Source organism: Balearica regulorum, chromosome 1, assembly GCF_011004875.1.
Source record: "Balearica regulorum gibbericeps isolate bBalReg1 chromosome 1, bBalReg1.pri, whole genome shotgun sequence".
In the NCBI taxonomy this organism is placed as follows: Eukaryota; Metazoa; Chordata; class Aves; order Gruiformes; family Gruidae; genus Balearica; species Balearica regulorum.
The window spans coordinates 165,480,279-165,552,367 of record NC_046184.1 but is presented as its reverse complement, the minus strand read 5'-3'; positions in this window follow the sequence as shown (position 1 = coordinate 165,552,367).

Below are 72,089 nucleotides of genomic sequence, written 5' to 3'. Positions count from 1 at the left end.
AGAAAAAAATTGTTGCTTTCTTCTCAGAGGTGCGCAGTGAAAGAGTGATAGGCAACAGGGACAAGTTGCAGCACCAACAATTCCAAACAGATGTAAAGGAAAATATCACAGTGACAGCTGTCAGAAAGTGGAACAGGCTTCCCAGAGATGTTGTGGAGTCTCCATCCCTCAAAAGATGGGCACAGCCCTAAGCAATCTAATATAATCTGACGCTACTTTGGCCAGGGAATTGTACTTCCAGAGGACCCTCCCAATCTAAATTATTCCATATTTATGCAAAGTACAGTTCTGGAATGGAATTATTACTTAACTTTTTAATATAGGATCACAGCCTCAACATTCTCTAATGTGTTTTTAAAGAGAGAATAAATAGCATTAATCAGAATACGGTCTATACTAAACACAGACAAGGAAGTAGAGCAAATAGCCCCAATCTGGTTTCCTTCAAGTTTTAGGAGACTGTTATACACTCCCTGGCTGCTACACAGCACTACAGTTCTTTCCTGTAAAGGAACCAAGTCAGTAACTGATCAGTTGTAGTCTATATATGAGGATAAATAGATGAAAGGGGTTAATGGTTTTGTACTGGAATTTATGAATTCTCAGTTTCGGGGGTGATGGGTGGAGGTTGGAGAAAATCAGGCTGTGACTTACACAGTTTTGGATGTAATTCTGTGATAATCACAGAATGGTAGGGGTTAGAAGGGACCTCTGGGGATCATCTAGGCCAACCTCCTGCTAGAGCAGGATCACCCAGAGCAGGTTACACAGGATTGCATCCAGGCGGGTTTTGAATATCTCCAGAGCAGGAGACTGCACAACCTCTCTGGGCAGCCTGTGCCAGTGCTCGGTCACTCTCACAGTAAAGAATTTTTTTTCGCATATTCAGACAGAACTTCCTGTGTTCCAGTTTTTGTCCGTTGCCCCTTGTCCTGTCACTGGGCACCACTGAAAAGAGTCTGGCCCCATTCTCTTTTGTGGGTCACCAGGATCCAAGGCGCCTCATTCTCAGTGGTGCCTGCTACAGGAACTTGGTTATGAAACCACCTATCTATCTCCATCTCGGCCTCTCTAATACTGCGCAGCCTTTTAACTGTTTCCTGCAACTCAGCCTGCTCCAGAAACCCCTTGTCCACTTCAGCCTAGCGCTTGGCCACAGAATTTACCATTGCCACTGCTGCATTCCTCGTCTACTCACTGACAGCAACAGCTATCCTCCTACTGACTACTAGCTAATGGCAATGTCAAATACTGAAATAGGTCTGAGAAGACATTGAAGGCTTTAAAATGCTAGGAAAGTGCTAAACTATAGGGTGATTAATAAATTATATTAATATTTTTTCACTGAGAAAGCAAGAATAAAATTTATATATGTGTTTCTATTATGATATTGCTTGGTAATATTTTGTAAAATTATAAGATTCCCTGTTAAAAAAAGCAAACATGTTGTTCTCTATGCCATAGGACTTATAAAGCCCATTTTCTTATTATTTTATATTCTCTATTTCTTTCATGCTCTACTGCAGCCAAATGCCTATGACAAGATCTTATACCTAGAATGGTATGTTTTTCCATGCCCCTCAGTCCATACTACAGAATGTATGTAGCTTCAAGATCCTCCACTGGTTGAGCAAGCAATTGGAGGTCTGTGTCTGCTTTGGAACTGTTCTTCTGCCTACTTGGCAAATATCTGTATAAAACAAAATAAAGGAGGACTTATTTCTCCTAATTCCTTTCTCAGTGCAAGGATAATAATAGCTCTATGCTCTGCTTTAGTTCTTACAGCCCTTTAAAACATTTAGAGTGGGATTCAGGTCTCTAACAGCTAAACCAATTACCTTAAGGCAGGTTCCTTCTATCTACCAACGTCCCTAGGATATCTGAGAAATCAGAACATATTTGACACAGAATATACAGAATACACCAACACACATCTGGGCTGGTAGCTGGAGGTCAAGAAGGATAATTTAGGACACTCCAGATGGCACTGCATGCTTAAGGAACACCTAAAGAGAACACTGAATATAGCATTCGGCATGATATCCAGGTCTCTCAAATCTCATTATAATTAATGATGTTAGTCAATATAGTCAGTTACAGCTGAAGCTGGAATACTACACAGTCTAAAGTAATACTTACTAAGAGATTGGACAACAATCTTACATGTAGATTTGTAAATCTGGGAGTCTAAATTTAGATGTCTATGATCTGGATGATGTTTCCATCCTTATGATTGAATTCAGCTGTGTTTCTACAAGTGGGGAAAAAAAGCAATTTTATCAACCTGGTCAACCTTGTAATGAGAGCTTTGAACAAGGCACATCAAAGGAAGGACATGATTACTCACAGTCAAGTGAGGAAGCAGCGGACCAGGTTGGCAAGCAAAGGTTGAAGGATGATGTGGACAAAATAATAAAAAAATCCCACAGCCAGGACTGAAGGGGGATCACCTTGAGTGTATGCACAGAAATAAGGATGTGTTGAGAGGACAGCATTATGAGGAAAGCTTTCATACTTTTTCTGGGAAATCATCATGACTTGGTGCCTCTCTGAAGTGCCTATACACTGAATATAGGTTATCTTATTCGTCATCTTATTGGTTATCTGAATTTTAACAAAGCTTTCAGCAGTACCTCTCATAACATCCTCACTGACAAGCTGATGCATTGCTAAATGAGTGGGAAGTGGATTGAAAACTTCCAGGCTTAAAGAATTGTGATCAGAAACATGAAAACCCAGCTGGAGGCCAGTCACTGGAGGTATACCCCAGGGGTCAACACCAGGGTCAATGGTGTTCAACATCTCCACTAATGATCTGGATGATGGCATGGAGTACATCCTCAGAAAGGATCATCTGCAGATGACACAAAACTTGGAGGAGTGGTATCTACACTGGATGTTTCTACGGCTATTCAGAGGGACTTTGATAGGCTGGAGAAATGAGCTGACAGGAATCTAATGAAGTTCAATAAAGGGAAATGCAAAATCCTGCCTCTGAGGAAGAGTAGCCCTACATTTCAGGACAAGCATGGAGATGATTGCCTACAAAGTAACTTTGCAGTGATGACCTGGCAGTCCTGGTGGACAAAAAGTTGAACATCAGCTAGCAATGTTATTTTGTGGCAAAAACGACCAACAGCAAGCTAGGTTACATTAGGAAGAGAATCTCCAATAGGTCAAGGGAGATAATCCCCTCCATTCAGCACTGGTGAGACCATATTTGGAGTCTTGTTTCCAGTTCTAGGCTCCCTGGTAAAAAAGGAGACATAGACAGACTGGAATGAATCTAGAGAAGGGCCACAGAGATAATGAAGGACTTAGAGCATCTGTTATATGAGAAGAGTCTGAGACAGTTGTGGTTTTTTAGGCCTGGAAAAGGCTCAGAGGGATCATATCACTATGTCTAAATACATAATGGGGGGAAGTAACCTGATTCTTCTCAGTGGTACCTAGTGAAAGGACAACAGAGAATAGTACAAACCAAAATACAGGAATTCCATGGTGGTGGGTTGACCCTGGCTGGACACCAGGTGCCCCCAAAGCTGCTCTGTCACTGCCCTCCTCAACTGGACAGGGGAGAGAAAATATAACGAAAGGCTCCTGGGTCGAGATAAGGACAGGGAGAGATCACTCACCAACTACCGTCGTGGACAAAACAGAATCAACTTAGAAAAATTAATGTAATTTATTACCAAACAAAACAGACTAGAGTAATAAAACCAAATCTTAAAACACTTTTCCCCCACCCCTCCTTTCTTCCTGGACTTATTTCTCTCCCTCCTCCCCCTCAGCGGCACAGGGGGATGGGGAATGGGGGTTGTGGTCAGAACATCACACATTGTCTCTGCTGCTGCTTCCTCCTCAGGAGGAGGACTCCCCACACTCTTCCTCTGCTCCAGCGTGGGGTCCCTCCCACAGGAGATAGTCCTTCACCAGCTTCTCCAACATGAGTCCTTCCCACAGGCTGCAGTTCTTCACCAACTGCTCCAGCGTGGGTCCCTTCCACAGGGTGCAGTCCTTCAGGAGCAAACTGCTCCAGTGTGGGTCCCCCATGGGGTCACAAGTCCTGCCAGCAAACCTGCTCTGGCGTGGGCTCCTCTCTCCACAGGGTCACAGGTCCTGCCAGGAACATGGGGACTTGCCATGGGGTCACAGCCTCCTTCCGTCATCCACCTGCTCCAGCGTGGGGTCCTCCGCAGGCTGCAGGTGGATATCTGCTCCACTATGGACCTCCATGGTCTGCAGGGGGACAGCCTGCCTCCCCACGGTCTTCTCCATGGGCTGCAGGGGAATCTGCTCCAGCGCACCAGAGCACATCCTCCTCTTACTTCTTCACTGACCTTGGTGTCTGCAGAGTTGTTTCTGTCACATATTCTCATTCCTCTCTCTGGCTGCAAAAACTGCTGCTAGGTTTTGTTGGGGTTTTTTTGCTTCTTAACTATGTTATCTCAGAGGTGCTACCACCGTCACTGATGGGCTCTGTCTTGGCCAGTGGTGGGTCTGTCTTGGAGCTGGCTGGCATTGGTTCTGTTGGGACATGGGGGAAGCTTCTATCAGCTTCTTGCAGAAGCCACCCCTGAAAAACCTTGCCATGCAAACTGAATACATCTATTTAAACATGCAATAATGCACATTTTTACTATGAGAGTGGTCAAACATTGGAATAGGTTGCTCAGAGAGGTTATGAAGTCTCCATTCTTGGAGTTATTCAGAAACAGACTGGACACGTCTGAGCAACGTGCTTTTGTTGACTCACTTTTTGACCCCCCCTTATGAGGATATATAGAGATGGATAAATAAATATAGATTGTCATGGTTTAGCCCCAGCCAGCAGCTGAGCACTGTGCAGCCGCTTGCTCACTCTCCTCTCCCTCTTCCCCCCCACCCCGTGGTGGGATGGGGAAGAGAATGGGAAAGAAAAGGCAAGACCTCATGGGTTGGTATAAGGACAGTTTACTGGGATAGCAAAGGGAGAGGGAAAAAAAAAACAAACCAAAGCAAAAAATCAGTACTTACCAGAGCATACAAAACTGGTGACACACAATGCAGTTTCTCACCCAACGACTGTACAACTCAGACCGCACGCTCAGACCTGTCCTGAAGCTGGACCATCCCTGAGCCACGCAGCCTGGAGCTGCTGCCGCCCCTCCCCAACTAGCCCCCTTTTATACTGAGCATGATGTCTCACGGTATGGAATATCTCTTTGGTCAGTTGGGGTCACCTGTCCTGGCTGTGTGCCCTCCCAAATCCCTGTGCACCCCCAGACATCCCACTGGCAGGGTGATGTGAGAAGCAGAAAAGGCCTTGGCTCTGTGTAAGCACTGCTCAACAGCAACAGGTCCATATAACAAAAACATCTCTGTATTATCAACACTGTTTCCAGCACAAATCCAAAACATAGCCCCATGCTAGCTACTATGAAGAAAATTAACCCTCTCAGCTGAAACCAGGACATGAATATCTATCTACATTTACTTACCATCAAAAAAGAATAAAATAAGTTTATATAAAAATTGAGAGGACTGTTACCACTTCAAACTTCAACTATTTTATATTGGAAGTAGGTCAAGCTTCATTTTTTTGTTTGTACTGTAGATTTTAATTGCTTTTTTTTAAATAGTACTCTCATCTTTAATGAGATTACTTGATTGACATTTCACATTGTATCATGTTTTATTTCATATGGTTATTCCAACCAATCTGATTTATGTATTTATTTATTAAATGATAGTGCTAGTGGCCCAAAGCTTTACCTCATTTTAATTGTAAATGCTACAGCAACAATGAAGAGAAATGACAGGGTAGTCTAGAAGGTAAAGTATTCTTTTCCATATTAGACAGCTATGATAGTTAGGTTGAATGGCCATCTGGAGAAAGCTATTTTTCCATTTGAATATAAAAATGTTCTGTATAACTAATCTAAAAAAAGATTAATTTTTTGGATGCCTCAACTTAAGTGAGATGAAAGTCAATGTTAATGCTTAAAACTGTTATGTAACTCACTATTACTGGAAACTAAGGTTTAGAAATCAGATTTGGCACACTGCATGAAATTTCTTACCCAGAGAAAAAGAAGGGGAATCCCTTTGCTTTACTAGCAAATTGATTTTTGTTTTAAAATACTTGTCTGTGTGACTTCAAAAGCTATTTTTTTCATTTTCTCTGAAAGCAAAGTGTCTAAGTAGAATTCAGAATTAGACCAGTAATGGTAGATCCTTCATCCAAATACTACATGGTGTAAGCAGCTATTTGAACATTTCCAGATTAGATTCTTGCCCTTTACAAACATATTTGATACATACAGAGAGCCTGTTGGCTGATTATTTTCTATCATCACATCTGTTTGGATGGCATCATGCCCATTCACTAGCTCATCAAACCCTTGCCCAAGGGCAAAGCTGCCAACCAAGCAAGCACTAGTTAAAAAAAGGCCAACCAAGAAGATACAGTAGACTAAAATAACAGAATGGAAGGTAATGAAAATAGGAAGCTCCATACATACTTCAAATACAGAATAGCCTTTGGTAATATTGAACATGAAACATGGAGAAGTGGGAAAGATTTTTTTCCAAGATAACAGTACACCAATTGCTGAAATATTACGTGAGATAACAAGCAACATGTTTTGTTAAACTTATTATTGTGCAAATAAGTACAGAAATAAATATTACCTTTGTTAACAAATGATTTTGAAAACACAATAATGCTGCTACTAGTAAGACCAATAAGCAAGCAGATGGTGATGCATGTATTTGTAATACTTCACTCAGCCAGCATTTGAAGCACTTTAATTAGTTCAGCTGTCCAACCCTCTTTCTCCCCCATGTCATTCTTCATGTATTATGTCAATAGACAAGGAAATATTAGAATTAATATCCTTGTGGTACAGATGGAAAAAGTGGGACAAAACGATACAGAGATCATAAAACAAGACAGTAGAAATGCCTTGGATAAAATACCATTTTATTTCCAGTCATGGAATATAATTTCAGAGAAAACAATTGAAATTGAGGGAGTGCTTACAGCTACAGTATGTAAAGAAATGCAGGTTGATTTGGAGAGCTGGAGATTTAATAAAAGCAGAATAAATTAGTGTTTGTAATCATAATAATGAGTTGTACTTACTGTTTATTTTAAATTAGATTAATAAAAACCACAGGTATTTAACAAGAACCTCTAAGATATTATTCTTGAAGGTATTTAGACTAGTTACTAATAAAAATCATGATAACTCCTGTCCAGAGAATAGTCCTGGGTAGAAAAAAGGTTTTTTCCATTCTAGATTTCTCCATTTCTTTCACCATACAACAACTCTTTTACTTACAAGGTTAGCAAGCAAACAGAAAGAATGTGTGTGCAATCCTGATTCTCACATCAGCCTTTCAGAACTTGCTATGAATGGACTTTATGTATTAAAAAGTAAGGAAGACAAGTGAGAAACTGTGCATACTTTCTGAACTTAGCATGCATATACTAATTTATAAGTCCTAGCCTAATCAAAATTAATTATTAAATTAACAATGAGTTAATGAAGACTATTTCATTCCTTCTTTTAAAAAATTCAGCTATTTTGAGCTCTTCTACTTTGCCATGGAATTACTTTTCTGTGTTTTACGGTAAAATCTCCCTCAATATGAGAATATGCCCATGATGTTATGTACAACTGTAGTTTGCAAGGAGTCTCTGCCAGTGTGTAAAGTAATTTCACATCTACTCTAGTATCTGCCAGTTCAAGTGCTGGCTGGTTACCAGAGTAGTTAATTGTCATGCTTGCTTCAGTGATTTTCTTCATGAAAATATTTGCAAGTTTGTTTTGTAAGCAAATCTGCAACATACTTTTTTTTTTTCTTTCCTTTCCTTTTTTTTTCTAAATTAACACCCAGGACAAAACCAATTGTCTACAATGAACTAAAGTAAAATTGCAATCTATGAATATATGTTTAAACTTTATCTACCACTGCTTTGTAAAGTATAATAAAATAACAGAAGATTAATTCCTGAAAACAATGATAAACTTCTGCTAAAAACTTTCAATTCAGTTTTTTCTACCTAAATAATATCAAAGTAAGTTTATTAACCCTAGTAAAACATACAATAACACACTAAAATGAGAAGACACATGTTAATTGGAAGGCAAAAATGTATATATCTAACTCCATCACACTGTCTGCAGCAACATTGTACTTAGGCTGCATCTTTTACAAAGCTTCTGACTGGTCATAACATACACTTACAAAACAGAAAACCTAAAGTTGAAAACTATAGGCTATGCCTTTCAGGATGCTGCTCCAGCCACTCATATATGTAATATTTTGGATGATCCTCTGTCTGGTATTAAATTGGACTGATATGCAATTAAAAATACAACATGTATAGATCTGGAAGGCAATCAGACAAAAAAGAAACTGATTCAGTGATCCAGACACCTCAGGCTGGGAGATCTGTAGCTCCATATTCCTTTATCTATATGAAAATATAGTATACATCATAATCTTGCTCAAGGAGTCTTCTTATGGAGTAAACAGAAAAATGAAAGCAAGGTAATCTTAGAAAGATCTGCATCATTTTTCAGAAACCAAGCTGGGCTTAAATTTATAAGTCCTACTTTTGCTGACAGTCATGACCTTAAGTGAGGTTATTGTTATGGAAATAAGATAGGATCATAGGATGTAGCATCAAGTTCCTAGAATATCTCTGTATACTGGAGTTTCATTTGTTTTTCTATCACCTAAGTTGTTCCATAGATAATCTTTCCCTTCAGCCCATGCTATCATGCTGCAATTTCTTCTTCAAATTGGCATTATGTGTAACATTAAGTGTTTCAAAAGATAAAGTAAAAAACTGTAATTACAGCTGGGGAATGTTAATATTAGCAATGCATGATTCAGCATTACAGATCTCAAGACTTTTGAGATCACAAAAAGATTAAAGTTTTCAAGCTGCTAAAAAAAGGTGGAAATCTTGATGGCATATTTTAACTCTTAAAATCCCCTGGGAGTCTCACATAGCTCTGTTCACTAACATGCTGTAAAACACAGCATACAAGGGGAAAAAAAAAAATTAAATAATGTACACAGGTACAGATACACTTGTGAACAATAATTTTGACAAAATAGCCTTGCTTATGTGAATAGTGTTTACTTGTGTGGAGTTTTACTAATTTCAGTAACATTATTTCCATGAATAAAAGTTGTACTGGGAACAGAATGTAATCTTCAGCCAGCATTTTCTGTAAAGAACTGCAAGTTCTTTCAAGAAAAGAAAAAAATCCCTGTAAATCATCAAGTTTTCAGGTTATTCTATTTAGCAACACAGTCTCTACAGGATATTAGAATTCTTGATTCTTGCCGTTTTTAAAATTTGCGGTTGGGTATCAGGAGTCTGTGTACGCTGTGTCCAGCACTCTGAAGTCGTTAATTCCCTGAGTGGTCCAGGATCTCCTCAGTTAGTAAACTGTGTAGATGAGCTAATGGACTTTGATACAGTGAATGGATGTCAGACAAGGTGATGGACTGAACTCTGGACCTCCACAATAAAAGTTTTAACTGAGTGGTGTAGGAACTCTTCTGATATGAATCTTGGACTGTCCTGCAGACCAAACTGAATGTTTCAGTACATTGAGCAATACTCTGGACAAAATCCCCACAAGCCTTCTCTTCTCCAGGCTAAACAGTCACAGATCTCTTAATCTTTCCGCATATGGGAGATGCTCAAGTCCCTTCATCATCCTTGTGGACCTTCGCTGGTCTCTCTTGAGTATGTCTATGTCTCTCTTGTACTGGGGAGCACAGAATTGGACACAGTACTCCAGGTCGTGGACTCACTAGTACTGAGTAGAGGGTAAGGATCACCTCCCTCAAAGTGCTGGCAATACTCCTCCTAATGCAGCCCAGGATACCATTAGCCTTCTTTGCAGCAAGGGCACATTGGTGGGTTAGGTTCAACCTGATGTGCACCAGGACCCCCAGGTCCTTTCCTGCAAAGCTGATTTCCAGATGGATCGCCCCCAGAATGTATTTGTGCATGAAGTTGTTCTTCCCCAGATGCAGGACTGGAGAAAGTCCTGCTTTTAACACTTTCAACATATTTAACACTTCTTGTTAAATTTCACGAGGTTCCTGTCAGCCCATTTCTCCAGCCTGCATTAAACATTAAGAGGTTTTGAATCTTTTCCATTTAAGTGATATCTAAAATTTTTCAGATTTAGTTCAGGTAGCTAAGAATCAGTTCAAATTCTCAACTTCTTCACTGAACCATTTAACACAGACCTAATGAGAAATGCTTGCAATCTGCAAGGTAAATTTGCATAACAAACAATTTCAAGTACTTTTGTTTAATCTGTGTTAATTATTCATTATTTTTTGCTGTCATTATTTTTAAACTCCTGTCCTCATTTTAGTTTGTGACCTTTTATATACACAACACCTGGATAGCAATTTATTTTCCCTCTGTTGAAGCATACTTAAAAGTACATATCCTACTACAAGAGGCACAATCTCTTTGTATTCCTTGGAGTTTTGTACAGATTTTTATTTCAGTACTGTTTCTACAATTATTATATAGAATTCTATGAAAAATCGAGCTTAAGGAAAATCTATAAAAAGAAGCTGTGAGGTTTTTTCAATATATAGAAAATCAGGTATCACTTTTTGTATTTTTGAGTCTTTGAAAATAAAACTTTATTTTCATTTTTTCTAATTTTTTTGCACTTCTGTGGGGCACAGAATATAAAGCAATTATGGTAATTTTTAAAATACAATCGTGACATAATTAAACATTTAGGATGGAATAGAGAGTAGACTAGTTAGGCATTGCTGAAGCTAGTGACTGGATTGAGGCAAGGCTTTTTCAGCTCCCTGTTCCCGAGTTTCACCAGTAGAGAGGCTAAGCATGTTTTATTGGTAGGCACACACAAACACATCTATACAATACACATATACTTGTAAGAACGGCTAGACACACAGATTAACAGAGTCAGGAAACATAGCACTCATGCAAATAAACAGAACTGTCCAGGGTTCAGCTAGGATAGAGTTAATTTTCACCAGAAGCTGGGATGGGACACAGACAGGACAGGTGACCCAAACTAGCCAAAGGGGGCTATTCCATACCATGTGACATCATGCTCAGTATAAAAGGGGGGCTAGCCACGGAGAGGCAGCTCCAGGACGCATAGCTCGGGGACGGTCCGGCTGCAGGATGGGTCTGAGCATGCGGTCTGGGTTGTATGGTCCTTGGGTGAGAAACTGCATTGTGTGTCACCAGTTTTGTGTATCCTGTTAAGTACTGTTGTTGTCCCTTTGCTGTCCCAGTAAACTGTCCTTACCCCAACCCATGAGGTTTTACCTTTCTCTCCCCATTCTCCTCCCCATCCCACCAGGGGGAGGGGTGTGTGTGAGCGAGTGGCTCCATGGTGCTCAGCTGTGGGCTGGGGCTGAACCATGACAAGCACCAACAGCCTGGTTCCATTCTCCTCTATGGCAGTTCAAGATGAAAGTCTGTTAGTGGATCCCTTCAATAACTGGACTTAGGCATTCAATCTGTCCCTGTATCCTCTTTCTTCCAAGTTGCTGGCATCTTGGCATGTGAGTCACTGAGGCCTGCAGCCACAATCCAGCTCCTGGAAAAAAGTCAGCTTCCCTTCATACACACACACAGAGAGACAGGATCCCTGCAGTAACTCCCCCTAATCAGACACTCTCTCAACCCAGTATCAGGTCCTTGGATCTTCTTGTCTCCAGTTGCCTCACATGCAAATGTGTCTCTCTCCAAGTCTCTCCAGTAGTTGACTTGGAGGGACCAGGAGTGGTCCCTCTAGTAGCAAACTTGCAGACCCTCTCATCTCTCCATCACCTGGTCTGGCAGGAGCACTTATGGCTCCCAAGACTCTTATCCAAGTTGCTGGCTAGTCTGGCTTGGTATTTGCTAGTGATCACACACCAATGTATATACCCTCCCTTGCTCCAGGTGCTGGTACCAGAGACACATGGTCCCCTCTGACCCATGATCCCAGTCCATCTGCTGGCATATAAACCTCCAGACACACAGAGGTACACAGAATATACAAAAGAAGATGTCACCCAGAAAAATAGTTAGACGTGGAGTTCAATACGACAAACTGGTCATCAGGTGCAGACCATGGTCAGACAAGTGTACTGACCAGCAGCCTGTTTACACATAGCCATACCCTTTTAACCCTTTATCCATCAGTTTTCCCATGACTGATCCTTCCCAAACAACCTTGATGCCTCCTTTTCCCTTCCTTTGATTCTTCCTCTAAACATCCCATATATCCTGTACAATCCCAAAATGCACTTCCCCTGCATCTCATAATGTGTCCCATACCCACTAGGCAGTAAGCCCTCTCAGTTTGTAAGGTGATCTGGAGAACCTCTTCCATTTACTTATGGTGATGGCTGTCATTCCTGGCCCAAGAAGCTGACCATCCTGGAGGAGCAGATTCAGGGTTACTGTTTCTCTGATTAGGCTATTAGGGTTTCCCTGCTTGCCATTGTTCCTCTGTGCTCCTTCATGTTTGTGGAGATGAACCTTTTATCTTATATCCTATCACATTAATAGAATTATTTTGACCCTAAAAGGGAATCACTAAATTAGAAAAAGTAGGGCATGAGTTTTGGCTAAGATTCCCAATCTTCTTGCAGAGGCACCAAGCAAATTAGAAGAACTTTTTCAGTCTTGTGTTGACAAATAACAGCAGCAGATTCTAATATTGAGCAGTAAATTTGAGGATGAAAATTGATGGAGTTAGGGGTTTCTGAGCAGCAGTTGAACATTTGAGACAAATTACGCTCATGTGATCCCTCCTCTCCTCCCTCCCTTCCTTTTCTGCCTCCCTCACTTCCTATCTGTCCTTTGTTCCTTTGCCCGCCTCCCTCTCTTCCTCCTCTTCCTCTTTCTTCTCTTCTTTCAATGTGGACAAATAAACATTTAATAGTTTTAAGATTGGTTTTACCCACTCTGTCTACCTACACCACTAATTGCCAGCTAAAAACACCCTTCTAATCTCTTCCTCCTCTGAAATGTCTTTGAGACTCAAGGTTTTGTCCTTAGGATTGAAACAAATTGTTTAATGGATATCAGTTTTACTGAAACATAACATAGGATCTATTTTGAAACATGCTCGCAGATTTTTTTTCATGCCTAGTATCAACAATTTGCTAGCTATATCCAAGAACAGCAAAACAGGAATTAAAAAAAGATTAAAAGCGTGTTTTGCAAAGACTCCCTTGGATATTATTTTATTTGGGGATACAACAAAGTGCAGAGATAAGTGATAATGTGATATCTAACTGGATTAAAGATTAAAGAAAAGACAAAGAAGTAAGCCCTCATAATTAATTTACTGCAAGACAATGGCACATATGCTTTATAATGTAACACAAATAAATTAATGTATAATTTATTTTGTGCATGAAAAGTAAATAGAGCTAAACTGCACACTATAAACATTGTCTAAGTGACCTTTGAACAGTATAAAACACAGAAAAGAGAAAATGCAGCCTCAGAAAGGGAATAACATCCAAAACCCCACTGCAGACTGAGAGAATATTCTTTGAATAACCTTTCAGGAGGTGAAGCATGTGATAAGATTATATTATGATATTATGAATCTGTACAGTCATCTGTGTGTTTCAAAAGAATCATGAATACAGAGTAAGATGGGAAAGAAAATATTTATTATACTTTGATACTCTTCTAGTACTGATTTTTTTTTTTCCTGACACTTTTCCTTGGCATGTGGACACCTGAAACCAACAGTAGTAAACCCTAAATTAGTTCCAAATTCTCCAAAACCCCCTCATAAAAACAATACTTCATACATTGCAGCTAGAGATGTATTCAACCTTTACAGCACAGTCATACATCTTCTGGGAAACTCCAGTGATCCCCTTTTGTACAAATCATATTTCTCATATTAATTTCTGGGGAAAAAATGATGTAGTGATGGCCTGGTAGTCAGAAACTGTTTAAAGATGAGGTGTCCAGATGGTTCTCCAGAGTTAGGACAACCTTCTGGGATGCTATGGAACAGGTCCCTGTACATTCAGTTTGATGGTCAAAATAGACAAAAAGACAGCTTTATAGCGTATTATGGAAATATCTATCCTAAGTCTCCTGATCTATTAAGATGCTCCTGGGAACAAATGTAAGCCTCTACAAACAGTTCCATAAAAAAAATTATTGGAAGCTACTCATTTAATCCATCTGTGGGCAGGCCACTGTGTGATCTGCAAAATTAAAGTTACAAAGCAAAGGAATAAATTCTATCCTGTAAAGCATGCAAATCATTTCCAGTTGACACAAATGGGGGGCAGAAACTTTATTTAGTTTTAATCATCTGAAACTTAGTCATATTTGGGCATCTTGACAAAACAAGTCTTCTGCACACCTTCTCATGAAGAAAGACAGGGTTTTCTTTCCCAAGGAGACTCAGAATTGTTATTTCTCTTGTGCATCTCTCTATCCATAAATAGAGAGCCTTAATGTCTAGATACCTGTGTTTTGGAGAAGTGGTGTTAAGTGTGGAAATTCCCATACAAATATATATTTTGGCAGTACTCTTTCAGTAACTTACAAAAAAAAAAAAAAAAAAAAAAAAAGAGGTTTTAAATGGAGATGAAGATGAAATTGATGGAAGTGTTCTGTAACATGCCAACTGCCTTTCACTTATTATAATATAAAAGCAAGTGTTATGAGAGTAAAAAAGCTCTACATCGAGAAACAAACTATCATGTTTAAGAAAAAAAAAATCCTCTTAATAGCTTTGAAAATCGCAACTTTAAATACAAGCAAGCTATGAAAGCTATATATCTTTCCTGAACAGAAAGCTGAAGATATAAAAGATGTGTTTAATAACAAAGAGGTCTTGAGGGCAGGAGCCAGGCAGGGTGGTAACAGGGACTTTTCATTTGAGAATGAAATCTCCTCTGAGAGGAGGAAAAACAATCTGAAATAAACAATGTCACCCCAGGAAGAATGAACAGCTTCATTGGAGAATTGAGCTTATGAGAGTCAGTGTTAAACAATTAATTTAGAAATCAAATGTGATTTTCCATAAAACATCTGATTCTATTGAAATGAATCTATTCCATCTCTGTTTCAGACAAAACTAGGGATGTGCAAATCAGTTATATGATAATCTTGTAAACTATTCAGATACAATGAATTTTACAGCTAATTAGCCAAAGCAGAATGGTGACATTTTTGTCCACTCTCCCTTATACCTTTCTTAAAGCTGAACTCCAATATAATTTCAATTTTTGTTTTTCACGTAACAGATATATCTAGCCTGATACAAATTAGTCTAGAAATAACACTAGCCTTTTCACTGCTAAAGTGAGCAATTTTAGCTTTTTTTTGTAATTAAGAAATCATTAAATATTTTATATTTACAGAGTAAACATAAAGTATTTATTTCATTTAAAATATATTATTTTGTTTAAAGTGAAACCGTCAATGTAGCATTTAGCTGTGCATCCCACCTAGCTTGAGTTTCTTGTCAATAAATTATACAAAGTCTTGTTATATTAGGGGAAACCACTCGGTGACAACCATTAACATCAACCTGTCTTTTTCAGAAATAATCTATTTTTGTCTGAGGCTTGACTTTTAAAATGTACTTATTATTCTACTAGGTTTTTTTGGCTTTGCTTTGATTCAGATAATTTGCAAGAAACATCCATCTTTTCTTAAAATAATAAAGTTAGAGAGAGCAGTCTTCTAGTACCTGCTGTTGGAAGATTTTAAGGTTAAGGTTCATGATAATTAGACTACCCAGTGGATGCTAGTAAGTGCAAAGTGTGTTCTAGGAACATGCTTCACTTTTTGCATTTTTCTACTTAGGTTTTTTGCAGTTTCTGAAATGAATTATTAAAAATCGTTCAGTTGGTGGGCATCTGGATAGTCATTTATGTAAATTTAGAAGGTCGTGAGAGATTACACTGCCCAATGTATGCATGCAAGTACAACTGTTGCTATTTCCTCAGGTTTTAAGCAAGAACATCATGACAATCCATTAAAGATTTGTTTCTAAATGTCGTAAATTCTTGAGACATCCCCAAATAAATGCTTCTGGGAACAAAGCTTTCTCTTCTAATGAAGATTTCCTTGAATACACAAAACTATATAAGTAGTCATAAACAAAATTAATATCATAAGGAAAAAACCCAGAATAAATGCTTATTTTCCTTTTATTTTATGCGGGGGAAAAAAAAAAAAGTTTTGCAATTTTCTTGTCTCAGTCACTGAGGCTGTCTCACCTGTTAGAAGCCTAATATCGCCAAGCAGACACAATACTGAATACAAAGGCAAATATAGTCATCAGTCTTCTATACCTATCTAAGTATGTTTATAGTCTGTATCACCCATTTTTTATGAGGCAGATTCATCAAAAAAAACCATTGGCCCCTGCTCTACAGGTGCTGCTCTGTTGGTGTGTACATAGTGTGTTTGACATATTTAGGGCATGCTGGATTTATTCAACTTATACAGATTGTTGGCATCAGCAGCAGATCTGATTTACACCCAACATATTAGATATATTTCATGTATATTGTGCCAGCGATCTGTGTACTATAACATATTTGACATTTCTGTTTGTCCTGTGGCCTTGTCAAAACTTCAGATTCTGAACAACATGTCAGAAGTCCTCAAGCTCCACTTGGGCAAAATTTATTTGTGGAAAGAAAAAGAAATATCTTGGCACACATGAACATATGGTAGGTTGAGTCTTATTTCCTGCAATCTTATTTTCTCATAGAAAATGATGAAGCTGTAGTACATGGAGTGTGAATCAGCTTCAGAAGTGTTGCCCAAGAAACTCTTTTAGTCAGAATTCATAATTGTTCCATTCTGCTCCTTTCTATTTGGATAATCCTACTTCACCCTTTCTCCCCACATTGCAAACCCAAGACAGCACCTAACTTTTTACAGCACATGTTTAGGTAAAGCTTGATGCAAATGCAAACATAATTAAGGGGTTTTTTTTATTAATTCCTAAAGATTATGCTTGTGTTATTTTTCATTCCTATTATTCTAAAATAGCCTATCTTCCTAAATTTTACTTCAATAGAAGATAACTCTAAATTGTAAGATTATGTGGAAGGAGAGTATCTGCTCTTTAAGGGTACCAGGCAAAAGAGCCATAAACCAGAAGACACAAAGACAAACCTGACCAGCAAATGTTAAGGGAGATCATGATAAGAACAAACCTGGTCACTGGCATGTATTGGTAAGAGTATGTGGAGTGTGAAAATGTTTATTTTTTCAACTGGGAGGATAAGGACAGAGCAAGAGACAAACACACAGAGACATAAACCCTGACCCATTAACATTAACAAACAATAACCAGAAGGAGACCTGGTCAGTCACACTAGCTGATGGGCCATCAAGAAACTGCAGGCAACTGGGACTTTGCCACAGATGAGGATGCAAACCTGAGGGTCCCGCATGTTGGAGGTGGTTGGTGGGACTGTGCCAGCTGGTGAGGCAATGTGCAGGGGAAGGGGGAGCAGGGGGGAGCAGAGGCGGGGGTTAGGCAGAAATGGGTGTAAAAGGGGCTGTGTGTAAAACAGGACTGGTCAGTATACTTGTCTGGCTGAGCTTGGCACCTTGCCACCACAGTTTGTCCTGTCTTCTTAGACCTAAATAAATCTTTTCTTAACTATCTCTCGCCATAATCTCACTCTCTATCCCATGTGTGTGTGTGTGCTGCAAGGACTCAGTGCCAGTTGCTGGTGAGACCTGAGTGTGTGTGAGTGAAATTTGGTGCAGCTACTGTGGATGATTAACTGTGGAAGTTTTTAGGGAGAAAGAACAATTGCTATGGTGAAGTATAATCTCTCACTAGTGTCCGTGTCTTCTGTTGCCAAGCCACTGATGTCATTGGGTTTGTCACACTGAAAATCTTGCTACAGGCAAAAAAGCAGCACACCTTATAGGTGGAGCTGAAAATCTATTATCAGTCCAATCCATGTTTTAAAAGTATAATAGTCCACATTATTAGTCCAATGACAGAAATATTATTTTCTGATCTAGAGTAGTGCAGTAAATTTCAGTAACACAGGTCCTGCTGCCTGAAGGGGTGTGAGATTCGTGATGGAGTTCCTGTCCTCTTTGCTTGGAGGTGCATGATGCTAATGCTGACATTGGTCCTTACCTTCTCCTTACCCTGGGGGTCTTGCTTGGAGGTCTGGGTGTGCATTCCCTCCCCCCCACTGGCTGCCCTCTGGGGCACCCCACAGGGGAGGGCAGCAAGAGTGAGGAACCAGGTCCAACCAGCCAAGGGTGGCCCAGCCCCCCAAGAGACACCTGCGCTGCCCCTGCTGGGGCTGGCGACAGAGGGTGAGGATCCAGCTGTTTCTTAAATCCTCAGAAGCACACTGATCTTGCTTGAAATCATGCTCACCAATTCATACACTGCACAGAAAAATATGGCGATGCACAGAGTATTCCATTTGTTTTCTACAGTTAACAGTCATTTTCTTCCTGTTTTGTTTTTCATAGCTGTAAGCACAGAAAGGGAAAGAGAGAACTGTTTCTATGGAAATAGATGAAAATTTGTTAACAAAATTTGAGTTGTCATGTATTTCTAACACTATACCACTAATAGACTGGCTGCCTAGTACTGAAAAATGCTCACAGAAATGATGAACCTACGTTATTAATTTTGCAAAATGATGCATCATCTCTTGGGGGGGGGGGTGGGCAAAGGGTGGGGAGTTAAGTACCCTAGGTCCCTTGGGAGCAGAGGTTTGTGCATAGGTCTCATAACGCCACTAATTCTGCTACAAAACGCTTTGAAACACCTTTAAAGCTGGAATCTTTCAAGAGTTATGACTGCAGTTGTCCTGTCTGGAGGTGCAAATGCCCTGTTGTACGAAACAATGCAAGTGGAGCTGAATCACACTGTTTTGACAGAGAGAAAATCTATTCGTTTCCTAGAGAATATTATTACACAGATCAAATCCTTGTTCCCTGTCTTATCCTATGACTATTCCCACAGGCTAAAACTTTTACACAAAATCATTTCTGTTGTCTCAAGGAGAAGAAGAAATGATTCCTCATAGACCTTGCTGTGTCCTCATAGACATTGCTGTGTGCTTTTAAGGTTGAAAGCTGGATATGCAAATAGATTCTGTCAAATGCTAGTGGCAATGTACTATAAATATACTATGAATTTATAATTATTATTTGCCATTTTTTATTGTTGTAGCACTCGATGGCTTCAGTTGGAGATCTGTATTACTTCTAGCTTGACAACTTGCTGGAGTTTGAAATTTTGACCTTTTACCATTACTAATTTCACACATCTTCCTAAATGTAACATATAAAAACAAAGGATTCTTTGTTGAATTAAATGTTCAGGCAGTGCTCCCATCTGTTTAAAAGGATTTTTTTTGCTGGCTTAAGCAGTGCAATATTTCTGCAGCATATTTTTCTAGGCATTAATTTTTCAGACTGACTTGGGGGAAAAAAAAAAAGATGGGAAAACACAGTTACATGGTAAAATATCTATTTACACTGGTTCAAAATGTATTCACTTTGGTCTTACCTCTACAATTACTTTTAACCAAGTACAAAGAAAACATAGAAGCTACAGGGAGAAAGGCATTTATGATCTTTAAACTCAGAAAGCTTGTATTTCAAAAGTAGCATCTGTTATTCAAAGGTACATCTTTTTTAAAATGCTTAGATAACACAAAAATATTTCAAAAGTTACAAAATGTAAAATATTTTTATGTTTATAATAATTTTTTCTTTTTTTTGTCTGTTTTTAATACAATTCGGATAAAACTATTTTTATTGCTGATATTTTCATGGTCTTATATCAGAAGTTCTTTCATAAGAATGACAACATAAGAAATTATGTGCTTTCCATACAAAACATGTCTTAGAGATGGTATATGTCTGGAGTTTTTATTATCACTGTAAGAAGAATGTTCCTAAACAACATATATTGTCGTTATTTAGAAATTCATCAATCTTCCATTTCTATTGTATTTTGAGAGAAATTAAATATAGGTTGTTTGAAATCAAGTCAGCTTAATATGTAGTTGAATCAGATGATAGATTCCTGTGACAAAGGATCCCTTTAATATTTGATGATACTTCTAGTTTACAATGATTTAAAAGGAAGTGATGTCACTCAGAAGCAATACAAAAGCCAACTACTGATTTGCCATTGTCATTAGCTTTCCTTGGTTTTGAAATTAATCTAATTTTTCTTTAATTCTCAGGTATGAAAAAGTAAGGAAACAATTAATTTACATGGTTAATGTAAACCTCAGGAATATCTACAATGTAGTATTTCTATTCCGGTGCTAAAGGTTACATGATTTTGTCTTAATGGAAACTCAGAATCCAAACAGTGGCTCATGAGATGTGCTGAAGCATACAAAATAGTGTCAAAATTAACCCTCAAACATACTGCCTGGTAGCATATTTATCAGGCAAAGAACTTAATTAAAAGGGAAAGAATGCTGGTGGCTAACCAAGAATATAAGCCGCTTAATTATTCAAAAAATCCACTGCATTTGCCAGGTGAAGTAGTTCCAGGTAAACATCCTGCATTAAGTTCCTGTTGTTCAAGCACTGCTGTTCTAAGAAAGAGTAACTTTCCTCTCTTATTCCATCATGACTTATTTAGGACATAGCAGTTTAGTGGCTGTAGAGAAAAAAGAACATTAATTTTACCTATACAGCTAATGTTTCTGGAGAAATAGATTAGATGTGATTTACATGTTGTCAGTATTACACCATACTGCCAATGAAGTATTCTTTGACTACAGCTCATTACCTGAGACACAGCAAATCACCTAAACCTTCACTAAACCTTTCCTGTACTGGAAGAAGACAGTTTCTAAGTTCTGCTTCTCTATCCATTGTTTTTCTGTTTTCTTAGAAGTTAGTAAGGAGTTCCTCCTTCTCAGTACCACCCTTTACACAACCTAATTAATACCATTTTCAATAGTTAAAAGATATGCAAAAGAATTTTGAGGAGGTTTTTAGCTGCATGAGAAGGAACTATTTTGCAGTCATCTATTGATAGCAATTTCAGGATCCAATGTGATTTCAAGGAGTCTGTGAACCAGTGACTCTATGACATTCTGTTGTATCCAGATTTAGATGGGTTTAAAACAAATGTCTAATCACACATTTAGGATGGCAAGACTGGATAAAGGGAGTGTTGGACTGACTTCCATGACCTGTGATCTTTCAGCAATGACTATCTGAAATTATTATCACACTCTAGTATATTGACATATACACAGGAGATGGATACAGATGGGCAAAAATCCATATAAAGGTTTAGAATTTCTGGTAGACTAACGGGGAGCATTTACAGGAATATTTAATTGTGTTAATTGGGATTGAGGTGCCTAAGTTCTATTCTTAATTTGTGGAATTTTGTCATTAGAACATTTAGATGACAGAACAGATTTAATTCCTGTTCACGTCTTTGTTGTGTTTTTTCTTAGTCCAAAGAATGTAAAGTAAAAACTGCAAAATATTAAAACTAGGAAAGACACCTCAGGTCCACATATTCTTAGCTGTGTGTTGAACCTATTGGAAAACTCAGGCTTGTTGCAGTAGTGCCTTCTTCTGAATTCAGAGATGTTCTTGATTTCACAGTGACCCAGTTTCAAAAAAGTAGTGCCTGGGCTGTCTGCTGGTAGATGGGATTTGAGGATATTTTTTTTTTTTTTCCTAGGGAGATCCTAGGTGTCCAAACTTTGTGAGCTATAGTTGTACAGAAAGCTATTTCTTATCTCTGTTGTTAAGTGTCTTTCTTTCAAAATTCAGTTCAGTCTTTTAAACTCCATGTAGAAAGAAATGTATATTACAAAGCCACATGTGAAGGATCTGTTTTAATCATCCTTCTGGTTTCTTATTTTTCTATTAGTTTCCTGTCATGCGTTAAATCAGGCAGGGGCATCTAACATGGAATGGAAGGGAAAGATTCTCTTTCACAGCCTCGCGAGGCCTTCAAAAGTGTTTAGTTTTCTTCACTGACAATAGAGATTGATTAACACCTAAATTATGAATGCAAAGAACTAGTTACCAGTGGGAAGCTAATCTTTGATGTTACAAACCCAAAATTAGAAATTTAATGGAGGAGGTTAAAATTGGTTACAGGTTTTACTTTCAGCTAGCTCCTCCCCCTCCAGCCCAAGGATCAGAAAGTTTATACTTACAATCACAGATGCTTCTTCTGGGAAACTCAGGCAAACAACCCACTGCTATTCTGCCTGTTATTCTTTTGAACAGAAAAGAAAAAACACACATTTGGTCTTTCAGAAGGTTTTTTTCAGCACAGGTAAAGTTTAAAGCAAGTAACAGCTGGAAATGAAAGTAAATTAGAGTTTGGGGTTGGTTTTGTATTGTTTTTTTGTTTGGTTGGTTGGTTTTTGGGGTGTGTGTGTTTCTTTCTCTTCTGGAATTATCTTCTGGCTATGAAACATAGTGTAGTTGAATAATCTGCCCGTAAGAGAAGCTAATTTAGCAATGTGAAGCACTCTAAGAATATGTCTACTTCCCCTTTCCACTTATACTCTTTTAGGAAAGGACTCACGTCTCAAGAAATGTATGAAACTTGTTTTTCTTCTTCAGTAGTGCTGATGCTCACAGGAAGAGATGAACTATCAAAAAATACTTACAAGTAAGACTTCAGAAATCTTGTGATATCATGCAAAAAACCCCCTAGAAAAACCCATAAAAGTGTTTCATTTCAGTATGATGCAAGGTATACACACTGAGAGGAATTATGCAAGGTCCAATAAAGAGTTCAGAGCAAATATAAATAGTTTGTGGTGAATTATAATGGTAATTTGTAGTGAACCTGAGAAACAAAACACCCAGAAGAGGAAAAGTATCCTGATATTTGACTTTTCCTGTGTACAAATGGAGAAACAAATGCTCTTTTCTTTTTCACATGGAAGAAGTTAGATGAGGAAATTTTGCAACAATAACAAAATATGAAGTGTTCAAGAATCTTTTGTGTTGAAAATTGATAAAGTAGTTTTGAATAGTGAATCAGTGGGTTTGTAGTAATAAATAAAAAATCAGTTGTGAGTGGTTACCAGAGCACTGTCTGTTTGTACATGTTTGAGTGCATGTGTGTCTTCTAATGGATTGTATATTTTGTACAGTGGACTTTTCAGTGACCTAGGAATTCTACACATGAGTGACTGGGTTGTGCTAATAAAACCATAGCTTAAAAGCTAGTGAAAAAATATGAGATTGTATCAGAGACTCCAAAAAGAGCAAGCACAAGCTGATAGAAATGGCCTTGAAAGTGCAAGAATGGGACAGTAGCTGAGGTCCTAGGCTATAAACACAAATCACTAATGATTAATTACTGATCACTAAAGGAACACAACCTTGGCAGCTGGGTGAAACCTGTTTCAGGGTTAAAAAAGAAAATAAAGGAGAAATCTGAAGCATTTGTAAAACACAGCATGTAGAGTAAACCTTGGATGCAACGTGGAGTTTATGGATGAAAGAACAAAGAGGAAGTAAACTGTTAGCAAATATTTCTAAGAAATAACCCGAGCAAGTCCAAGAGTGAGGAGGAAGAACTCCCAGCATCAACCCCACACCCACCCAGTGAAAAATAAGAGGAAACACCAACCGTCATCCTCATACTCCTCCTGGTGAGAAACTGGGGTGGTGGCTACTTGAAATAACAAAATTTTTGAAGGGTGAACAGGCACCAGAGAAAGTAGTAAGTATTAGAGTTTATATTTGTAAGTTTATGTTTGCCAGTTGCAATAGGATCATTTTTTTAAAATTACCTATGATATCTGTATCCTTTTGATTGCAACTGTATTGTAGAGACTTAAATACACCAACATCTATATCTTAAGTGTGCTTCTGTAGCCCACATTAAATTGTGCAGAGTATGTAATCTAGTACGCCAACCTTGAGAACTAGTTTTTAAAGTTTGAATGCAACAATTTCCAGGCAAACTGGCTGTGTTCTGTAAAGCAACAATATCTACAATTTCTGAATCCCTTGCCTTTAATTCCAGTTACTTAACTGAAATTAACCTTTTCTAGAGCATAAAATCTGTAATTTGAATGTAATTCAGGTAAAGAATCTTGATGGAAGATCACATCTCAGAAATGCATTTGTGCATAAGGTAGCTCTAATCTACTCTTGCAATAGTTAGTCTTCCCTTCCCTCCCCTCCCCTCCCCTTCCCTTCCCTCTCAAAAAAACATATGAAAAAGGGTACTGCATGTTACTTAGATTTATTGGAAAACCAGCTGACAGGCAATGACTCTCACAATACTGTCTTTAAAGGTTTATCTGAAGTTATTCGTATGCCATTCCTGAAACTAGACTATGGTGGTTAGTTATATCCCAGTCTTACCTAATCTAACAGTGTTTGACTGCCAGGCATTGTTGTTATAGCAAAGGAATGCATGTATTGGGTCTGGCTGAGATGGAGTTAATTTTCCCCACAGCAGCCCTCACAGTGCTGTGCTGTGTGTTGGTACTGAGCAAGGTGCTGGTAACACACCAGGGTTTTGGCTGCTGCTGAGCAGTGCTGGCACAGCACCAAGGCTGTCTCTAACAACATTGCCCTCCCTCACCAGTAGACTGGGGGTGGGCAAGATCTTGTCAGAGGACACAGCCATGACAGCTGACCCCAACTGACCAAAGGGATATTCCATACCATATGACATCTGCTCAGCAATAAAAGCTAAGAGAAAGGAAGAGGAAATGGAGACATTCGTTATTTATGATGTTTGTCTTCCGGAGCAACCACTATGCGTACTGAAGCCCTGCTTCCAATGAAGTGGCTGGACTTCACCTGCTGGTGGGAAATAGAGAGTAAATCTTCTGGGTTTCCTTTGCTTCCACACAGCCTTTTGCTTTTGCTTTATTAAACTGCCTTTATCATGACCCACAAGTTTTTCTACATCTTATTTTTCTCCCATCCCTGTGCAGCTGAGAAGGGGAGTGATAGAGTGAGTTGGTGGGCACCTAGCATCCAGCCACTACAATGCATCAGAGCTGTTCTAGCAGGTTTTAGCTTTAAAATGTTCAAATACATTTTTTGGCTAAACTTGAGAGACAAGATGAAAGAAAAATTTACAGGCATATAAAATTATTGCTTAAATGTAATATTGAGAACCAGCATTCAGTTGTTTTCTTCTTTTCTGAATATTTTAATATATATTGTCTGAATTACTTTTTTTTAAATAAGAAAGGCCTTTTTTCTGTTTTATTTTTCTCTAGAACTTGGATCTTTAACTCACTGCTAACTCAAAAATACTGTGAAACTTATTTATTTTAATAAATAAGTAGCAGCTGACAGCTAAAATGAAATGCGAAATACCTTTTTTCATATCATTTGAAGGAACATCCTGCAAAATAAAGTGTTAACAAGATGCTCAACATGCAAAATCTGCCCAGATATGAATGTGAAATTCCATAGATTGAAGAAGCAGAAGAGTTTTACCTATATTTTTCCAGCAAATTAATTAATCCACTTTTCCTTTTGGCATGTGTGATAAAAATACCTGAAATACACAAGTTACTGGAAATATAGACTGAAAGGAGATTTGAAATATCAATCCCTACAGTGAAGATCTTTGGAATACCTAACTAAAATGCCTTCCCAATTTGACTGTGATCACTGATACATACTTAGAACGTGTACTTTTTCCCCCAACCACTTACGTATTCTCATGCTGTGATTATATTTAAAACATGTTTCCTAAGTTTAGTTATGAGATGACATGTGTGACAATGACAGCTATGGAAAATAAAAATCTACATTACATACATAGTTCCCCCTACACATTAGAATAGTTAGGCTGATAAGGAATGAAGCTGGATTAATTTCATATTTTTTGACAAAGCTATCCCTTTTCTAATGCTACATACTTAAAAATTGATTGTTTAATAATGTATTGTCAAGTCATTTCCCAGATAAAAATTAGGCTGACAGATATTTAATTCCTCCGGTCCTCCTTTTTTTTTAGTCCTTAGGGAATACACACTCTTTTTTCCATAAATTCTATAAAGTAACAAGCATTACTTCAAATGTCTTTTTGACTAGTTCTTTTGCTTTAGGGTCAATTTCCTTATGCTTTGCTGTACTGGAGATAACAGAAAACTTTTGTTGCTTGTTCTTTCTTTCTTCTGGCCTACATTCTTATCTCCTTGTCAAAATTATTTATATGCAGTATATTAAAATTAACCTTTTTTTTTTTTTTTTGGTGATGACTGAAGCAAAAAAATGTAACAAGCTATCGAAGACATTTCCATATCTATTACCATTTTCCCTTTCCTCTTCTGTAATGTATCTATACTCTTCTTATGTTTTCCTATATATAGAATCTTTCCTTGTTAACTCTGTTTTATAATATACATAACTTTGAATCTTACTCTTTCTAGCTTTATCATCACTTACTTGATCTATCTCTTCATACTGATCCTTCATAATGTGACCATCCTTCCACTTTTGCAATCTCTTTTTGATTTCCAAATCGTTGACCAGCTCTCAGTGCACTCATAAAGATATCACACTCTCTATTTTGTAATGACATTTTGTCATTTTCATGTTAGTATACCTCATTAACTAAATTCCAGTTCCCTTTCACTGTTTTAGCCCACAAATGATTTTTTCAGTGATTCTATAAACAACATATTTCAAGTATTAAATACAAATCTGGTAGTTAATCTCTTCACTATGTGTGTTTTGAAAATATGTGTTTTATCTTTTCCAACAGGACTTCAAAATGAACACTTGATTTATAATATTCTCTTTAGTATTTTTAAGTGATTTCTTTGTGTTTGATTGTACTTCTAAATACAGAAGTAATTGTCTACCTGAGAACCTGTAGGCTGCAGTGAAACAGTTGACATTACCTCTTAGCCCTCATCTTCCCTTGCAAAGGGCCTGGATCTACCATTAGTTCTGTGTCATACCTGAAACCTCATGGAAATATCTTTGCCAATGTAGAACATCTCAAGCTGTATTGGATGCCCCTCTATGGGTGATTGACTTGATCCATTACTCACATAGAATTTATGTTTTGCAAAAGTTTTTATCATGCACTGTAAATCCCTCCAAGGTTTCTCTCAGAATTTAGCCAATATATCCTAAATTATTAATCCAGACAGTCTGATAATTTGTATATAATTGCCATATAGTCTCTACTGTGTCAGACTTTATTTTATTTGACAGAATTCCTAAAAATTACTAGAACAGAAATTATTACTTTTTGAACCCTTACTGATTAATCATTTTCTCTGTCAAGGACTACATATGAACCCCCTAGAAGTGGCCATTAGACTAGATCTGAGTTTCAGGTGATTCATTTGAGGGTCCATTGGGCTTCATTCTGTTTTCTGTCTACCTGAGCTTTGTGATAGATAACCAGCAGAAGAGGAATTATGGACCAGGGGGGAAGGCATTTAAATCTAGGCTATGGAGAGAATGTAAATATCGAATTAAATATTTTACAGGGAACATCAGGTAGAAAAAATGAAAAGTATTTCAAAATTACTTTCTTGAATTGAAATTCTTCTCTTACACAAAAAGGCACTTAATTCGTGCTGTAGTTAACTGAAAATATTATATCACATCCCTGATTTCCTCTTGGTTTTGAAGATGACTCCTAAAACCCCCTATATTATATTATATTATACAAATAGAACTCATAGTCAAAATAAATCTTTTTATGGAAAAAATTGCCCCAAAATAAATTTTTGTGGCTATATTATAAATTTTTGCAAAGCAACATGCTTAGCCTCTTTATTGGTGGAGCCCCATAAATGTATACAAAATTCAAGATATAGCTTGTAGCATAAACCTTATAAAGCTTTTATAAAAGCATGAATATGAACCTATCATTAATGATAAACAGCATCAAAATGAAAATTTTAAAATAGAAAATGGATATTAATAACACATAACTCACACTTTATCTTCATTGAAATTATTTTTTATTTTCCTTTAAAAAAATAACCAGTTGTAAAGTTATAAGTAACCACTGTTGTGTTTACTTTACAGAAGTAAAAATCATTATAGCTTATAACTTGAAACAACATTGTTTTGACACACAGTATGGCATTTAAAATTAGATATTCATCTTTTAATTCTTCTCTAAATTGACAGTGGTCATATGTATACTACTGAATACATTGTCTGCCTCTGGGTGTGAATGACACAGCACAGGTCACATAGCTATGCTTTATTGCCCTTCAAACTGGGATGGCTCTTGTGTGCTAATGGTTCCTGCCCATGTCAAGCCCTGAACTGTGCCTAGGCATTTTTTGGGAAAGTGGTGTTTGACCCAGCTTAACCCATGCTGGGATTGTGCTAAAATTTAACAGTAAGAACAATAAAATGCCAACGTTGTGGCATTTGCCTACTTTACTTTAAATAGCATAGATACAAATATTGTGTACCATATGACTCTCATTTAGTAAGGTAAATCTAAAAATACTCCTATTAAATTTAAGTGGACTAATCAAGTTCTTAAAGTTATGTACTTAAGCTTAATTTTGGATGAATGCCATAAATACAAAGAAACCAGTTTCATCACATTAGGAAATGTAATCTGTTTCAAGTAGTCTCATGATCCTAAAAAGCAGTATAGCATAGGATCTGAAGTTCATATAGCCAGAAAGATTACTGAATAGATCATGACTACCTGACATTTTCCAACAAATGATAAAGATAATGATAAAGAGTTGGACAATACCCTTTGTTTGAATCTTAAGATTTGTGCTTGGATAACATATGACAATGCTTCTGTTATTGTTTGTGGCTGGCAATATCAGTGTGTGTGTGTATATATATATATATATATAAAAGAGATTAAACAAAAAGATAAGAGTCTGTATGCTACAGTGAGAACTCAAATGAAGAATCACCAGAAAATATTAGAAACTTTTAAGTAGGAAAGACAGAAGTCTTGAGAATCCTTAAAGGAGGCAACAATTTGAAGTATCATTGGACAAGTAACAAAGCTGATTTTTACTGGGTTTTATTTAAGAAAAAAGGAGATACAATTTTTTTTCTTCTCTCTTCCCTGAATTGGGAGCAATCGGACAGCAAAAGCCCTGTATAAAAATATCCAAATCAGAAATAAAAAAAATTCCAAGATAAAAATTAAAAGCCCCAAAGACCTAAGAAATATACACTTCTTCCAGCGCAGTGTTCACTCTGATAGTTAGGATTCCTAAATGATATGAAAGGGAAGGGATGTTTCTTCTCTGTCCTGATCAGCTTCAGTCTCTGCATCTTTTCCTTTTGCCTTCAGTGATATTTAAGACAACTAGAGTATGTCTCTTCTAGCTAATTGCTAAAGAAATTTAGACAAAAAAAAAGAGCCTGGACAAGGAAAATCCCCCAGTCAGAAGCAGATGAAAACAGTAAAAGGAAAGACAGAAAAAACCCACCAAACCCTTCTATTTTTTTTTAAATTTTATTTCTTGTATTAGATCTAATATTCTGCAAGCAAGAGACCACCCTGTCAAGCAGAATTATTTATAGCTGAGTTATTGCTTAGTTTGACATATATCTCAACTAAAAATTTGAGGGAAGAAGAAGTTGTATGAACTGCTTAACAAAAAAAAATAGTAAGATATACAAAGAGTTTAAGAAACATTGTATTTTAATAGTGTTTTATTGGTCCAGCATTAGCAGGAAATGTTTCAAAATATATTAGTAATCTTTATAAGTGGGTAATGATCAGGACCTGTATGAAATCTGTAGTTTAAAAAAGGATTGCCAATTTTTCTCATTTACCTGATACTTATTCTGCCACTTTTGAAACCTAAACCACCTCACTGTTTTAATATTCCTATTGTTATTTTCACAGAATGTTCTTGAGAGAACAAGGACTTAGCAGCTCCAATACAATAGTCACAGAGATCTGTTTCAATATTCTTTCTAAACAGAGTGGCTGTAGAAGAAAAATGACAAAGCAAAACTTGATGTTAATTACCCTGTACTTGTCCAAGTACATGATTCCAAAACAGTATTTTCTAATTCATTACTGTTATGGTCATCATACACTTTTTAAAAAAAGTTTCTGTAACCTCATCTGTGAATTTCCTAAGACATTGATGCCTGCTCATTTTGCAGCCTTTTTGCATTAATTTCTCTCTATTGTAGAAGAGATAGATACTGATTTTCTGATTCAATTAAAGTTAAGGATAATCCCTAATCTCTCCAGTTATAACAGTGGGTTGCAGTTCAGACCTATGTGTCAAAATAGTGTTATTTATTCAGGAGAATGTGGAAAAATCATTTTAGGGCAATTTGCATGTTTAATGTTAATCACATGATTAAAAATTCAGTCCATCAAGTCTATTGGTAAAAAACTTTCACCATGTTCATTCCTTGGAAACTGAAGACATCACAGAACAACAATTTATGCATGTGAAAACAGTAGTTTCTGCAACAGTACCCCAAGCCCTAAGATATTTTAATGAACAGGTGGTATGTGCACTAATTAATGTTGCCCATGGAATTATCACTTCAACATCAACATACATACAATTTTATTATTTTAAACAGAAGAAAAATGTAAAACATTCTTAAATTTATTTGACCCTTTTATTTTCAGTAAAACTTTTGTTTCTCCTCTTATTTTTCTCCTCACAGCTATTTCTCAGTATGAGAAAAAAGACTCTTTGAAGTGATGTCAGTACATCTTGTATCTGTATACAAAACCCAGAAGCAATCATCCTGACATGGGCAATTGCCTCTTGTTTATTATTAAAGTATCATTTTAACCCTTCTCATATCCCTACTTGGAGTAATTTCTTGCCCCCTGTAATTTTTTAAAAAAACACATTAATTTTAAAATTATGTAAAATGTTTCATCCTGTCCTGCTCTCCCTCCACTCTTTCATATTTCTTTTACTTTGTGTTGTCTCCTTAAGGGCTTTAACCTTCTGTGTGGCCGTACATATATAAAAGCTTGTTAGTGCACACTCTGTTACTCGATTATTTAATACATAGGCCCTGCTTTAGAAAGGAATGTTCTGCATATACTTCAATGACTGCTAAACCATACACACCTAAAACTTGGAGCTGTCTTCCTAATATGATGTAAGAAAAATAATATTAAAACATTCTGATTTACTCATTGGCAGAACTAGAACAAAGTGCCACAGTAATTTTCACCTAATTATGTCATTTTGCCTCTTGCCATGATGAGCTCTAGTCTCTGGGGTAAAAAAATCTGGCATTGAATAGGTTAAATAGACCAAACAGAAAAACTGTTTAATTGACTATGTCTCTAATTTATTCAAATAATAAATACACGCATTTTTTTTTTTCCACTGAGGTTAGGCAGTTGTATTTTGTTATATACAAACTTAAATGCAGAGATAACTTTTTAATGGGACCTAGAGCTTCCACAAAGCTTTTAGGTACTGAGATAATTCCCATGTCAGGTCATTTTGCAGAGGTTATGTCGAATATTTCTTTAGGTTATTGTTTGTTTGTCATTTTTTTTTGTTTTGTTTTGTCCGTGTCGTCCGTCCCCCCCCCCCCCCCCCCCCGGTGTTTCTTGTGACATTTTGCAGTTCTTATTAGTGAAATATCCAAGTCTGAAATCATTACAAAAGGTTGATGTACAACACGTGATGTTCATGGAAGCTATCACAATGATTAGGGACAATATTCTGAATAAAAGGGTGTCAGTTCCTCCCTGTGACTGGAGTTCCCTGGAACTCAAAAGAGACAACTCCTTTCCTGTAAGAGATTACCATAGGAGATGGAGTCTTAGAAGTAGGGGATTCAAACCTGAATCTTTAACCTTCCAGGTATATTACCAGGTTGCCTAATACTGCGTTCAGTCCAGTCTTGAAAACCTCTAAGAAAGGAAAATCCACAACCTCTATAAAAAACTTCTTCTACTTCTTGACTGTCCTCAAAGTTGAAAAGTCTGTTCTTATATCCCATTTAAACCTTTGTTATTACAATTTCTGGCTGTTAGCTCATTCCTGCAATGCAAATGAGAAGCCTGTCTCCCTCCTGTTTATAACCACCAGAAAGATACTGGGAGGCTGCTCTTAGGTGACCCAAACCCCATCTCTTCTTCAGGCTGAACAAGTGATGGTCCTCAGATTTTCCTCCAGGGCAAGTGTCCCAGCCCTGACAGTCACAGAATCACAGAATACTTGAGGTTGGAAGGGACCTCAGGAGGTCATCTGGTCCAATGCCCCTGCTGAAGCCGAGCCACCTAGAGCAGGATACTCAGCATCATAGTGATAGAATCAAGAACTTTTTACAAGTTATATCCTAATCACAAGATTCTAGACATGTTTGCTATGTTTGGCTAGCTAATCTCTGAAACAGCTCCAAGACATAAGAGTGAGATAGGCTGTCTTAAAGGTTACAGATAATTTTCATTTCAGTGATGAAGAACATTTTAAAACCTGTTCTGAAGCTGACAAAAGCAAATTTATACATAGTTCACTTATGTAAACAAGTATCCTAATCAGTGGGCTGTTGAACAAAAAGAAAAGAGAAAAATAACAACAAAGAAACAAGCAAAATCAACAAGGAGAAGTTATCAACTATTTGCACAAATATCAACCCCATCTCTGCAGACTAGATTACAGGACTAGACACTAAAGTTACATTTAACATTTGTTAGCATCTATTGTATGTGCTGTAGGCAAAGTGGCAATTTAAAGATATCTTTGCAGGAATCAATTTGCCTACAAATGTAATTATTGTTGCTTTTTGTGTCTCAATTTGTACTCTTCACCCAACATAAATCAATTCACTTACAAACAACTGAAAATTTTGAGGAATAGAACACAGTTCTATGACTGGATAAATATAGACATATTCCCTAATATCTCACTAAAGAGACTGGTAAGTATCACTTTTCACTCACAGTTCTTGGTGCAGCTGCAAAAGTAGCAGGTGAAAAGTTTTGTTGATTTTTTTTTTTTGTTGTTTCATGCTTTGTTTTTGTGGGTTTTGTGGCTTGGGGTTTTGTTTTGTTTTGTTTTTTTGTTTGTTTCTTTTTAATAACTGATAAAGATTTTTAGCTTTGAAAGAGCTTTACACTTTTATTTTCCTTTTGTCTTCTTACTTCCTGACCTATTCTTTCTATTAACATAGTGCTTTTGCAATCCCATTTCACAAGCACCCTCTTATGACATTTTCTAACTTCAGGAGATGTTCTTGATTCTTTTTAATGCATTTTCAGGTCGGGGAAGGTGCCAACAACAATGCCCAAGTTTAGCATTCTTTTAACAACAGTACCTGTAGTAATTCCTGACAGTAGGCACTCATGTGCTGACAATAAGAAGTTGTTGACAAATATCACGGTTTTGAAAAAATTATGTCAGTTACTTTGTATTTCTCACCTTTGCCAGAAGACACAATAGATTTCAACATCATGTATGTGTTCAAAACTATTCCTTTTCCTGTAGTTTTCTGACTTGAAATGATAGAACAGTTAGCACTGTCCCAAAAATATTTAACTTAAAATAGGATAATTTTAGTTTAAACATATTGAACTGTGGCATAGAACAACAAACATCTTTTTTATGGAATAGGTGCATGGCAAAAGCAGACATACAAGCCACTCCTGCCCTTATTTTGATTAATGCATATTACCATGCAGCTTGGGAAAACCAAAAAATATAAGATTATTAAAATAAGCATTATCACTTTATATTTTACAGTATAATTCGTAATGTTATGCATACTGTGATATATGGATGTTCTAAGATTTCCATAGCTTTGAAAAGACACAATATCTCCCACTAAAATAAAAATTTAAGTGCAAGAACCTGAACTCATTTATATCACCATGTATTAAAAATAGTTTTTAAAATTCCTTGACAGGTGTTCAAAGCCTGTGCTTCATTCTCTCAAAGTGTATTATTAATTGTACTAGCATGATGATGATATAAAATAGGTAGTAACTTCTGAAAATACAATACTATCTTTTGAATCATTTTGATGTAATTTTCCATTGAACACTCATATTCTACTATAGTATTTCCTTAGTTCACATGCTCTAGATTACTTTCCTGAAGCCATGTGATGCAGAACATTTAAGAGTTGAAAGTGACATCTTGGAGATCAGTCTTAGAGAGAGTCTTACCTGTCTTAGAGGCTCTAGAAAAAAACCCCCCAAAATCCCATAAACATTTCCCTAGCATAATTTTAGAAAAGCACGGGACATGCCTAGCAGTTTTCCTATTTTTCTGAGTTGGCTGCTTAAATTTCAGCCTCTTGCTTTAATGCTATGGGAAACTGAGAAAACAATGCCTAAATCTCAATTATTTGAATAATCCTATTTTCTAGATTGGCTTTATTTGTATCTAGCTGGCTCTCATTGCATTGAATTCAACCAGAAAACCAGAAATATTGACTAAGATTACAGAATTTTCCCTGAAGAGAAAAACTGGATTTTAAACTCTCCTTAAAGTATATTGAGCCTCCTATGTACTAGGGAAGAAGAGATGTTCTAATAAAAGCAACATTATTTTCAGTGCTCTAGTCATTTCAATAATTGTTTATTTTATTCTTAGCTAATTAAGGCAAATCATTCCCAGAAAGACAAATTATATTCTTGAAAATCCAGATGGCTCCTGAGTACCCCAGAGCTACATAACCCTTACATTGCCTACTAACCCCACTTTCTCTTTTGTATCTCACAGCCAACCCAGAAAGAAGTCAAGAATACAATTTTGTTAAAGGGAAGAGTCTTATTCTACTGGCTAGGATCCTAATTAAGAAGTATAAAATCTTCAGTTTCTGATTCTTGAACTGTTTCTATATTTTGTCTTACGCTCTGAGTAGATTTTGAAAAATGAAGCTACACATTGACATAATTACTGAGAGTTTGCCTGGATTCTAAAATTTTGTATTTTTACTTATCAGTATCTGGGTTTCAGCTGGGCACATGAGGTCTTCTGGTTCTTAAAACAGTTTTTCTGTATGAATGAAGACCATCTCCTGAAATGTAGAAATCATGGGGCCTTCACCCCCAGTTTGAGGACAAAACACATTTATTCATCTGTTGAATTGTGATCATGTAAAACATTGTCTTTAGTGTGTTTGAAGGAAATTAGAAGCCTGAAAACAGTTACTTTTTATTGTGTTAGTGCTCTCTTACTGCATAAGCTGATAACAACAAATTAATTAGAAATATGCAAAGATTGGCCATAAACCATATAGATACCTGATGAAAACAGTATTGACTTGCCTGGCATTAAGAAATGGAAACTGAAAATTCATATCACTGTGCCATGGAAACTATACTGTTACTATATCAACATTTCTAAAACCAATGTACTGTGGGAAGATAAAGTTTAAAAAGCTCATCCTTCCAAATATAAAATATATTAGGCTTGATTAAACTTCTCTCAGGAAGGGCACAAACAATTTGTGCCTGTGGTTCCAACCATGACTCAAGAGATTTGCATTATTCACACTACTAGTCCCATTGGCTTCAGTGGTATTATTCACATGAGCAAGATAAACAGATTTGATTCTTGGTTTTTCTAGCATGGTCAAAAATTATCACTATCAGCAAATATTTGAGGATTTCGAATACTGAGAGATGTCCTGTAACTTCAATTACATCTGTGCATCTGAATCAAATTAATGGAAATGGACTGATAAAAGGAAAGAATTTACTCTTGATTGTACAAGCTGTCCCTTTTTTTTTTTTTTTTCACTTCTATTGACTGAATCTGCACCTCATTCAAAAAGCAGAATATGACTGTGAGGAGAAAAGAAAATACTTGAGATAAGTTCTTTGAACATAAACGTTGATGGAGCTGAAGAGTTAAAAACTTGGCTAATTTTGTGTGTGAACATTTATAATAAATTCAAACTGACTTTACATCCTTTATTGAATATTTAGGAGCAATATTGTAATGGTTATGGAAGAGTAGGTAGTAGTGAAGAGACTGAATATGAGAAAGTATATTCAAAGATTAGAGGTATTACCTTTTTAACACTGGCAAAAGAGCTGTCATTAAGACCTCTAAGTCATTTTAAAACGGATTACAGAAGGTTGTAAGGAATACTGGTACAGCATAATCAACAATCCTGCACATGCACCAGAATAGAGTGGGAACCCAAAACAGTAGGTCTTTTTCATCTCTAAAATCTCTGATTCTCTGGCATAGTTACATAATTACAATTATGTACAATTACATAATGTATAATTAAAATTATGTATAATTGTAAGTGCATGTGTGTAATTACAATTATGCATAATTACATAATTATAATAACATTCATGTTTCTGAAGATCTAGCATCAGTTCAACTGCAATGAATTCTTTTCCTTTATTGAGTAGAAGAAAAAAAAATACAGTCATCACGCAACAGGATATAAATCCAAACTAGCCACTTTAAAAGAAAGAAAAACCTCCACAGTTAAAAAACCCCAAAGGTAATATAGAACAATTTTTTTAATACTGGGATATATGAAAAAAAGATAAATGTCATTCATTTAGCCCAAGGTGAAGAGGGGCTAAATGCTTAGAAATGTCCTTTGGCCATTTACTCTTTTTTTTTTTTTTTTTTTTGTCTTGTCTATACACATATATTTTCAGTCTTCTATATATGCAAATAGATAAAAACTTACAAAAGATTCCCTGTACATAAAGATTAATTTCATTAGCAATGACTCCTTTTGAGGAAAAAAAAAAAAAAAAAGTAAATATCAAAGATCTTTTGATCCAGGCAAAACTCTATATCCAGTGTCAAAGCTTTGTATCCAGTATTATTTAACTGGCTGAAATACTACTTTATTAAAGACTATTATTTTTATATTGAACTTAAATAATTTCATTTGAACTTACATAATTTGATTCTGAAAAGTATACATGATAATCTAAATTTTTAATTGAAGCTGATTCTCAAATATCTATATTTTCACCAAATTTCTACACAAAAGGCCTAAGATGTTGAAGATTTATGTTAAAATACATAAAATCCAAAAGCTTTAGGTAATTTAAAAAAAAAAAAAAAAAGAAGAAGAAAATACTTTCTTGATATGTTTTGATGACATAATTTTCCTTTCTGGAAAAACCAAATAATTTTTTCAAGAGTTCATCTGAAATTAATTTTTAACTTTAGACAGCTGGAGATAAGCTTAATGGATAAAAATCTGATTTGTGACTATTGCCTAATCACAGACACCTAATGTCATTTGAAGCATGCTGTCATATCCAGGACATCCACCTGGTATGGGCAGACATGGCAAAGGACCTAGGAAACATTACTGCCCTTCTGCATTGGCAGCTGGAGGTCACCCATCTCAAATGGCATTAGATGCCTTTATTTAGGCAGCTGAATCAATCTTCTTCAATTGTGCTTCATCTTTTTTTTTTTTTTTTTAATAGATCAGATACCAAGTCTCAGTGCATCCAAGTGTATTTAAATTTGCATCTAAAATACAATCCCAGCAATAGTTTTGTGTAATTTCTATGTCACTTACTTACATTATTGAATTAACGCAGCTAAGTTACTTACATTGGCAGGGTTTTTTAGGTTTGTTGGTGTTTAACTTTGAAAAAATCATTTCGGATTTGCCCTGGCATGCCAGATTTTTTAAATAAATGTTCATAGTTTTCACTGAAGAATCATACTTAACACTCCCATGCAGTCTTTGGACTTTTGCCACTCTGAGAAGGGATTCAAAGGAAGAAAAACCCCCAAAAAACTAAATTAAGACTTTACAAACAGCATTTCACACTGTACCATAACACATCTTTAATGAGGACAGCTACTTTAGTGTTACAATGCTATTTTATTCTATGCTTTATTCCTTTCCATTAACTTGCTCTGAGCAGCCTCTGAAAACCAGACATGACTTCACTTGTGTTACAAAATTAGTGCCACAGAATTTATAGCATTCTTTCTATTTTTGTCTATGGAATAAGCAAAAGTGGTAACTCTCTTAACAAGAATATACACGTATATATTAAGATTCTGATATATGAACAAGAATAAGAACATCTCCTTTTTATTTTGACCTCGTTTCTGGCTGTATGGATGTATTGTTTTTAGGCAAATAGGCAAGAAGAGGTGAAAAGAGAATAGAAATTGATACCAAATTTCAAACTCTTTGTTTTAATTACCACAATTACTTATAATGATGTGATTAGGACTCATGTTACCCCATCCTGTAACAAATAAAACAGAACATATACATGTTTCCATGTTTACACTTAGAGACGTGAATTCCGTATCTCATACATGCATTTACAACTAATATGTTTAATAATGACTTCCTTATGTATCATTCCCTGAATGGCTCCATGACTCTATGGTGTACAAAGTGGACTGCTATTCCATTCTGTTATTTTAGTAACATCTTTTCTTCAACTTAAATTTTAGAAGAAATGATGGGATTTATCTGAACCAAACCAGAGATCTATTTGGTGAACTAGCTACAAAGATCCAGTTATCCTAGGTTGTTAATAAAAATGAAGATATAGCATTTATAGGACAGTTTGACTTACGCTAAAAAAGACATCCAAAATTTCTTAGATGAAATAAATGAGAGTCCCTGATCCTTTTCCACTGAATATTAACAAAATGTATAAAAACATAGATACAGCTCTCTAGAGTAAGATATCCTGTAGAGATCCTAGCAGTATTTCTCTCTTTAATGTATTACAAAGTTAGGTATTACCAGGGAGACACCCGATATTAGAAGATTAATCCTTTTCAGAATTTCTGTGTACAATGAGGACAAATCTAAATTATATGAACTGGCTTACTTCTATACACTTAATGTTTATGCTTTCTGGGATGGATAGCCAGTTCCAGACTGACTTAGACACGTAGCCAACAGCTAAGCAATATGAGCAGAGATCCAATGCTTCAACTCACTCCTTGACACCTTTATTTAGCAGGATTTTGTACATAAGATGTAAAAAGGGAAAATAGTGTACTCAAAAGATGTCAATCTTCTCTCAGAAAATAGGACAGCTCTAGAAATAATACAAAAAAATAAATCTTAGTTAATCTTGCAAAGAAGCGACAGAAATGTGACTAACAAACACACGTACATTAATTCAATTAATGTTGCTGCAATAAATTAGTTAATAGAATTAATTTTCAATTTCTACAGTTAAAAAGAGAAATTACATTTTTTTATTTTGGGGTCCTTTTATTTTTTCTTTCATTATTATTTTTCCTTTTTTATTCTTTATTTTTTCTTGATAAGATTGACTTAAACCATTAATTATACTAGTTACAAATTTTCATTAAGATACCAGTTAATATTCCAGGACATAATTAGAAAGATATCTAAGAATCAAACTAGCAGACTTTAAGAATGAATTTTATTTTAAATAAAATGTAAAGGTCTCAGAATATTAGTAAGTTAGGCTCTGGACAGATAAACTTTTCCATGTGCAGTTCTGGAAGAAGGAAGTGTTTTACCACCCATTCTCTGATGGCAACAGTCACCTCTGCCATTTTGGTGTCTTCTCACAAAAGCCACCCCTGCAGCACCCCCTGCCCCCCTCCCTTGCCATGTAAACACAATACCACGAAACAGCACAGAAAAGGAAAGAAGAACAATTTCTCTTTCCCACTACAACCTTTCTAATGCAAAAGACTGATCCCCTCTTGGTCATTCCTGAATTGGTCATTTACGTGTGCTCACTGTTTACAGTAGCTTTCCAAAGCTGATGCCAAACGCCCAGTGCCACAAGTGCAGCGAACACAAGCCACAGTTCTTTTTTATGTAATCATTTATAGACGGTTTCATTAATTTTACATGTTGAGCATCATATACCTCACATAGTTGTAAACTGGCTAATTACATGACACATATGCTGAGCACACACTCAGATGCCAATCGCTAACAGTATTTTTTATTAAATCCCTGTTATATGTCTCACATTGTCAGTTTGGACATTTTCTGTTTTCTTTCTAAAATATCAGAGCTGTCCTGTGTAGGCTTTGTTAGTTTTGATTGACTTCATGCATCCCTCTCATTTAGTCTGTTATTTAGCTACTAGTTAGTCATAGACACATCTATGTGTTTTACGTCAGTTATTTGATTTGGGAAAATTTATTATTTTTTTTTTAATCCTGTATTTTTGAGTTCAGGATGGGATGAATGTAACATTACATTCTGGCTCAGCTGGATTCAGAGCTGAACGTGTTTCATGCATGATGCAGCAGAATTCCAGTCAAAAGGTTCACAAATAGTTTCAAGGGTAAAAAGTTCTCATAGCCTCGTGACTTTCTCAGATCAATATGAAGAATAATGAAATATAAACAAGAGAAGTATATGTGCAGTGATACAGAACCACATACTCTTTCTCACAGGTATACACTCAGTGCAGTGAAACTGAGGAAAGTGAAAGGAAAACTAAAAGTTAATACTGTAGCAGAAAATAAAAGAGGAAAGAAAAAATGAAGGAGTTGGAAAAAATGGAAAAATGGGAAAAAATGCTTGTATCCTAGGGCTTAGTTACAATGGATAAGTGAATGTAATGGTTTTATTTGCTCTTCCTGTCCTTTTCTCCCCCCCCCCCCCCCCCCCCCCCCCCCCCGCCCCCTGCCCCGGAGATCAAAACAAGTAGTATACAATTGGATTTAAATGATATCACTTTGAAATCGAGGCGGGGGGACAGACGACAAAACAAGAAAACAGGCTGTGATTTAGGTTGGGCTTTGGAATTCTTTTGAGTGAACAAGGATTCTGACCTAAGAAAACCATCAAAACCTGATAAGGCTAGTATTTTTCCCTCTACCTCACAGCTGGCAGCTTGTATCCAAACACTGTGTAAAAGTATCTGGCAACATTATATCCACTTTAGCCCCATTATTCAACTTTTTTCCTTCCACCTTCATCCTAAAAAGAGAAATCAAAATCTTAATAGGTATTTCAAAATATTAAAAGGCAAATTGCAATAATCCTTTAATTCTTATTACAATTAGTATTGCCATAGCATCAAAAGACTTTGAAGAATTCCTGTTCTCATGTATTTTTTCTAACCTGTTATGTTGTGGTGGGTTGACCTTGGCTGCTGCCCACCCAACTGCTCTCTCACCCTCCTTCCTCAACAGGATGGGGGACAAAATAAGATGAAAAAGTTTGAGTGTTGCAATAAACACAGGGAGTCCACTGGTAATAGAGACTCAAACTGGGGAAAATCACTTTAATTAAAGGCCAATTAAAAATAGAGTTGGATGGTAAGAAACAAAGACAAAACCAAACACACCCTCTCACCCATCTTCTCTTCAACTTCATTCTTTCATTTCCACACTCTTCTACCTCCTCCCCACCCTGGAACATCTCCTCTCTTTCCTTCTTCTCTCACCTTAGTGATTGCAGGGCTGTTTCTCACCTGGTTTTTTGTTTTGGTTTGGTTTTGTTTTTTGTTTGTTTGGTTGGTTGGTTTGGGGTTTTTTGTTTGTTGTCATACTTTTTTTTTTTACATACAAATGTAAGGGGAAATGAAACAAGTTGTCTCTTCACTATGTTTACTGAAAAAAGCACTTAAAATATCACTAAGGAAAGCCTAATAATCTGTGTAACATAGAAACAGGTATCGATTTACTCGTTCTTACATATTAAAATTAACTTGGAGTAGATCTTTTAGCAGGAATTGAAGGGTCTAGGCAGGTTGTTCCCAGTATTTTTGTAGCTGTCTGTAATTTAAAAATTAGAGAGACTTGGAGTCCTGCTCTACATCACTCCTGCTTAAATTAAAGACACTGCCTGAGAATTTAGGGATGACAAGAAAACTAAAGCTCAGTTGAAGTTGAGACTTGTGAGGGATATCAAAAGTAACAACAAGAACTTTAACCACTACATTAATACTAAAAGGCTGAATAAAGGTGTAGGATCATTGAAGAACAGGGTGGGTGAATTTAGTAACAGTGGACACAGTAAGGCTGAGGTATTCAATGCCTTCTTTGACTCAGTCTTCATCAAGGTTTCCCAGGCATCTGTGATTAGTTGAAGGGTTCAAGGAGGAGAACGACCAGCAGTGGATGGGGATCAAGTCAGGGGATTCTTGAGACAACTAGACCTGTACAATTACCTGCAACTCAATGGGATGAATCAAAAAATGCTGAGAAAGTTGTCAGAATTCCTTGTGAGGCAGCTTTCTACCATCTTTCAAAGTTATTGGATACTGGAGGAGGTTCCAGGTAACAGAAGCATTAATAACAGTCGAATATACTTGGAATTTCTAGGACATCACTAAGTAATATTAATAGCTCTTATACAATATTTTTCATCTGAAGATCTGAAAGTGCTTTATAGTGGACTGGACAAAGCCCTGAGATTCCTGGTCTCACCTCAGAGCTTGACCCTGCTTTCAGCAGAAGGTTGGACTGGAGACCTCCTGAGGTCCTTTCTCCCCAGAACAAATCTGTGAGCCTATGATCCTTAAAGATATAGAGTGGACAGTTTTCATTATTTTGGAGCTACCTATGGGTTTTTTAATACTTCTGTGCACTTAGAGTTCAGGTTTCCATTAGGAATACAGTACTATCACAGGTAGTTTAGGGTAACCAGCTTGGTCATTGTTGGAGAAAAAAATACAACTAAAGCAAGATGTTTTGGTCAGCATTATTAATTCTTTGTGATATCCTGAATGGCATTAAAACCAACATAAGAGTGGGAATTCATAAGAAGAAAATGAGGTAGCAATGCAGACTTTGATTCCCTTTAGTTGTTCAATTCACTTAAATTGCTGATAAAATTGGAACAGAACCTTTGACTAGTGATTAGAGTGTGTGGTTTGAACACATTATTTCCTCCTCTCTGCATTAGATTCCCCATCTATAAAGCTGTATAAATTGCATTCCTTTTTCAGTTATTTTAGATGTATTGTAAAAATTTCATTAGAAGGCTGAACTATTTTGTATAATAATATTTTGCTTCAAAATATTTTTTGCAGAAATATACACAACCAAGAAAGCACTACAGCAACTAAAGATATTTGTTAACCTACCAGACAGTTCAAGAGGATGAGGTTATATCTGGGACATTTATACACTCTAAAGTGCCTTTGCAGAGGATGGAGAATCCTAGCAGAGGGAAATATTTTGCACAGATGTAAAAGTAAAAGAGTAAAAGATTTTATTTTTCTTAGCAGATAATCAGATAAATGATGATTTTTCAAGTGGAACTGGGTAGAGGTTATTATTTAGATAGATTTTTAAGAAGGGAAAAAAGGAAGACCCAGGGAGCTACAGGCTGGTCAGTCTCACCTCCGTGCCTGGCAAGATTATGGAGCAGACCCTCCTGGAGTCTATGCTCAGGCACATGGAAAATAAGGAGGTGATTGGTGACAGCCAACATGGCTTCACTAAGGGCAAATCGTGCCTGACAAACTTGGTGGCCTTTTATGATGGGGTTACAGCGTCGGTGGATAAGGGAAGGGCAACTGACATCATCTACCTGGACTGGTGCAAGGCATTTGACACTGTCCCGCACGACATCCTTGTCTCTAAATTGGAGAGACATGGATTCAGCAGATGGACCACTCGGTGGATAAGGAATTGGCTGGATGGTCACACTCAAAGAGTTGTGGTCAACGGCTCAATGTCCAAATGGAGAACAGTGACGAGTGGTGTTCCTCAGGGGTCGGTACTGGGACTGGCACTGTTCAACATCTTTGTCAGCGACATGGACAGTGGGGTCGAGTGCACCCTCAGCAAGTTTGCGACAACACCAAGCTGTGTGGTGTGGTCGACACGCTAGAGGGAAGGGATACCATCCAGAGGGACCTTGACAGGCTGGAGAGGTGGGCCCATGCAAACTGCATGAAGTTCAACAAGGCCAAGTGCAAGATCCCGCACGTGGGTCGGCGCAATCCCAAGCACGACTATAGGCTGGGCGAGGAATGGATTGAAAGCAGCCCTGAGGAGAAGGACTTGGGGGTATTGATTGATGAGAAGCTCAACATGAGCTGGCAATGTGCACTTGCAGCCCAGAAAGCCAACCGTGTCCTGGGCTGCATCAAAAGAAGTGTGACCAGCAGGTCGAGGGAGCTGATCCTGCCCCTCTACTCCGCTCTTGTGAGACCCCACCTGGAGTACTGTGTCCAGGTCTGGGGGCCCCAGTACAGGAGAGACATGGTGCTGTTGGAGCGAGTCCAGAGGAGGGCCACGAAGCTGATCAGAGGGCTGGAGCACCTCTCCTGTGAGGACAAGCTGAGAGAGTTGGGGTTGTTCAGCCTGGAGAAGAGAAGGCTCCGAGGAGATCTAATTGCGGCTTACCAATTCCTGAAGGGGCCTACAGGAAAGATGGTGAGGGACTGTTTATCAGGGAGTGTAGTGACAGGACAAGGGGTAATGGGTTTAAGCTGAAGGGGGGTCGATTTAGATCTGATGTTAGAAAGAAATTCTTTACTGTTGGAGTGGTGAGGCACTGGAACAGGTTGCCCAGAGAGGTTGTGGATGCCCCCTCCCTGGAAGTGTTTAAGACCAGGTTGGATGAGGCTTTGGGCAACGCGGTCTAGTGGAGGGTGTCCCTGCCCTCAGCAGGGGGGTTGGAACTAGATGATCCTTAAGGTCCCTTCCAACCCAAACTATTCTATGATTCTATGATTCTATCTGAGCTTCAGATATATGCAAGTCAAATGTCTAAGCATCCACTACATCATAAACCTGATGTTGCCTTACATCATAAACCTGAATCCAGTTAGCTGTGGCAGGAGTCTGTTACTTAAACACAGTTTCCTAAGGCCATTTTGGGAAAGGTCAATTTACTCCATCTGGTCTCTAACTGCTGCTCCGTAAGATTATAGGTTAACTGTGTCCTCTGCTGTATCTGCCAGCTCCATATCTGCCAATGAATGCATTGAATAAGCTAAGGTGTCTCAAAAAATAATATTCAACATCTGAACTTAGGCAACTGAATCACACATTTGAACATACCTGCTCACTCTATACAGAATCTACTGTTTGTAATGGAAATTTAATCTAATTAATCTGTCAGTGACTGAAACAAGAGGTGAATCACCTATGACAAATGAGCATGAACAGTAAGTTGACATACTTGAATTCTGGTGAAAGCTCCACTATAGCTTGCTGTAAAGTTGCTTCCCCACCCGCCCCAAGAAGATAGTGGGACTTACCTTCCACTATAAAGCACTTCCAGATCTTCAGATGAAAAATGTTGCATAAGAACTATTAATGTTACTCAGTGCTGCCCTAGGGATGCCAATTAAGTGATTAATTCTACTACTACCAATGCTGTTGCTGCTTATAGGCACTGCTGAAGGTTTTTTTGGTGAGGGTTTTTTTTGGTGTTTTTGTTTGGTTGGTTGGTTTTTTAATTGACACTACTCATTAAATTGTTTCTGGGCATAAATAAAAGTTGTTCCAAAGTGATCAAGTCTCTCAGCTATGAGAAGAAGACTATTAGAAATCAATTTGTTTATTTATTAAAAGCTTCAGTATCATAACATAGAATAGTAACAATGACAAAATGCAAGTGTGATCTATTTCCTTTCCCTAGAGGAATGAAAATTACTCAGTTACTGAAAGAAAAATGTAAAATTCCTTTATATCAATTGTTTTGAAGGAAATGTTTCAAAATTTCAAGTTACAGTGCTTATGCTCTGTTTTCCATACCTATGGGTCTACAAGTTTACTCAAACCAGCAAAATTTTCTCCAAATCACTATGAAATCATCAACCATCTGGGCTTCCATGGACCTATCAGCATTCTGTTGGTTTCTTAGCTATTCAAAACCCTATTTTACTCTTTCTATCTGAAGATGGAGATATTTATACTCAGTAGTCTGAAGCAGCATGAGAACTGAAAGACAAACCTACATTTTGATACTTCGGAATATAAGCATGCCTATGAAAACACACATACATGCACACACATGCACACACACACAGATTTTTTCTAAAAATGGTCATAACTTTTTCCTCCTAACTGAACAAAATAGATATTAGAGATTAAGAATTGAAGAAAAAAAAAATGCTATCAAATATGTTTTGCTTACTGTGGAGAATCAGCATACAATTCATAAGTTTAATACATCTCTTTGGGGTATTTTTTCATTTCTATTCATAAACATGTTTCATGGAATCAGTCAAGTTATCATTTTACTGTCATTCAATCCACCCTTCTACACAGATCAGCTAGTGACAATTTGTGTGCTGTCCCAAAAAATCTGGTAATGTACTCTGAATGTGTTGCAAAACACATGAGAAGGAAAGGCCAAATGATTTTATGTGCCCCTTCATTGCTGTGTTTATTCTGATAATGAGATGTATGGGTTATGTGAGTTGAAAGATGGGAAATCTGCTCCTGTGCATGTTTTTCAAACTAAGACTAAAAAATTAAAATGTGTATTTAAAGTAAGCAGGTAGATATGTGTTACGGACAAAAATGCCCTTACCCATGTAAAATTGTATCTTTTTTCTTTTTTCTTACATTGCTTATTCAGTAAAAATTGAGTCATAAATGAGATCTCATCATGCTCTTAATATACCTCACAGAGTTTCTCACAATTTCTGCCCTCTTTCTTTTGTCCTTACAACTATTCTGTTCCTTATTTAATTTTAGCCTCTTAGCATTTCAAGGGTTATGTTTGGGTTTTTTTCTTCCCTATCTTCAAATGCTTGGAGTCTTGCTAAGGTAAATCCTCTAAGTTCAGCATTGCTATGACAGTGGAAGGCATGACAAGTCTTTAATTACAGCTGTCTCCATTGTATCTTTTACATATGTTTTTAATTTCTCAGGCATTTCCTTTTTAATACCAGTTAGCTATTCCATTATTGCTGATAATTTTACTCATTTGAGAAGCCATTAAGAAATACTAGGCTAATTAAATAAGATGGATTTCAGTGGTAAGGAAGATTTATTTTTTCATTGTGAAGGAAGAAGAAAAGAGGAAGATTAAAAAAAATAATCTGTGTATTTGTAACAAATTATTGAAAGAAAAGTACTGAATATACATTTATGAGGAATATTGTTTCCTAGTGCACAGAACAGTGGACTGGTACTCCAAGACAATATTTTCTATTTGTTTGCTGGATTACCTTGGACAGGTTACCTCACGTTACTATGTGTCTTTCTCCTAGTCTGTTAAATCAAGGTAGTTTCAACAGCACAACAATTTTAGTTGTATTTAGCTAAATGTTGTTAGTTTTTCACAATGGAATTTAATTTAAAAAACCCCAAACAATACATCTTCTTCGATCACACTTTCTGAGAGTTTATTTGGATGTTAATAAGTACACAAACCTACTTCTGGATCTCACTACTAGAAGAATTTCAGGTGCAGTAAACAAAGGAAGACCCTTCCCCCACACCACCTCACTATGGGAGTTTAATAAAGCTCATAAAGTCTGAGCTTCCCCCTACATGACAAAGCAGCAATGTCATTATTTTTCTCATGGCCTATTTTACAGATGCTCACTGGTAACACTGTATGTATGAAATACATATATATTCACTACTTTACTGGAAAGAGAGAGAAATTATTAAATGGAGTGAAAAGTTAATTGAATTATCATTTTAAACATGAAACTAAAATGGTATAAAATTTTGTGCATTATTCCTTGACAAAATATCAAAGCAAAATCTACAAATTTTGCACTATACTAAATGGGTCCTCTGTGGCCTGCCACTGTACACACAAATCTATGTCTAAAGTAACGCAATAGGAAAGTTCTGTGCAACCGTAAATACCTAACAACTAGTAAATCAGTTTCAGAAATCTGTTCTTCCATCTCAGGAAACATATATTATAAAGTAAAAGATTTTAGGAAAAAAAAAAAAAGACAAATTCAGTATTGATGTCACTGAATGGTATGCATAAATAAGTACACTCTAAAGATACTTAAAGAAGAAAATCTGGGTATGTTTCTAATCAGGAATGATGGTAGTTGAACACTTTTAACTTCAAGAATTGTATCTAGCTTTGTATCATCAACTTGACAACAAGTACTCATACTAAATATGTTATTAGCAGAGTTTTTACAAGCTTTCTCCTTCAAATTAAACACAGTTTCCTTGAGATCTCCTCTTTATAGAAGCTGAATTCCCAGTAGAACTTCAGCAAACATTAGAGAAATTTCAAATCAATGCAGAGTCAATTGCTTTGCTTAGAAAACATGAAGAGAGCAGCTTGCATATATATTTAATAGAAGGACATGCAATTAAGTGAAGGGGAAATAGATAGGTGGAAATACGAGTATGTAAAATCGTCTCCAGAAGCAAAGCTCCTAATAAATTACTTCTATTGGTTGTGGCATCAGTGACAACACTAGAACAAAATGAAACCATAAAACTGTCTACTGGTGGTGGCTATAAACCTTTACAAGCACACTCATCTGTTTTAAGTCACTATTAAGATTTCAAAGTCAGGCAATGTAAAGACTAGGGACAGAAATTTGCTTCAGAAACCTTAATTTGATCATTCTTTTTGTATAAATTCTGATACCATCTTTACTTGCATGAACTTTTCCTATTACATCCATGACATGGACAATGTTCCCTTAACAAGCAGCTCCTCAAATCTCGTTTCCCCAATATTCAATGTATGGCTGTAGGCTTTATATACCTTACACTAATCTAGAGCTCTTCTAAATTAAAAATTATTATTTCACATGATTCCTCTTTACCTTTTATTACAACAGTATAGTAATACTCTGTTAATTAGGCAACATATGTTATGGCTGTATCTCTGTGAAAGAGATTTTATTACCCTGATTTTACAGAGAGTGAAGACAGACCCAACAGCATTATCTTCAACTGCCAGATTCAACAAACCTATGGCATGATTTTTTCAGATTATTTAGTGTGCAGTATTCTATAAATTCAAAGTTCATCGACTCAGCACTTATACCAAGACAACTATTGCTTTTCATTAGTACTCCATAAAATGAACATTAGTAGAAAGCCACAAACTGTTTGCATTATAGTGACTATGTTATAACAAGGAACTAGTTATAAAAAGCCTTAGGTAGCCATATATCATTTAACCCACACTTTAGATACCTAAGTAAAGAACAGCAAAATTCTCATTGTGCATTGCTAATCTGTAAGGCAGACAGAGTATTAATCTGAAAGAGAATAACCTAGATACCCTAGATTTCCTTTAAAATCAACAAGAAATAAATAGACACATCTAAAGCTTGATTAATTTCATCACAAATTAAAGATTTAAAACATATCAACTCATTAGTTCAGGGTAGTCATCTCCATTTCCTTAGATAATTTCAGCCAGGGTAATTTCTCCACAGCAATCCTTAGGAAGTTTTAGATCTGGTGCACATATCTGGTTTATATATCCAATGGCACAGTCTGGAGAAGTGAAGCACTTCCCATGGTACATTATGATCAAGTTATGGATCATTTAAACTAACCGGACATACACAAGTCCATGAGATCAGATGTGATGCAGTCAAAAGTGCTAAAATACCTGGCTTATGTTACGGGGAGGTTACTCTCTATAATCAGTCAAAAGTCATGGTAATTAGGGGGAAAAAAGAAAATGTCAAATCTGACTTCAAAGAAAGACAAAGGAGGATTCAGAGAGGTATGGGCCAGTCAGCCTGACTTCAGCCACTTGGAAAATTATAGAGAGAAGTCCTCTTTGAAGTAATTTCCAAACACATGAAGAAGAAGGTGATTTTTAGGAGCAACCATGAATTTACCAAGGGCAAATCATGCCTGAGCAACCTGATGGTATTCTATAGTCTGTTGACTGGCTGTGTAGATAATAGCAAAACAGAGGATGATGTTGGTCCTGACTTTACCAATATGTTTGACGTGCTCTCCTATAGTATCCTTATTGTCAGGGTTCTGAGTACACCAAGACAACTTAATGACTCTGATCAGTCTCACCTGGGGTTTCCCACCCACACACCCTACCCATGAGCACAGGAGCTGTATTTAAGCTCAGTCCTGGACTTTATTTCTCTGGCTGAAGTATGTTGGAAGAATATTGATCTCTAGCATGCTATGTCCATGCACCCTGTTGAACCAGACCTAAAATCTGGACTGCCTTTTAGCTATGGTGATCACATGTCTGGTGATTTCTGGGCCTGATCTTAACCCTGACCTGTGGATAGATTTCCTGAATTGACCTTGGGTCTTTCTTTTTGCCATAAACTTGTTTGATGATTTGGACTTCTAGTTGGGCTTGGCCTGCTACCCTATCTTGTCTGACAGTCTTTGAACTAATCTTAAATATCTGTGTAATTTCACTCTCTTTCCTGTGTATGTGTGCTGCAAAGATTCGGTGCAAACTACTCAGGGGACTGGTGTGAGTGTACCGGGTGCCAGCTACTGGGGTCACAAGGAGGGGTGTGGTGTCAGCTACTGGAGCCAGTGGGGTCTCAGCATTGGCTACTGGAGCCAGTGCAGGCTGTTAACCTCCAGCCACGGGTGTGGGAACAGTGTGTGTCCTAAAACCAGCTACTGTTGGGACTGGGGTGAGAGAGGGGCTCAGCGTTGACGACTGGAGCGAGTTGTGGGTCACAGCCCGTGTGCCTGGTGTCAGCTTCTGGGGCTGAGTGTCTGCATCTTCCCCAAATCAGGTGTGTGTGGGGTGTGGTTGTGTGTTCCCTAGCAAATTTAAGCTGAACTCAATGACAAGTAGAGGGGCTTGGTTATGGGCTGGGGTATCAGGCAGGCTAAGGGTCCATGCTATATTGGGGGGGGGGGGAAACGACGACACCCATGAGTATGGAGTGCCTGTGGGACAAGTATGTGAGTGTTGCATGTTATCAGTAAGCACCATGCTGGACCAGCTGGCAAGTTGGGGACCCTTGGGGTAGGTAAGAGGTGCCAGGGTCTGGGTGGGCAGAGGGGCCATGTGGGTGCTCAGGGGATCCGTGAATGTGCATGTGCTTGTGAACCTGGAGAGTGTGGGTGTGTGCTGCACTAGTGACCTCCTGCCTCTGCCAGCCCAGGAGGAGGAGGGGATGTGGCTGTCTGGGCTTGTGTCTGGTGTGAGCCCTGTACGCGGGTGCTGTTGAAGGCAGCGCCTTGTCTGTGGCAGGCTGTGTGACCAGTCATGTCGGTGCCGTCTGTGTGTGTGAGGGACACGTGCTCAGCTTCACTACTAGTTGAACCTGTAAATGGGAATACAGCAGCTGCATCCTTCAGCCCGGGCAGAGACCCGGAGTCCCTGGGGCACCGATTTGGACTTCAGCAGATGGGTAAAAGTGAGTCTTGGGCTGGAGCTGCAGGAGGTGGACGCACCTCTCCTGGTATTCCTTAACACAAAGCAAATCATTATCTAATGGAGAATAGTATATATACGGTCCTAAACTCAGTTCACAGGGCTATACAAACAAACAAAAGAGAAAGCATCATTTGGAGGACTGGATTAGATGATCTCAAGAAGTTCCTTCAAATCCGAGCAATGCTGTGATTTGGCAACAAAGGTATCAACACAGCACAGATTTTGCTGAAAAGGAGACCTTAACTTTAAAATTGAAAGCAATTAACAGCGCTGCTGAAATCTGAAATCAAATATAAATCTTTAACGTGATTACTTAGCTGTTTTTCGTATCTGTACCCAGGGCTATGGTATTTATAAAGGATGCTTTTGTATCTGTAGGAACATTGTTCACATGAATTCATTAACTGTGACTTGTGGCAAAGATCTTCAAATTCAGGATGTTTTTTAAATTAAAAGGAGCAAACGTGTATGATAATAAGACAACTAGAAATAAACATATGACACAGAAGCTATGCATTTATGGAAGCACTTCAAGCAAGCTTGTAAAAGCTTCTCTGCACTGCCACAGACCTAAATGTCAAAACTACAGAATGAAAATGTTCATTAATGGAGCTTTGCAGCCAGGTGTTTTACCTTTAACGTTAATGCAACAAAGCAAATCACAGCTACTACTCATAACAGAATATTTTAAAAATACTGAATAAAAATGCGTGAACATATGTATCTCTTGGATAGACATTCAGTCTTGGTACTGGTTGAACCTGCAAACAGAGAAGCGACAGCAGGGCAGAGACCTGGGTCCCTGGGGCACGGGGCCGGGCTCCAGCAACTGGGCAGGAGGGGTCCTGGGCCAGAGCTGTTGGAGGCCATTTACAACATCCCTTAGCAATGATTTTTTCATATACATGATGATTTTTGGAGTTTCTAAGCAAGACAGCACACGAAATCTTTTTCAAGATATTATTGAAGTTTCTGTATATAACAGTTATCACAGAATAGTCACAAACCATATTCTTGTGTAAGAAAAAATTATTTGTGAAATGCTTTTTCCTTCATGGGGTGTGATTTATTTTTTTCATGAAAGAGTCAGAAGCAAGAATTCTGCCAGAGAATCAAAAGGCATGAGAGGTAATCAGAGTGTAAAACAGGAATTCAAGAAATATAAAACCAGTAGAAATGAAGCTAAATTAATTATTTGCTTCAAAGTTTATAAGAGAGGCTAGTAGAAAGATTTGAACATTTAAACAATTTTTAATGGGGATTAGTCAGAGTAGGTATTAAACCTGAGTAAAGAGGATTTAAGAGAAATCAATGAAAAGAACAGTAAAAAATTCCAGTATCTTATGGTATATGCAATGAGTTCCAGGGCAACTCAGACATGAAAGCAGCTTTGCAGAAAAGGACCTGAGGGTCCTCATGGACCACAAGCTGAACACAAAGCCGAAATGTACCCTTGCAGCAAAGAAAACCAACAGCCTCCTGTGCTACATTAGGAAGAGTGTCACCAGCAGGTCATGGGACATGTCCCTTCCTCTCTGCTTAGCGCTGGTGAGGCCGTGTATGGAGTGCTGGGTCCAGATCTGGATTCCCCAGATCTAAATTTTTAACTCCAGCGTCTAAATGTATGCTTCCATTTGGATTCAAAGCAAACTAATATCAATTATGTCCTAATTAATATATTTATAACTTACAGGTGTCATGGTCCTCTGGTTTTGCTGCACAGGGCCTTAGAATAAGAATGCAGGTTGGAGAAGTGTCTTTTCTGTGTGAAAATAGCACCAGAAATATCAGGACTATTAATAAATCGCTAAAGGTTAGGGAATGCTTATTGAAGAACTACAGCCTTAGGAGCTAGGTGTTTCAGCATTTACAAAAAGCAGGTACCCAATATATGTAAAATATACCAAAAAAAGTAAATCAAATGCATGTAACAATTTTAAGGAGACCTTTCCTTTAATAGTAAGCTTTTATCTTATGGTTTGGAGGTTTTCTTTTAAAATAGTTCTGGACTAATAATAATAATTTTATTAGACTATATAGATTGCAATTAAACAGTATATATGGGAATTTCTATGTAGAGGATCTTTCTTTGTCCCACATAAAATGCACTATCTGAGCTGCGGAAAAAAAAAAATGGTGGAGACAACCTCAGTTGTAATAATGCAATAAATTGGTGGCGGAAAAATAAGTTATGAAAATTAAGATTCAACACCAATGGCATAATACCTTTAGGAACTCTTATCTTGTCCATTTGCATTATTTTTATCAACACTATTGTTAACTGTAAACAAAACTCTTAGCCAGAAAAAGTATTAAATGAAGCAAACAAAACATCACTATATTTTGGCAGCCAGTACAGTTTCTGTATGTATGTACCCAATATTACACACCAGTTTAATATCATGGATTACATTACATGATAGTCATATAACATATGAGAAATACAAAATTTTGAGAATTTCCCAGTGATGCTTTTTTACAGAATGGTTTTACTAAACTAATTTGTGATTTTTCCACACTGAAAAATTGAACAGTCAGTTTCCTTTTCTTTGTATTACTGCCATATAAAGTAGATGTATATAAAGATTCTAAGTAGTCTTTCTTGGATTAATCTGTATGTGCCCTAGGAAAGTATGTAGAGAGCTACTTAAAAGTCAGGAGGATTCATACATAAAAAAATATCATAGTACAACTGGTTGATAACGTAATATCTAAAGTATACAACCAAATGTACTACTGAAAATTAATAGTCTTATTTTCAGACGATGTGAATAAGTGTTCTAACTGTCACTGAAACCACACTAAAGCTGATCCAAACCCACTTCAGACAGCAATGTCATATTACTTTGCAGTTTCCATATCTCTTAATTTAATAGGTTCAGTCTGTGGTGGTATTTTGTGACAGTCCAGCAGAATAAACTTGAAAAACAAACCAACAAAAAGCATTTAGAGTGGTTCAGTCACTCAAAGTTATTGAGTTACATTGGTTTCTAAGCCACCTCCCTGCTATGGCATTGTGTCTGGAGCAGTAATTGCTGTAAAGATCCCATACTTCTTTTATGAAATTAAAAGTTGACTGGATCCCCGTTCTTTGTTTTCTGTATCTTGTGACAGAACATTAAATAAAATGCAGTGTAGTAGAACCAATTGAACTAATCTGATGTTAGTAAGTGAAATCCACTGGTTTTGTATTAATGCATAGCAGGTAGAGATTTTCCCCAAAAAGTATCTTTTCTGTATTGTCTGAGTTCTAACATATACCACTATGTTCATCTCAAAGATGAACTTGACACATCTTATATTTCCATTGAACTATTTAAAGTTTTTTAGTTTTTTCTAAACTTTATGTGACAAAATAAAGGAAAATCAATAGTGTTTTAATGCTGCTACTGCAGAAATGTACTCATGTTCTGAATTACTCTCTCTATTCAGTTCTCACTACGTAGGTCCAAAGAAAAGCATAATTTGAGAGAGAAGGGTAATCTATCCTTGCAAATATTCATGAATAGCATAGCTTTTAGTTTTCACACAAAAGGATGTGAATAGTTGGTATTCTCTAAGTTGAGTACCTATTATATGTAGACACCATAATTCTTTATCTTCTGTGGTGTATAATGAAACAGAAATAATATGGTATCTTTCTTGGGTAAGTTTACTTCATATTTCATTTTCTGTATTCTCATTTGTGGAAAAATGTATTTCACAAGTTGTTTTTACTGTTAGTAGAACTAATTACCTACTTAACAAGATAAAAATTATCAAACTGCCTATGAACTCTTTAATCAAATGAGCAGCAAACAGCTGTTGAATCTCTGCTGTACATTACTGTTATGAGGAAGATGAAGATGCCAAATGATTTTATTCACTCAAAATATATTCATATTTGGTTTGTGTTAAGTAAAACAGTATTTTTAAAATATTCTGTTATGAGTAGTAGCTGTGATTTGCTTTGTTGCATTAACGTTAAAGGTAAAACACCTGGCTGCAAAGCTCCATTAATGAACATTTTCATTCTGTAGTTTTGACATTTAGGTCTGTGGCAGTGCAGAGAAGCTTTTACAAGCTTGCTTGAAGTGCTTCCATAAATGCATAGCTTCTGTGTCATATGTTTATTTCTAGTTGTCTTATTATCATACACATTTGCTCCTTTTAATTTAAAAAACATCCTGAATTTGAGGATCTTTGCCACAAGTCACAGTTAATGAATTCATGTGAACAATGTTCCTACAGATACAAAAGCATCCTTTATAAATACCATAGCCCTGGGTACAGATACGAAAAACAGCTAAGTAATCACGTTAAAGATTTATATTTGATTTCAGATTTCAGCAGCGCTGTTAATTGCTTTCAATTTTAAAGTTAAGGTCTCCTTTTCAGCAAAATCTGTGCTGTGTTGATACCTTTGTTGCCAAATCACAGCATTGCTCGGATTTGAAGGAACTTCTTGAGATCATCTAATCCAGTCCTCCAAATGATGCTTTCTCTTTTGTTTGTTTGTATAGCCCTGTGAACTGAGTTTAGGACCGTATATATACTATTCTCCATTAGATAATGATTTGCTTTGTGTTAAGGAATACCAGGAGAGGTGCGTCCACCTCCTGCAGCTCCAGCCCAAGACTCACTTTTACCCATCTGCTGAAGTCCAAATCGGTGCCCCAGGGACTCCGGGTCTCTGCCCGGGCTGAAGGATGCAGCTGCTGTATTCCCATTTACAGGTTCAACTAGTAGTGAAGCTGAGCACGTGTCTCTCACACACACAGACGGCACCGACATGACCGGTCACACAGCCTGCCACAGACAAGGCGCTGCCTTCAACAGCACCCGCGTACAGGGCTCACACCAGACACAAGCCCAGACAGCCACGTCCCCTCCTCCTCTTGGGCTGGCAGAGGCGGGAGGTCACTAGTGCAGCACACACCCACACTCTCCAGGTTCACAAGCACGTGCACATTTATGGATCTCTCAAGCACTGGTATGGCCCCTCCATCCGCCCAGCACCCCGGCCTGAATCCCAGCTCCTCCTACCCACTCCATGGCTTCCATGCATCTTGCTTACATCCTGGACCTTACCAGTATCAAAGGACCAAGGACATCCTGCATACTCATTAGGATCAAAGCCCAGATTTGCCTGCAGTTTTCTGATGGCCCATTAATTAGTGTGACTTGTGATGTTTGTTTCTTACCTTTGTCTCCATGACGTTTGTCTATCAGATTTGTGTCCCTGCATATTTTCTTTATGGCTTCTCCCTTTTCCTTAGTATCCCATTTGACATGGTCTTCAATCAGATAATTCTACTGAAAAAAACATTCCTACATTCCATGTATTCTTATCAATTAGTCTGACTCACCAGTTGTGGTTCTCCTTACTGTCTACCATTTGTCTGGCAGATTTATGTATCTGTATATTTTTTTATGATTTCCTCTTTTTCTTATTACCCCTTTTTACATTGAAAAGGCTCAGATCATATACCCTTAAGGGAGCAGAAGGTATCTCTTCCATATACCCTTTCTATTACAATCAGTCCCCACACCCTATTTTTAATGGCTGCTGGAGTCCATCAGTGTTCACAGACAGTTACGATATTTTTCTCAGCGATCCTTGTAAGGCTCTGATAAGAAGTGAATGTCGCAAACACCCGTCTTGACATGGACAGGGATGGGCTGATGATGACCAGGGAGTGTTGAACAAGAACGGAGCCTGCGGAGGCAGGGTAACGTCTTGTGGGACCACTCCTCTATTCCTGAAACACGTAAACAATGACCATCTGTGCCCTGTGCACCATGTGCCTGTGACAGATCACCACTCGCTTGGTCAGCCCTGAAGTGGGGGGTGGGCAGTGAGTCCCCCAGACCCCCACAACCCACCGACTCATTTCTAGAACATTTCTGAACATTCCTGAGCACATACTGTGCCTGCTCAGTGATGACAGACCCCTGCCTATGGGGCGGGCACATTGGGCTATAAAAAGGGAAAACGTAAGTTTTCGGCGCGCGCCCACTACCTGAAGACTACAACTATGAGCAGAGAACGTTGCTGGATCCAAGGGTGGTGATGATATCTTTTCTCTCTCTCTCTTCTCTTTCTTTTTGTTTTCCTCTCTATCACTCTCTGTCTCTAACAATTTTCGGCACATTAGGGTAATATTGTCACATGTTTTACTAAACCCTTACCTTTCATAGTTCTGCTAAGTTTTGGGCATTGTTACAACCTTTGCCAAGCCTCTATCTTTTGTAGTTCCACTGAGCTTTAAGTAAACTTATGATTGGTTTGAACCTCTAAAGTAATTGTCATAACTTCTGATTACCGCACAGAGAATTAAAAAGCTAACCTCACCCTCACTCCCTGAGTGGTCTGGGACGATCCTGTAGCTGAGATACTTAATTGTGATTGAAGTTTATGCTTTTCTATTTTCTTAGGATTATTTGTAAATGTTTTTGACATAGTTGATAGTATAATACTAATACTTAAATTTTCCAGATTTAAGTATGGAATTTACATCTAAAATGATAATATTTTCCTTGTAAATATAGGGTCAGAAGGTTATATACAATTAACATATATTGTATTTGTTTTTTCAACACATAATGTGATTTCTTAGCTTGTTCAATTTACTGTACTACTGAATGCAATTGTAAAATGTTTCTACCGAGTCACATTAGACCATCCCACTGATTACCTTCTCAACCAATATTTAAAATGCTTCTAATCCCTGTTACTTCATTTACCACTGGTCTGCAAGGTCTAAGACCTTCATTTTTAGTCAGGTAGTATTTGTACAGAAGTATATATTTGGACTTGTTTCAAGAACCTATTTTTACATACTATACTTAATCAGATCTTTATTTTTTTTACACTGTCATTGAATACTGCTTGTTATGACTCAATTTCAAAACCACTAAATTGTACAGTCTTCTGAACTTCTCACATTTCCTATAGCTTTTAATTTTAAAACTCTATCTCTCTTCTCACTAAAATTAAGTTCCATTAGGCACGTTCCATTTGCATTTAGGTGACGCCCATCTCTTCAAGTAATGATTCTCTGTCAAATTTTTTTAATTCCTAAAATAACTAAACTTCTTCCATGAATTATTTTTTTAGGGATAAATTCAGACTTTGACTTTTCTGAGGCTGGTGAGGTGTGGGGTTGGGTTTTTTTGTTTGTTTGGTTTGGTTTGGTTTTGTGTTTTTTTTTCCCATGGTACTAGAAGCATTTCAGTGGTTTATGCCTTTAGCCTCCTATACAGTTACGCTACTACATTCTAAATGTTAAAAGGTAAATATGAACAAGTGAAGCCCTTGACCTTCCTCACTTTAAGGTCAGGAATTTATCCAAAGGTTATTTAGGAAGGTTGATTATGCTAGTATTTTATTCATAAGGGCAAATATAGGTGAAAGAGTATTTCCAAACAAGCCAAAGGAAAGTGCTACCCTCAAAATCTTGTGGGCAAATTGAACATACCTTATACATAATGGTAGGAGTTTATTGCTAGCCTAAATAACGTTTTAATACTCTAAATAAATATACAATAGTATCATTATTAGTGTGCTTACCATGCTGTTGTCTGCATGGTACTGTCCACTTCCCTATGGCTAAACCCTTTTCCCCCCAAAGAACAGAGTCATCTCATCTCTGTTGTAGATGAGATGTACATCTTCTTATGTAAGAACACGAGTTGGCATAGGCCAAAACCTTGTCAGGAAGTGTGCTAGCGAAATACCACTATGGATGATCATACACTTGAGCTAGTGTCTTGCTCCTGTTTAGCTTACTAGGATAGGTGTAGCCATAATATCTCTCTTTTGTAGCCTCTACCTTTCCCAATATTTTGTTTGCCTTTCTTATCTTTTTCTGACTGCCTTATTTATGTCACGTGGTCACTTTGATTCAAGCTTGCAGGTGGCTCGTCATCGTCATGGTTTAACCCTGGATGGCAGCTAAGCCTCACACAGCCGCTCGCTCACTCTTCCCAGTAGGATGGGAAGGGTAAAAGTCAGACAGCTAGTGGGTTGAGATAAAGACAGTTTAATAGGTAGAAGAAAAGCTCTGAGAGCAAGCAAAACAACAGAAGGAATTCATTTACCACTTCCCATGGGCAGGCAGGTGTTCAGCCATCTCCAGGAAAGCAGGGCTCCATCATGCGTAACGTTTTCTTGGGACAAAAAAAGTCATCACTCTGAATGCCCCACCCCACCCCCTTCCTTCTTCCCCCAGGTTTTATTGCTGAGCATGACATCATATGGTATGGAATATCCCTTTGGTCAGTTGGGGTCAGCTGTCCTGGCTGTGTCCCATCCCAACTTCTTGTGCACCCCAGTCTGCTTACTGAATGGCAATCTGAGTGTGACACTGTGTAAGTATGACTCAGACAATAACTAAAACATGGGTATGTTATCAAAGCTGTTTTGGTGTCAAATCCAAAACATAGAACCATATGAGCTACTATGAAGAAAATTAAGCCTATCATCCTAGATAAAACCAGTACAGTCATGAAAAGTGTCAGGGGTGTGGGGTAAGAGTACCCTTACTGCCCTGATTTAGGGATGTATCTTACAGTGCCTTGGTTAGATTTTTAGTCCCTGGTAGAAGAGACACACGCAGACTCTTCCGGAGAGCAATTCAAAGCATCCAAATTAGTCTTTATTCTTCATTCTACAGAAGTGAGGGAAACAGAGGCATTCAATAGTAATAATTAAAGTATTAGAACAACTTGTTCTTTCCTCTACCAATGTTTACACCTTCAAGTACTTTATTAGAATCTAAATATAATTTTCATAATTACATTGGTGAAGGGGAGTTTGGGTGATCTCTGTTTTTGCAAGAGAGAACATATCAGGAAACTAGGGCTAGTGAGGAAAGGAGAACTTTCAACAGATGAAAACAGAAGAAAAACCTGTAACAATCGCGTCCCCTGCACTGATGATCTTCCGTTTTCCCGCCTCCTTAGAAAAATTAGAATATGACTGCTAATACTGCTCTTATGAAAGAAAATCTAGTTGAGGTCGGTTCTTGCGGGTTTTTGGGTTTTGTTTGGTTTGGGTTTTTTTTTCCTGACTGCTAGCAGGATAGAGCAGAATTTATTAGGATGCACAAGTCCATGGGACATGATGAGCTGCATACATGGGTCTTGAGGGAACTGGTGGATGAAGTGGCCGGGCCACTCTCCATCATATTTGAGAAGTCCTGGCATTCCAGCGAAGTTCCCACTGACTTGAAGAGGGGAAACATAATCCCCATTTTTAAGAAGGGTAAAAAGGAAGACCCAGGGAGCTACAGGCTGGTCAGTCTCACCTCCGTTCCTGGCAAGCTTATGGAGCAGACCCTCCTGGAGACTATGCTCAGGCACATGGAAGATAAGGAGGTGATTGGTGACAGCCAACACGGCTTCACTAAGGGCAAATCGTGCCTGACAAACTTGGTGGCCTTCTATGATGGGGTTACAGCATCAGTGGATAAGGGAAGGGCAAGTGACATCATCTACCTGGACTGGTGCAAGGCATTTGACACTGTCCCGCACGACATCCTTGTCTCTAAATTGGAGAGGCATGGATTCAGCAGATGGACCACTCGGTGGATAAGGAATTGGCTGGATGGTCACACTCAAAGAGTTGTGGTCAACGGCTCAATGTCCAAATGGAGAACAGTGACGAGTGGTGTTCCTCAGGGGCTGGTACTGGGACTGGCACTGTTCAACATCTTTGTCAGCGACATGGACAGTGGGGTCGAGTGCACCCTCAGCAAGTTTGCCGACAACACCAAGCTGTGTGGTGTGGTCCACACGCTGGAGGGAAGGGATGCCATCCAGAGGGACCTTGACAGGCTGGAGAGGTGGGCCCATGCGAACCGCATGAAGTTCAACAAGGCCAAGTGCAAGGTCCTGCACGTGGGTCGGTGCAATCCCAAGCATGACGATAGGCTGGGCGAGGAATGGATTGAAAGCAGCCCTGAGGAGAAGGACTTGGGGGTATTGATTGATGAGAAGCTCAACATGAGCCAGCAGCGTGCACCTGCAGCCCAGAAAGCCAACCGTGTCCTGGGCTGTATCAAAAGAAGTGTGACCAGCAGGTCAAGGGAGCTGATCCTGCCCCTCTACTCTGCTCTTGTGAGACCCCACCTGGAGTACTGTGTCCAGCTCTGGGGGTCCCAGTACACGAGAGACATGGAGCTGTTGGAGAGAGTCCAGAGGAGGGCCACGAAGCTGATTGGAGGGCTGGAGCACCTCTCCTGTGAGGACAGGCTGAGAGAGTTGGGGTTGTTCAGCCTGAAGAAAAGGCGGCTCTGGGGAGATCTAATTGCGGCTTACCAGTTTCTGAAGGGGCCTGGAACAGGTTGCCCAGAGAGGTTGTGGAGGCCCCATCCCTGGAAGTGTTCAAGGCCAGGCTGGATGGGTCTTTGGGCAATGTGCTCTAGTGGAGGTTGTCCCTGCCCGTGGCAGGGGAATTGGAACTAAATGTTCTTTGAGGTCCCTTCCAACCCAAACCATTCTACGATTCTATGATTCTATATCAGAGCACAGAACGTGATGAATTAAAAGAACTAGAAAACTGACCATAAGAAAGCTGCTTTAAGAATGCTACAGGCAAACTATTCTGGCTTTCTGTATGGAAGAATAAAGGAGCTTAATGGGGAGGAAAATCCATATTGTCTCTAAGCTTTACAGGTTTTTGAACAGATTTTGATCGTAAAAGCCTAACAAGGCAAGATGTTGGAACAAACATAAATAAAAACTCTAGTATATTTAATCACAGCTAGAAATAGAAGTATTCTTTCTGAAAAGAGAAATTCCTTTAAAGAATATAATTATGTGAGGGGACTAAAGTTATTTATTGATTCAGGTAAAATACAGTAAAATGCATTTGGGGCAGTGTGCTTTAAAGGTTGAGATATTTCATTTTGTTGGAAACAGACTCTAATGTATTCTTAAATATGGGTGAAGGGACAAAGAGGCATGTTAAATAATTCAAAATCAAAATGATATGTTTATTTTAAATTTCTGTTCTCTGTCTGACATCTACTTTCATAGGCTGAAGACAAAACAATATAGTAGACTGATTGGGACAAAAAAATGTTTTTTGATTTTTAAAAAATATTTATCTTTCATATTGTTTAAAAATGAAAAGAAGAATTTATTTACATGAATTTACTTCCAGTTAGAATGCAGTTGCGATACTATTACAGAAAAGAGTTTTCTTGTGTAGATGAAATATGTATTATGATATTTTAAAATTTACCTCATAAGCAAAAGTTTATTTTTTTGCCATCTACCTCTGCCAGAGATGTAAATTATTGCCCAATGCCAGCTCCTTTTCAAAACACAAAAGCATACTCAGAGGAACGAATCTCTAAATATTGCTCATAGACAGCCTTTAATTTAATTTGCTACATTCATGGAGTTAGTGGTTAACCTTGCTCTCTGTTCCTCACTTAGCATTATAGAAACCAAAGGAAAGTTTCTGAGGTTTTGGGTTTATTCAGATTTTTTTTTTTTTAATTATTATTTGCAAGGCTTTTGCAAATGCTCTTTAGCTGCCATTAGTCGATGTAAACTTTTAAGAAAAATATTAATTTAGTCCATACTTTGCACAAATTCTTTACTAACTGCTTTAATATAGTAGTCTAAATTTGTTTGAGGTATGTTGGAGCTAATAGAGTTGGAAATCCATTTTTTGTAACTGGAAACTCCAGCTGTCAAGAGCACATTTCCATTTCTTCTTATTTCCATATTTATCTTTATGGAGTGAGATTTTGGTATACAAGGGTATACATTCTAATTATTTTCTGAAATTATTTAATGCTGGTTTTCTTCTTTTTTTTCATAGGCTTTGTATTTTTTCTATGTAAGCATGATTAATGGCTTTATAGGACCCATCATCTTTAACAGATGTTTCTTCTTTGCTTCTGGGCAACCTCTATAGGCTAATTTCCCTTGCCCACTCTGAACTACTTCTTCTAAATTGGGCTTAAATCTGTTGTAGCAACTAATATTTGAATGTTAAATATGACACAGGAAATTGATCATTCATTCATCCATTCTTTGTAGCTCATGGTATCTGATGAATCATTAGCTCTCGAGAGGCTGTTCATGACATTATCTTAATACAAATGATATATCCACTCACAGATTGTTTTGCCTGCATGTACCTGCAAGAGGTAAAAGTGAGAAAACTCATGGGCTGAGATAAAAAGTTTAATAGGTAAAGCAAAAGCCATGTGCGCAAGCAAAGCAAAACAAGGAATTAATTCCCCATTTCCCATGGGCAGGCAGGTGTTCAGCCATCTCCAGGAAAGCAGGGCTCCATCACGTGTAACGGTGACTTGGGAAGACAAATGCCATCACTTCAAATGTCCCTCCAGTTCCTTGTTCTTCCTCCAGCTTTGTATGCTGAGCATGATGACATATGGTATGCGGTATCTTGTGCACCCCCAGCCTACTGGCTGGTGGGGTGGTGTGAGAAGCAGAAAAGGCCTTGGCTCTGTGTAAGCATTGCTCAGCAATAACTAAAACATCTCTGTATTAACACTGTTTTCAGCAGAAATCCAAAACATAACCCCATATGAGCTACTATGAAGAAAATTAACTCTATCTCAGCTGAAAGCAGCACATTCATTGTAGTACACATTTACTGAGCTTATTTTACAAACAAAATCTGAAACTAGACACTTGAATTGAACAATGAGGGTATCTGATTACACTGTCTTTTATATAACGTTTGTCTTCAAATTTTCAGATTTTTTTTCTTAGCAGACCAGGAGTTAGAACTCAAAGAAAGAGCTCTGAAGTGATTTCCCCCATCCCCCCCAGTAAGTCTATTGCAGAGACATTAAACGTCTCCGAGGACTCCTTTAGCACAATGATTAATATGATATCTCTTTATTCTCACAGAATTTGTACAATCAATGTGATAAATATGTTTCTACCAAAATTATAACAGTTCACTGAGGTATTGACTCAAGTGATTTGGGGCTATCTATACATAATGTATTTACATGTAAATTTAGAAGAACACAAGAAGGTAATGAAGTAACTGCAGAAGTATCACAGACTTTTCAACAAGGGAAACAGAAATGGTCTTTATAATGGCTGTGCAACTGTTCAAAAAGAAATGAATGTACTGCCAAATTATTTTTGTAAAAGGATTAGCTACTTCTCCAAACAGTATTTATTTAAAAAAAAAAAAAAAAAAAATTCTTCCTCTAGTTATCTCTTTATTGAGAATTATACTACTGTAGGTAACTAGCCTGTGTGCCTCTGTTATAAATACAAGCTTTGTCTACACTGCATTTTGAGAATAGTCTTAAGATTATTGAATTTACTAAACACACTTGTCTGCTGTGCATAAACTGAGCCTTCAAGTGGAGCCTCTGGCACAGTCAGTGCACATCCTTCAAAACAGAAGGGACCCTCTTCTGCCTGAACATGTTCAATATACAAACTTCCCATCAGGCACAGACACCATGAGCTGGTTGCAAGTAACCCACAGAAATCTTCCATCTATGTGGCTAGAAGACTAACAGGAGGTGGAGAAAATTTAATTTAGAGCTAATCTAGACTGCTCTTTCAGACACAGGCACAATGACCACTGCTAATTTCCAAAATTCACATTGTTCTGTTGCTATAACACAGATATGTGTATCTTCAAATTATGTAAATCCTGAATATTCAACTTTGCTTCCGCCACTCTCAACCTATGTGAACTAAATGAAATACATTTCACAGATTTGACTGTAGTGAAGAATGTCATTTGAACAACAAAGTCTCACTATATTTCAGGATGCATATATCTGAATTTCTTTTCCACGTCTGTACTAGACAAATTTTTGTGTAGAATTAACACAGAAAAGAGAAGTAAGGCAGAGACATGTTCTCTTGCACATTGAGGCCAGTAGCCCAAGAAATATTGTATTACCATTGCTAGTAACAGGCCACAAATTTTGTAGTCACCCTGCAAGGCCACGAGACAAGGACTTGTCAGGCTTTTTATCTGAACTCATCTTGGTCTGCCTGGACTTTTGTTTGGGTTTGTGTAGCTGTAATGGTAACTGTCTTATAACCTAATCTGGTTTAATATTTGCTTCATTTTCTACTGTTGTGTGGTGTAAAGCCTATCGTCATAGTAATTTTGATAGATTTTGGTAAATACTAGATAACAATAACAAGTAGATATCCTATGTAGAGTGAAGTATGTGTTGTAACTGAATGTCTGTGTGTGTATACATATCAGTTTGGAAATAGATATCTCTGTGATGAGAGAGTTTAAAATTTAGTCCAGTTTTAAATAACGTTACAAGCAAAACATTCATTAACAACACATTTTGTGCTAATGCTTAATTCTCAATCATTATCACTATTTTTCACTGCATATAAAAACCTGTTAGTTCTTAATATCTATATTCTAAATCAGCTGTGAGTATATGTTGCAGCAGAGGTAATGCTAAACAGCACCATAAAAGTGAGCACTGGAGCAGGTGACCTCTTTCTTCCCCAGTTTTCTTTGTTTATGCCTGGTGTTCTTGTGCTCCCCACTCACCCTCCTCTCATCACCTGCTCCTGATGCTGATTAATCTTGTTTTCAGTCTTGCCAGTCATCTTTCTGGTGTGCTCAGCAGGATGACCTGCCTTTTTTAGTCTCTTGTGCTTATTTAGTTCTTTTTTCTTTGTCTTGGAAATTGTTTCATGGGTCGCTGTTCACATGTTTTTGCATGCCCTCTAAATGTAATTATACAAGTCTTTGACCCTTTGGTGGTTGTATTGCTCACATACTTTTGTAAAATGATTATGTTGTGTTCAGCTATGCCCTCACAGTGTTACAGAGTGTTTATACTCTGTATAATTAGAGTTAATTTTTCTTTCTAGTACCTGGTATAGTGCTGTGTTTTGGATTTAGTATGAGAATAATGTTGATTGATAGCACACTGATGTTTTAGTTGTTGCTAGGTAGTTGTAATGCCTACACTAAGTCAAGGACATTTCAGCTTCTCACGCCCTGCCAGGTGCACAAGAAGCTGGGAGACCACAGCCAGGACAGCTGACCCTGACTGGCCAAAGAGATATTCCATACCATAGAGCATCATGCTCCATATATGGACAAGGGGTAATGGGTTTAAGCTAAAAGAAGGTAGATTTAGATTAGATGTTAGAAAGAAATTCCTTACTGCGAAGGTGGTGAGGCACTGGAACAGGTTGCCCAGAGAGGTTGTGGATATCCCCTGCTGGAAGTGTTCAAGACCAGGTTGGATGAGGCTTTGGGCAACGTGGTCTAGTGGAGGGTGGCCCTGCCCATGGCAGGGGGGTTGGAACTAGATGATCTTTAAGGTCCCTTCCAACCCAAACCATTCTATGATTCTATGATATAACTGGGGAAGCTAGCCAGAACTGCTGCTTGGAAAACAGATTGGGCATTGGGTTGTTTTCTTTTTCTTTCACATGTGGTGAGCAATTACATTTGTGCATCACTTGTATTATGATTGTTGTTACTGTTGTTGGGTTATTATCATCATCATCATCATCAATCATCGTCATCTTCCTTTGTTATCTGTGTTGGTTTTGCGTGGCAAGGTTTTGGTAGCGGGGGGGGGCTACAGGGGTGGCTTCTGTGAGAAGCTGCTAGAAGCTTCCCCTGTGTCTGACAGAGCCAATGCCAGCCGGCTCCAAGACGGACCCGCCGCTGGCCAAGGCCAAGCCAATCAGCACCTCTGTGATAACATATTTAAGAAAGACAAAAACAGTTAGAGAGAGCTTTTGCAGCCAGAGAGAGGAGTGAGAAGATGTAAGAACATCTGCAGACACCAAGGTCAGTGAAGAAGGAGGGGGAGGAGGTGCTCCAGGCGCCGGAGCAAGATTCCCCTGCAGCCCGTGGTGAAGACCATGGTGAAGCAGGCTGTCCCCCTGCAGCCCATGGAGGGAGGATGAGGGGGTGTAGAGATTCCACCTGCAGCCCGTGGAGGACCCCACGCCAGAGCAGGTGGAGACACCTGAAGGAGGCTGTGGCCCCGTGGGAAGCCCGCGCTGGAGCAAGCTCCTGGCAGGACCTGTGGACCCCTGGAGAGAGGAGCCCACGCCAGAGCAGGTTTGCTGACAGGACTTGTGACCCCGTGGGGGACCCACGCTGGAGCAGTTTGCTCCTGAAGGTCTGCACCCCGTGGAGGAGACTCACGTTGGAGAAGGCCGTGAAGGACTGTCTCCCGTGAGAGGGACCCCACGCTGGAGCGGGGGAACAATGAGTCCTCCCCCTGAGGATGAAGAAGCGGCAGAAACACCGCGTGAGGAACTGACCGTAACCCCCACTCCCCGTCCCCCTGTGCCGCTGGGGGGGGGCGGAGGTTGAAGCCGGGAGTGAAGTTGAGCCCGGGAAGATGGGAGGGGTGGGGGGAGGTGTTTTAAGATTTGGTTTTATTTCTCATTCCTCTACTCTGTTTTGCTTAGTAATAAATAAGATGAATTCCCTCTCTAAGTTCGGTCTGTTTTGCTCGTGATGATAATTAGAGAATGATCTCTCCCTGCCCTTATCTCGACCCGTAAGTTTTTTTTTCATTGTACCTTTTCTCCCCTGTCTAATGAAAGAGGGGAGTGATAGAGCGGCTCTGGTGGGCACCTGGCCCTCAGCCAGGGTCAACCCACCACATTATCCTATGAAACTGCCTTTATCTCAACCCATGAGGGTTTTTTTTTTTCCATTGTCCTCCCTGTCCCCTTGAGGAGGGAGGAGGAAGCGAGTGGCTGCTTGGTGCCTGGTTACTGGCTGGGGTTAAACCATGACACCCAGTACAAGAGAGACACGAACATACTAGAGAGAGTCTAGCAATGGGCCACCAAGATGATGAAGGGACTGGAGCATCTGTCATACAAGGATAGGCTGAGTGGTCTGGGACTGTTCAGCTTGGAAGAATGAAGGCTTGAGGGATGAGGGGTTCTTGTCAGTATGTACAAATATGTGATGGAGAGGGAATAGAGAAAAGAAAGCCAGACTCTTTTTAGTGGATCCAGTGGCAGGATGAGAGGCAATAGGCAGAATAGATATACAGAGAATTCCTATGCATAAAAGAATACTTGTTAACTGTGAAGGTGGTTGTATTAAGGTGTAGGTTTCAAGGGCTTGGGAGCAGGGTGGACTGCAGGGGTGGCCTCTGTGAAGAGAAGCTGAGGATGCCCTGTGTCAGACACAGCTGGTTCCAGCTGACTCCAAAGGACCCACTGCAGGGCATGGCTGAGCCCCTCCGATGGTGGTAAGTTGGAGAAAGCATATTTTTAAAAGGATAAAATGCAGGACCATCTATGTGGGTGCTCAGCTGTCACATGGAGTGAAGCCACAGCAACAGTTGAGTGCTGGAACAGGTATCTGAGGGAGCCTGTGGAATCTCCAACCTTGGAGACACTAAAAACCCTACCGGGCATGGTCCTGAGCAACCTGCTGTAGCTGAGCCTCCTTTGAGCAGGTGGGGGTGGGGCAGATGGTGTCCAGAGGCCCCTTTTGACTTCAACCATCCTGTGATTCAAAGACATGACATATGGCCCCAGACCTCTTTGTCTAGAAGGCACAATTATGTGTAGGCATGTATTTTCAGCCCAGAGTAGCTAAAAAGATGTAAGAACTTTTTTTTTTTTTTTTTTTTTTTTTTTTTTACAGCTGAACAGAGTGGTGTTATTCTAGTATTTACGGTACCCATTGCAGCCTCTTACACATTGCACAAAATCATGCACAGGATTTTGAAGTGAAAGGTTTTCTGAGGTAAGATTTGAGCAATGTGAAGGGCACTGGAAAGACAACTTTTGCCTTGCCCATTTTATTGATAAAGATGATCACCAGAATCTATATATTATAGACTAAACAAAGCACTTTGGAGAATAAAGGTCAGAATAAAGCGAGTTGTTTAAAAAAGTAATTTTGAAAATAGTACTGTGATGTCTTATAGAAATGAAAATTAAGAACTTTATAATTTTGTTTTTCTGATTCCTCAGTAATATAATACTTACTTTGATAATTTGATACCAGCTTCTCCCTAGGTGTTGAAATGGCAGACTACATGACAGGCTTGTCAATACTGCAGTGGATTTTTAGAGATGAAATCCCGGTGGCATATCAAAAAAGAAATTAAAAAGCGTAAAACATATATATTGAATCTTTTCTGAGATGCTGCATTTTTTTTCCAGAAGAAAACTATTTCAGAAAAAAAAAGATTTCGATGGTATCAGTGAAATCTTAAAAAGTTGGAATTTCTTATTTGTCTGAACAATTTTATTCTTTAAAAAAATTAAAACTTCTGCAACCCTTTTTTCCAGCCCTCTGCAATATTTTGTTGCTAGCATGACTAATTGGTGTCAATAACGTTTAACTCACTAATGTTACTCTTTCAGGGAAATAAATCTGTATAACAACATAAATCTCTATCAGTTATCCTTCACAGATCAAGATACTCTGATTATACAACTTGTTTCTTTTAATTTTTCTTAGGAGAGATTTCCAGAAAAGATTGCTTGTGTACATGTGAGTTTTGTCAATTGTTTTAAGAAGTTGTGGTAAGGGTAGAAAACATTCTTAATGAGACAGACAATATATGATTGCTTTCATCATGGAAATACTTGTGTAGCAAAAGGAAATACCTTTAACCATTTTCAGAAACAGTGGCCTAAATCACTTTGACAGTACACCATTTGATGGGAATATTTTCAAGGGAAAAATCACTGTAGGCTTTTTCAAGATTCAGTAACTGTTTATTACCAAACATAGCAAGACAAAAGGTTAGTTCACTATGATGAGAAACTGGATATTTATATCAAATAATATGCTTTTCTGGTATAACAATACATTGGTGAAAGATTTTCTGCATGTTGGTAAAACAAAGCACATATACATATTTTATTGAAAATGCATGTTAAATATTTTATATAGAATTTATTCTGAATATAGAGTTTTTTCTATGTGGCCAAATCACTGTAATGCAGCAGTAAAAATATATTATGATGGTTCGTAGCATACACTGTATTATGTTCTCAAAGAACAGAGACAATCATAATTATTAATTAATATATATTACTTTTCATATAGAAAAATAATACATTTTTAAAAAATAGTTCTTGAATAAGAATTCAGCAGTACACCATTTAACACTGACTTATTTGTCACAAATCGTTTCATGTGTTCATATAAAACAATGCTCGAGTCAAAAACTCTAATACATTTAAATATTGCTTGCAGAGATTTGTGTAGGTCAGCAAGCCTAAAATTGATCAGATAAATCAGAATGTTTCAAAGTGCCTTGCCAATTTCACAGGTAAAATAACTTTTTCTTTTATAAAAAAAAACTTGTGTTATTTCTGAATGCTGCCAGAGTTTATTCCACTTTATCAATGAACAGTAGATATGTATTTTTTTGTACCACATAGGTAATTGAATATATGGATATGTCACTAACTTCATGGTATTGAATTAAAATTCAGCAGGGGAAAAAAAAGGATGCTAATGAATGATAACAAATAAGAATACAATTGCACCATTTATGTCTGTTCTAAATTTAATTACCTGTAGCAATATGCTGAGATATTTTTTCCCATGATTTTTCAACACAACTTGGCTATATGTTAATATTTACATTATACTATTGTGTTTAACTTTCAGCATCTATAGATAACTCAACATTTATAGATGTTTATAAATGGCATTTATAAATACCATCGATTTATAGATAACTCTTATTTTGTGTTAATTTGTATTTTCACACAACACAATTAGCAATTTATATCAGCGTATGGGGAAAAAACTATGGAGATGATCCAACAGAAGAAAAAAAAATTTAATAGTTACAGTATGTAGCCACACTGATAGGTACACCACTGCTCAGTATTGTTGGGTCTTCTAATCTAACTCAAAAAATGTCTTCCTAAAACACACAAAAAAATGTTTTACTGAATTTTTAATTTTAATTCACTCTAGCACATGGATGTTAATACAGTTTAATACAGAGTTGTAAACTATAAAACTGTATAGAGGAATGCTATTTGTACATGTATTGAAGCCTTAAGATATCATCCATTAGTAAGCTGGTACCTGTGGACAGATGCATGAAATTTCAAGCAATTTCTACTTTGTCATTTTTTATTATAAACATCATGCATTTAGGCTCACATTCTTACACAGTAACTAAATGTATTCGGTTATGCAGAAACAAATTATCATCACAATAAGTGGTTATATTTATTAATTATACATTCAAAAGATGTCTTATTTCTGATGTGTACTTAGGGGAAAAAAGCTTCCTTTTAAAGGAACACTGAAAGTTTGAAGATTGATTGCCCGTATACTTGCTAAAAAATTAAAAGAAGCTTACTGTGTGTTGGACTTCAGATGCCCAATTGTTTTCACGTTGCCTTGATCCCTTGCTGTTTATGATTTGACCTGTTCTTCCACTGTACGCCACATTGCTATTTTCTCCTGAAAAAAGGATGTAGAACTAGAAACTTGATTCAGGTAAAAGGGTGAAGGAATGTAAACATCATAATATACAGTTACAATTCAACTGAAATAAAAAGAGCTGTATAATAAGAGTTAAAGGAAAGGCAGGTAAAGAATGAAAAATTATATCCTTAAAAGGAAAATAATAGCTGTGTTAGTACTTGACATATATTTTGCTGTTGTTTCTGTTTTATGGCCTGAACTTCAAAGCAAGATTTTACCTGTCTTCCATTTTGTCATAACTTGCATATATTTTTAAGGGAAAAAAAAAATAGGTTGACTCATTTTGCCTTGGAATATTTGAAGTGAGGAATTAAATTTGCTGTCTACTGACTGTTCATATTGTTTGACCCAGAGATTTATTTCCCCTCTGGGATTTAATGTGAGATAGACCAGATATGAACTGCCAACTTTCAGTGTATTTAACATCTTTAGTCTACTGTTGACTTA